Below are 72089 nucleotides of genomic sequence, written 5' to 3'. Positions count from 1 at the left end.
TCTATTGAGTAAACTCTTGTACAACTATCATATAACTGGATGACGTGGTAGAAAAAATTAGGGCTTGTTTTTTCTTTTTTTACAATTCCTGATCCAAAAGTCTATTTTAATTGTCACTTCATCCGCAGTTATACTGGAGTCTTACCAAATAGCAATAGTTTGAGAAATATTGGCAATGGGTAACCGGAGGTCGAAGGCCTTGTTTGGCAACCCCTTCCCCTTCCCTTTTTTTTTTTCTTCGCTTTTCCAAAAAAAAAAAAAAAATCATCTTTTCAAAATTACTTTTATTACAAAAGTCAACATCTTATTTCACTTTTATATCACATCAATTACATCTTATTACTATTCAAATAGTTCTCAAGGGGTAGTCCAATCGGCCATGGACCACGTCTCATGAAGCGAAAGATACTAATTTGAATCCTTCCTCACATTCCCTTGTATAGACATATAAAAAATAAAAAATAAAAAAAATACTATTCAAACAAAAAATTTATACTAAAAGGGTTTACCTTCCCATCTACTGTAGCTGATTCCAGCCTTGCCTGCTAGTTTTACTGATCAGGCTTCTTTAGGTCATGCTCTTCAAGTGACTCAATCAAACTCGTTAACAAATCAAAATGAAGCTTTGCTTCAAGAAAGTCATATAAAACCTGGTAAACCAATCAAAATCCCTACCACCACAAGCCGAATTGGACAGTGTCTGTTTTGATATATATATATATATATATATAAGAGTACGGCTCAAAATTTTGACAAGTGGCATATTTAAAATTGAATCAGGTTTTTATTTAGCTTCCATAATTTGGGCAAGGAAGCTATTTGGTGAGTGCCACAGTCGCCATGCTTGTTTGGCCAAAAGAGCTATATTAAAACTCCTAAAATCATGGAAACCCATCCCGCCATCCTTCTTCGACCTCCCCATACGACTCCAACTCATCCAATGTACCCTTTTATGATCTTGATGCCCCCTCCAGAAATTTTGCATAAGAGAATTTATCTCCATACACAAAGATTTTGGTAGAAGAAAGACGCTCATACCATATGTGGTAATTGCTTGAATGACTGCCTTTAACAAGATTTTCTTTCCCGCTTGGGAGAGGAATTTTAGTTTCCAATCTTGCAATCTCTTCCATACCCTATTTTTAATACTCTTGAAAGCCGCCATTCTTGATCGTCCTACCAAGGCCGGTAAGCCTAAATAGGTGTCATACCGTTGCATGACCTGAATCCCAGCCACTTCTACAATTTGCCTCTTGTCCTCATGGGAGGTATTATTGCTAAAGAATATAGCCGTTTTGTTGCAATTCAACCGCTGACCCGAGGCCGCTTCATATCTTTGTAAAAGTTGGGTCAAATGGTTCCATTGAGAAATGGTACTCCTGCAAAAAAGTAAACTGTCATCCGCAAAAAAGAGATGGCTTACTCGGGGTCCATTTTTAGAAGTTGGGACACCCGTAAGCGATCCCACCCTGTTTGCCTCCGACACCATGCAACTCAAAGCCTCCGCACAAATAAGAAACAAGTAAGGTGAGATGGGGTCCCTTTGCCTTAATCCTCTTGTAGGTTGAATACACCCACTCGGATTCCCATTCACCAAAACTGCATACTGAACCGTTGTCACACACATCATGATCAACTGAATCCAGCGTGTTGCAAACCCCATACGTCTCATAGATTCTGCAAGAAATTGCCGCTTCACCCTATCATTATAGGGGGCGTAATCTCCTAGATTCCACGCTTGGCAACCGACCCTCTTTTGCATGGCGAAACATCTATAGCTCATGTAGCTTCCTAAAAGAGGACTTGATATGGCGGATTGGGAATGGGTCGAAGGTTCGAATTTGGAAGGACAAATGGCTACCCCTTCCCTCGACTTTTATGGTGCAATTGAGGCCAACTCTTTTGGACCCAAATGCTACTGTGAATGAACTCATAGATGGGGACACATGATGGTGGAAGCTCTCTTTGTTGGAAACTTTATTTTCTAAGGAGGATGTCCAACTCATTCTGTCCATGCCGGTTAGTGCCTCCTCACGTGATGATGTGTGTATATGGAGGGGAACAAAAAATGGACTCTTCTCTGTGAAGAGTGCATACTATATTCAAAGGGAGCTGGAAGCACTAGAGGTAGCCGAAAGTTCTTCTCAAGGGGGAATCGGTATGGTTCGGAAGCAGATATGGGGACTGAAAATTTCCAATGTGGAGAAGAATTTTCTTTGGCGAGCATGCCATGAAAGTTTACCTAATACCTACCAAGCAGAATTTATACCGGCGGAAGATAGTTGAAGATTACCTATGTCCTATATGCGGACTAGAAGAGGAAACTGCTTGTCATACCCTCTGGCAATGTTCTGCTGCTAGAGATGTGTGGTGTGTGGGACCTAAGAAATTACAGAAGAGTACAGCTTCGGGTGCAGGTTTTCTGCAGATTGTTGAAGATGTTTTTGAAAAATGCTCTATGGAGGAGACAGTTCAATTTGTAGGGATCTCTCGTCGAATCTGGTTGAGGTGCAACGAAGTGGTGCATGGGGGCTCCTTTGTACACCCTAATATACTTGTACAGCGAACCACAAAAGGTATTGATGAGTTTACTTTGGCGTCGGGACAAAAGGAGGTGACAAATCTTCTAATTGAAGACCCAAGACCGCAGAGATGGTCTGCTCCTGTTGGTGGGTGGATGAAAGTGAACTGTGATGCTTCGGTGAATAAAATGAAGGGGTGGCTGGGCTATGGATCAGTGGTGCGGGATGGTAGGGGGATGGTACTGGCAGCACAGTGTAAGACAACGAGGGGTAATCTTGATCCAACTCTAGCAGAAGCTGGGGTAGTTTTGATGGCTATTCGTTTGTGTCAAACACTGGGTCTCCAATCGGTGCTCTTTGAAGGTGACGCACAACTTGTGGTGGACGGGGTAAATTCTATGGGAGAAGATTGGAGCAGGAAGGGCTTAATGGTGGCAGATATTAAAGCTGAACTGAGGAGTTTTCCTCAATGGCAAGTGTCTTTTGTTCGTAGGGAAGGGAATCAAGTGGCATATGTTCTTTCCAAAATAGCCACTATGGCGGAAATAAACTAGATATGGATCAATAAGGTTTCTGATTGTATTCAAGATATTATTTTGATGGAGCAACATGCTCAATCTTCTTGATTTTATCTAATGAGAATGAAATGATTATTCCAAAAAAAAAAAAAAAAAAAATCGGGTTTTTAAGTTGGGTTACATAATTTTAAAAAGGCTATACATAACAAATTAAAAAAGCTTTTTATGTTGTGATTTAATGTTGCTTTAATTCGATCCACCAAGGATTAAAAAAGTTACACATGAATGACATATTAGCGCGAACATTGAACCTGAGGAATCATGAAAATAAATAGATAAAGTAAAATAATTTGTTTGCTAGTAAATCTACAGGATAAGCTTTGAATATTGGTAAAACTGTTTTCGTTTATAGTCATTGAGAAAAAAGTCTAAAGAATTGAAGTAGAAATAGTTAAGCCCGAAGCTAAAGGAATCTTCTTAAGCCTAAATATTCAAATGCTCTTTATATAATTATATCCCCAAGGGTAGCAAAAATATATTAATTTTTCAACCTAGCCTTGAAAAAGAACCAAAATTTAATATATACAAGTGTTTAGTGGTGGCTAAATCTGTGACACATAGTATTTTATGATTGTTTTTTATTGTTTAATGTTGGTTTAATTCCATCAATCCAACCATTTCCATAGGGCATAAATCAACAGTTATTTGAATATAATGAACTCCTCTATAACCTTCCCCCTCTCATGCATTGAATAATAATAATAAAAGAACTCCTTTATAATCTTTTTTTTTTTTTTTTTTTTTTTGTTTTTCATTATTATTATTCATATTTTTTGCTATTATTTTCGAAGAGGTTTTTTCAATTTTTTTTTTTTAAAAAAAATTAATTATAATATAGTCATTGAAAGGAAGCGTGAGAGTTAGAGGAATAAATAAGTTAGAGCTAAATGAACTTTCTTAAGCCTAAATATTCCAAATTTCCAATGACAATAATAAGTATCAGCATTAAAGAAAAAAATTGTTAGATAATGCAGTTAAAATAAAAATATTACCTCTCCAATAACCAAAATTTAACATTTTAAATGGTTTTAGAGTATTCACATCTGGCTCAACAAAGTAGCCAACCAATTGTCACATTGGCCTCAACAAATTAACTTTTTCGCTATTTTAACTAGCAATGTAACAAAAAATGCTCCACATCCGGCTCAATAAGATGACTAAGGATTTGTTGAGCTGCTACAATGCTGGGCATTGTAGCTCAACAAATCCTTATTTATATTAATAATAAAAGTAATCTTGCTCACTCGCTTCTTTGGGAATATGAAAAGTAGATAAATAAATAATATTTTAAATATAAAAGTAAAAGTGAATAGCTAAAATGTTGAGCTGGATGTATGTGATTTGAAAAAGTTGATAGTTAAAATAGAAAATTGTATTTTTTAGATAAATATTTGTTAAGCCGGATGTAAGTGCTCTTAACAACTACAGTGCTCAGCAAGTTTGCTGAGCATTGTAGCTTGTTAGAACACAAGATAATTTGGGACTCTCACATTCAAAACCTGTAGATAATTCCAAGTAGTTATTATTTGTAATTAGATTTCATTATCATCTTTTATCTCTTATATCTGTATATTTGAATTTCATCTCTTCAATAGTTATCTCTTCATCTTTGTATATCTAAGTTTCATTGTAACAAGGACTCTTGTATGATTATATATATCAATACAAACCACCAAGAGTGGTATGCAATTCAAAGCAATTCAAGTAGAGTTTATTTAGAGTTCGTTTATGGTATCAAAGTATAAACAGACTAACGTCTAGCTCAATGACAGAAGCCGAAATTTCTTCTACCTCCATAAGTGCACCACCATCACCACATCTACCTTCCAATCAGCCACCACCACCTATCAATCCATTACTACCTGTCAATCCACCACCTTTGAATCCGGCTCCCTTATACACCATACCAAATATGTCTCATACTCTCTACATCAAATTATCCAAGGATAATTTCACCTCATGGCACACACAAATTCTGGCTTTTCTCCGAGGCCAAGACGCTTACGGTTTTGTGGATGGCACAACTCCACCACCGAAGCAAACAATTCCCAACCCCAATACTGCAGCAGACGTGCCGGAGACCATCCTCAACCCTAACTACATGCAGTGGGTTCAGAAAGATCAAATGATATTGAGTATTCTAATTTCCACACTCACCGAACCATATGTGGTTCATGCCGTGGGATGTGCTACTGCCCGTGACCTTTGGGTAGCCTTGATCAACATGTTCGCTTCGCAATCTCGTCCTCGAATCATGCAGACTCATTATCAACTTGCTACGTCAAAGAAATGTCAATCCTCCATCACTGAATATTTTCAGAAGATCAAGATTCTGAGTAATACTATTGCTGCTGCCGGACAACCTCTCAATGATTTTAAGAGCGTATCTTTTCTTCTTGCTGGACTAGGATCTGAATATGATCCTTTTGTCACATATGTTACCACAAGGGTAGATCCCTTATCTATGGATGAAATATATGGCCATTTATTGGCTCATGAGATGAGGATTGAGCAAAATATGCCCACTGCCGAGATGCTTATTCCCTTTGCAAATTATTCTAACCGGTCCAACACACTACGTGGAAGAGGATTCCGTGGGAGGAATGTGTTCACTGGAGGACGTCAAGCATATTGTGGTCGCACTGCTTTTCCAGCCCGTGGACGTGGGTCCTTCTTCTCCAACCAATCTGCTTCAACCTGTCATGTTTGCCAGTTGTGTGGCAAAACGGGTCATCTTGTAGCTCGCTGTTATTCTCGTTTTGATGCCTCATTCCAGAATGAATCAGACACTTCTACACATGCTCTCTACTCCTCTCCATCAGTCAATTCGGATGAGGATTGGTATCTGGACACGGGCGCATTTCATCATCTAACTCATGGGATGAACAACCTCAATCTCACATCGGAGGAGTATCACGGCCCAGATCTTGTTCGCATAGGTAATGGTTCAGGTTGGTCTATTTCTTATATAGGATTAGCAACACTATCCGTTCCTCGTTGTATTTTTTTGCTTAAACAAATTTTACTGCCTAAAATTTGTAAAAATCTATTGTCTGCTCGTCAATTTGCTCATGATAATGATGTATTCTTTGAATTCCATTCATCTTATTTTGTTATTAAGGATTGCCGAACAAAGATTCCTCTTCATCACAGCCAACTTAAGAATGGTCTCTACCGATTCCTGAAGTCATCTCCCCAGTCGTCAATAAATCATGCCTTAATTGGTGAACGTACATCTGCGACTCACTAGTATCAACGTTTGGGTCATCCATCTTTTCGTGTCGTTCAACACATTTTAGCTAAATTCATTCTTCCAGTTACCACAAATAAAGCTCTTCCACCATGCTCCGCTTGTTTGGTTGCCAAACGACATCGGCTACCGTTTTACAATTCCAGCACTAAATTTTGTAATCCTTTAGATTTAATTTTTTTCAGATGTTTGGGGACTATCCCCTATTATTTCAATAAATGGGAATCGGTATTATGTCTCATTTGTGGATGCATTTTCTAGATTTACTTGGCTCTTTCCAATTCAAAATAAATCTGATGTTATGTCCACCTTTCTTAAGTTTCAATCCATGGTTGAGCGCTTATTCAATACCAAAATCAAAAGTGTACAATTAGATTGGGGAGATGAATTTTGTCCTCTTACAAAATACTTTCAATCAATTGGCATAAATCATCATCTATCTTGTCCTCATACTCATCAACATCAAGGATGTGTTGAGCGCAAGCATCATCATATTATTGACACCACCCTTGCTTTACTTTCCCATAGTGGTGTTCCAAAACAATTATGGGATGAAGCATGTCAAACAGCATGCTATTTCATTAATCGTCTACCTACACCTATGTTAAAACACAAGTCTCCATTTGAAAAATTATTCTCTTCTCCTCCAGATTATAATTTTCTCAAAATTTTTGGGTGTGCCTGTTTTTCTAATCTTAGACCTTACAACACCCATAAATTTAATTTTCTTTCTACACCATGCATGTTTTTAGGGTACAGTACTCAACACAAAGGTTATCGTTGTTTTCACAAAGAATCGGGTCGTTTCTATATTTCAAGAGATGTAACTTTTCATGAATCTCAATTCCCCTTTCTCAATTCACCATCTAGAGACACATCCAATTCCTCCACTCCACTACCCACTGTTCAAATTTTTTCATAGTTACCGTCTCCTTCCACTCAATCCACGTCAATTTCCCCATCCTCAAATATATCCTCTTCTATGGATACACCTTCCATCCCTAGACCCAAGACTCACTCATCACCACAAATCTCATCATCCTCCATAGAAAGTCCTCCAGTATCACCATTATCATCACCGAACACTTCATCTAGTGTAAATGCTGATTCTATGTTGAGAAATGATACTACCTCACCACCTGCATCTACACAAACACATGCCATCGTCACAACAGCACAAAACCAAATTTATAAGCCCAAGCAACTTACTGATGGGACTATATGGTATCCCCTTCCAAAGGCTTTTATCTCGGTTCTAGACACCAATCTAACCAAACCCACATGTTTTACTAATGCTGTGAAATCTTCAGAATGAAGAAATGCCATGCAAGTAGAATTTAATGCCCTTCTCAGCAACAATACATGGACTCTTGTTCCTCCAAGCACAACCAATAATGTGGTAGGTTGTAAGTGGGTTTTTAAACTCAAATGCAAAGCTGATGGAACGATAGAACGACATAAAGCCCAGTTAGTTGCAAAAGGTTTTCACCAACAGGCAGGCATTGATTTTGGAGAAACCTTTAGTCCTGTTGTGAAACCAACAACAATTTGGACTGTCCTCTCAGTGGCATACTCAAGGAGCTGGCCCATCAAGCAAATTGATATAAAAAATGCGTTCTTACATGGGTTTCTATCAGAAGAAGTATACATGAGTCAACCGCTAGGCTTTGCTCATCCATCCTTACCACATCACATCTGTAAGTTAAACAAAGCCATTTATGGATTAAAACAGGCCCCACGTGCGTGGTTCTCACACCTTAGTACCAAACTTATATCACTTGGTTTTGTGGCCTCAAAAGCAGATTCTTCTTTATTTATCTTTAAAACTGAGGAAGTTACTATGTTTATTTTAATCTATGTGGATGACATTATTATTACAGCTTCTCACGTGGCAGCTATTGAAGAATCGCTTCAACGACTCCAAATAGATTTTGCAGTGAAAGACCTTGGTGATCTCTATTACTTCCTTAGAGTTAAGGTTCAACAGCTTGAGAAAGAGATGCTGCTTTCACAATAGAGATATATTTCAGACTTGCTGAAACGCATAAACATGCTTGAAACAAAGCCAATTTCGTCGCCCATGTCATCCTCAATCACTCTCTCAGCTTTCGAAGGCGATCCTATGGAAGATGAATCCTTATACCGGAGCACTGTTGGATCACTTCAATATCTTTCCTTGACACGTCCGGACATTGCGTTCTCGGTGAACAGAGTTTTTCAATTCATGCACAAACCTACGAAACTTCACTGGCAAGGAGTCAAACGAATTCTCAAGTATCTTAAACACACTATTACTCATGGGTTAGTTCTAACCAAAAATAGTGTATACACAATTGATGCCTTCTCAGATACGGATTGGGCGGGGTGCCTAGATGATCGAAAGTCCACTAGTGCTTATTATGTGTTTTTCGGATCTAATCTTATCTCATGGAACTCAAGAAAACAACCTACTGTCTCTAGGTCAAGTATTGAGGCCGAATATAAGGCTGTAGCTAAAGCAGTAGCTAAAGTCATGTGGATCAAATCTCTGCTTAGAGATCTTGGCATTAATCTCCCAACCACACCAACCCTATGGTGTGACAATATTGGTGCCACATACCTTGCAGTCAATCCAGTGTTTCTTGCGCGTACCAAACATGTCGAAATTGACTTCCATTTTGTTCGAGATCGAGTGGTCGACAAAAGTATTCAGATTCGTTTTATCCCTAGTAAAGATCAACTTGTAGATGTTCTCACCAAACTGGCGACTCGTTTTCAATTTCTATGTCACAAGCTCAACGTTCATGCTTCCCCGTTGCACTTGAAGGGGATGTTAGAACACAAGATAATCTCGGACTCTCACATTCAAAACTTGTAGATAATTCCAAGTAGTTATTGTTTGTAATTAGATTTCATTATCATCTTTTATCTCTTATCTCTATATATTTGAATTTCATCTCTTATCTATTCTCTTCAATAGTTATCTCTTCATCTTTGTGTATCTAAGTTTCATTGTAACAAGGACTCTTGTATGATTATATATATTAATACGAACCACCAAGAGTGGATGCAATTCAAAGCAATTCAAGTAGAGTTTATTTAGAGTTCATTTATAGCTCAACAATCTATATCTTATATAATAAAAAATTCGTTCATTCATCTCTCCTCTAATAAAAATGATTTTATCTCCTCTCCTATAAAATAAAAAATAAGCCTCCTTTTCTCTCGTTCATCTCCATTGTCGCACTGTTGTCATTCAACTCCTACTCCTGCTGCAAGGTACCGTGTTTCACTCTCTCAAACACACCCATGATCTGGATGCTTGGTTTTATTTTGTTTTTTTGTTTTTGTTTTATGTTGATTACATGCATTGAGTCAAATTAGGGATGTGAATCATCTAGGTGCGATGTTGAAAGGTCTATTTTTTTGAAAGAAATACATTCCAATTTCATTGATAATAATTACGAGCATAAACTCTTACATCGCAGGAGCACAAAGCCTTGAAAATGCAAATTATAGCCGAAGCTATAAGGATACAACATCACCTAAAACCTCCGCTAACCTATGACTAGTTTTTAGTTGAAATAACATATCTGCATAAGACAGACGCAATCCAATGCATAGGTAGCGCAAATTCCTTCTCGACCCAAAAGCCAAGATGAAGTTCACGTCCACAACTCAAAGGTTTGGACTAAAATTCACATCCACGACCTAAAAGATCTGGACCAAAGTTCGGTTCACATCCAAGCAGGCAGATCAAGTGGCCAAGCCTTATTACAAAACAGAAGCAAGAAAACCGAAATAAAACGTGGGCGAACCAAAGAGGCAGGGCCTTATTACAAGCAAATAACAGGAATGAAATGCATACGGGGAAAAAACATGAACAAAGACAATACAAGGAAAATAAAACAAACGGGAACAGGCACACGCAGCGTGGATGCCGATTGTGTACTCGCTGAAAACTAACACCGGAAGGGAACGATGGAAACTCGACGCGGTGGGGACACGGAAAAAGCCCAAAACAGTGGACAGAGGGTGGCGAAACCGATCGCCAGCTGGTCGGAAAACAATCGTAGCAGGGGATGTTGAAGCTCATCGCTGGAGGGGCACTAGGAAAGACCCAACATCGGACGGTGGGCGGTAGAGCGGGCGGAGGAGATCGGCGGCGAACACAAAACAAAACAGAGAGCCCCGCCAAGGAAAAAAGGGGAACAAAGAGGAAGGGGCGGCAAAGAAAGGGTAGGGAGGAGGCAACCTGGGCCAGAGACATAAAGTAAACTACTGGCACCCAGTGCACGGGCAGGCGAGGGGGAGGGGGGAGGCAACAAATGGCCATCCCTCCTCCCCTCACCATGGGGGAGGGAGCTTACCTAGGCTGCAACGCTAGAGAGAAAGTGAGAAAACCCTAAAAATTTCTTAGTTATTGTTGAAAGGTTTATTGAATGCTTGCTATTGAAATGACCATTTATTGAATGTAAATTAAATGATAATTTAATTGAAGAAAATATTACCGTTTAGATAAGCTTGATATTTAAAAATATAATTCTTGAAGAAATAATAAAGAAAGAATAGAAAAATGATATTTAAATGGAATAGTGAAAGTAAATAACTAAAATGTAGAGTCGGATATGGATGCTTTAAAAAAATGGGTAGCTAAAATAGAAGAAATGTGACATTCCAATTCTCTAGCATTATAGAAAACATATCTGAGAGGAGGAGGGAGCAAATCTGCTCCCTCCCCTTCTCCCCTTCTACTTCTACTCCCCGCTCCTACTTCTCCCTCCCCCCTCCTCCCCCCCCCCCCCCCCCCCCCCGCCTTTTTTTTTTTTTTTTAATTTTTAATTTTTAATTTTTTATGTTTGTAGGTGTTCTTCGACCAGATCAGCAACTTCAGCCTCTCTGCTATGTGTCCGTCCACCTTCCACCGTGTTGTACCGTTCATCTCCTCTCTGGCCGCTGTTGTTGCTTACTGGTTGTTTATTTATGTTTTTATTTTTATTTTTTATTTATTTTTTATGTTTTTATTTTTTTTGAATAAGAGGTTTCTTCTCTCTAGATCTGCCCTCATGAGCGAAGAGGAATAATTAGGTGTGAGAAGTTATTTCTCATGGCCTGGATATTTCAGTGTGAAGGGCTATCTCTCGCGGCCGGTTTAAAGAAATTTTGTTAGGAAATTTGGCTACCCATGTCTTAGATCTAGTCTGCTTGGAGCATATCTACTCTTTAACTGTATTTGTATATGGTTAGCGGAAGATTGAAGTTATTGATAGCATTTGATTGTAAGAATTTTTGTTTGTATCTATGATTCTGTAACCTCATAGCATGTGACTATGATTTTGCAGAGCTTTATGCTCGTGATCTTTAATCAATGAAATCCTCAGATTTCAGTTTTAAAAAAAAATGTAGGTTTTTAGCTAAATATTTATTGAGCCGGATGTTAATGCTCCTAAAGTGGCTAAAATTGTTAAATGGGCCACAACTTTCCATCAATTTCATCCTTAGGTGACTTAGAATTATAATGAAAACCCATTAATAAGGACAGAAGTTTCCTCCAAACCAGTCTGGAAAAACTATCCTCCAACCTATGTAAAATAGTGTCAAGTGTCTATAAATATTTAAAATGCACATTAATAGCAGTTTACTAACTTAGACCAAATTTAATGTGCCTTTTAAATGTTTATAGAAACTTGACACTATTTTACATGGGTTGAATGATATTTCCTTCATACTAGTTTGGAGGAAATTTCTGTCTTGAAATATAACAAAATCACTAGCGAAGATTGTTTAAAAATTTGACAAGTGGAAGCTTACAATTTTGACATATTTCAAATTATTAAACAATCATTAATATTTGATAAATGCTAAAGGTTTATAAGTTTCCCATATTTGGCTCATATTTCCTTACAATCAACTATTGGATTTATGGGGTCCACCATTAACTTATATGGGATCTACATAACTCTACAAATCCAATGGTTGATTGTAAGGGAATATGGGCTATATATGAAGAACTTATTAACCCCTAGCATTTCTCTTAATATTTAATAGTATCGTATGTCACAAATCACTAGCCAAGATTGTTTAAAATTTTGACAAATGGAGGTTTAAAATTATGACATGCGTCCAATTTTTAACCAATTATTAATATTTATGGTATCATATATATAAAATATATCTCCCTTTCCCCTTTCGAACAAATTGAAATGATTGAAGTTTTGCTATTTGGAATTGTTTTAGCTAGGTTTAATTCCTATTTGGCTGGATTATCTTTAATTACATATTTACAATATAGACGTGGCGATTAGTTGGACCTTTGATTAATTAATATCTCTTTTTTGATTGACCTCCTGCCTTTTTTTAAAAAAAAATTAATCCATAAACGGATAAATTAGATTGATGTCCAAATATTTCATTGTAATTTTTTACCTAAGAATAACACAAATGGAATCGTGCTCTGTAGGATTTATATTTGAACCTACAACATTAGGTTTTAGGGCTTGTTTGTGATTGCGTTTGAGGGGCTTAGAAGTGCGTTTAACACTCAAAAAGTCCGTTTGAAGAAAAAAGTACTCGTTTGGTAAAAAAAAAAAAAAAGGAAGCATTTTTAAGGGTCCAAAAAGCCTAAAAATTGCCAAAACACACTTTTGATAAAAGCTTAAAAAAGAAGCTTTTTCCAAAAAGTGCTTTTTGACTTTAAAACTCTATTTCTTAGGGCCTGTTTGGGATTGTGTTTGAGAGGTCTAAAAGTGCTTTTAACACTCAAAAAGTTCATTTGAAAAAAAAAAAAATACTCGTTTAGTAAAAAAATAAAAAATGCTTTTAAGGGTCCAAAAGCCTAAAAATGGCCAAAACTCACTTTTGGCAAAAGCTTAAAAATGAAGCTTTTGCCCAAAAAATATTTTTGATTTAAAAGCTCTATTTCTCAAATGCATTTCCAAACAAGAAACACAATTCCAAATAGGCTCTTAGAGACTCACGTCTACCAAACTGAACTAAAGTGCTTTATAAATATTTTGTATGCATCTACTAATATATAGAATATTGCAATAATGTGAACTACTCGTGACATTTTGTACCCAAAACATGTTGGAAACATATATGTGAGTTACTCACATAAAAAACAAAGAAAGATCCTTAAGAAACAAGCTTAATGAAAGCATAACATCAGATTTTCCAAAACACAAATTGCATGTAAGACAAGGTATAAACTATGAGCTTATCCAGCAGGGCGTTTAAACTAACTTTTAAGTTAAATTTAACAATTTTGGTGCTCCAGCAGACCTTCTAGAATAGCAATTTTCCTAAAATTTGTTACGGTGAACTTTCATATTTGAAAGTTCACTGTAGCACCTTCTAAACATTTTTTATTCTTTCTTTCACCTCTCTCCTCTTTCTCCCTCTCACCCTTTACTGTAGCCTTTCATAGACATGCTTGACTTTGATGGAGAAGGGCTTGACGGCTTCGATCTGATCGAGCTTCTGGAAGTCGCTGCGGCCAACAGAAGACTCTGAACACGAGAAGGACAACCGGCGAACAAGAGCTTTGTTCAAAGTGTTCGCCAAGAACTTCGTCCTTCTTGTGATCCTCGCTGGCCTGGTCCAGTTGATCTGTAGACTCGCCGTGAAACCCACTGACACCGTTTCAGAGATAGGATTGTCCAAGTTCGAGGGAAGGATTGCGGAATTGGAGGTTTTCGTGAAGATGAACGTGAAGTTGACCCAGGTTCAGGTCGAGCTCGTGGACCGCAAGATTGGGAACGAAATCGGAGGTATAAGGAAGGAAATGAGCGAAAAGATCAAGAACCAAGGCCTAATTTTGGGTATCCAATTGAAGGATTTGGAAACCAGGAGCGAAGAATTGGAGAGGTCTATAGGGGAGTTGAAAGTTGTAGAGTGGTTGTCCAAAGAGGAATTTGAAGCGAACGCCAAGGGCCACGAAGGATATTAATATATATATATATATATTCATCATTATGTCTTTAATTCTTCTGCTTATGTTAACTCGTTCTACGAGTCCCCTCTTGGTATCAAAGCCATGTGTAGATCTGTTCATCTTGATGTCTATTCATATATTTGTTAACTCCAGAAAACAGAATTGTAAAACAAGTATATTTCCAGATGTTATCTTTAGCAAAATCTTTAAGTTCTATGGGATGTATGCTTTGTGTCGTCAATGTGCCGTCAGCGCAATTAGGCCGGGTAGGCTTGTAAGTCGGGAGGACACACAAATAGCTATTCCAGAACACTTAAAGACCCGTTAAAGAGAAGCATTTGGGAGTAGAAAGTCTTCAATTTTGTTGTCATGTCCTTAACAAATATTTTGAATTATGTCTAGGTTGTTTAGATCCACATCTACTATGAGCTCTAGATCTAGTTTACCTTCTTTACCTGATATAGTTAATGAAGAAGAATATAACATTCCTGAAGCAAATATAGATTCACATGATTGGAACATACCCAAGGTCCCAACCAAAGAAATTTATAAATCAAGTTTTTCACCCTTGTCTTTTAGCAATGATTACAGCGTAAAAACAGTTGAACAAGTTTATGCTTTAAATAAACATCATGATACATGTCAATTACTTTCTAAAGAAGTAATTAAAAAACTCAGAGAAAAGAAAATGAATTTCCTTCACATAGGATTAATTCAAGTTGCTGTAAAACCACTAGTCCATCTAGGAATTAATGCCTCTATACTTTTGTGTTTAAGAGATGCAAGACATAAAGATTACAGCACTAGCATGTTAGGAGTCGTTGAATCTAGTCTTCATAAAGGACCAATTCATTTTGACTATTTCTCTGACTTCACTTTAAGTTTAAGTGATCCACATATCTTAAAAGCTTTAACTTTGAACATTAAAACAGCAGGTTACGATATGCTAGAAGGAAGCTAACCTTTAGCATTAATTTACAGATTTTATTATAAGTCAATGAAAACAAATCTTAATGTGCATGCTCTTGTTAAAAGTCCCAAAGATAAAACTTTACTTATACAGACACATTCTTGTGATGCAAACGTAAGAGTACCAAAATCAGTAGTTTGGTCTGAAGTAGAACTTCCATCATAATGGCTATTAGAAAATGAAAACATTCCAACAAAAACAGAAAATACAGAATTTGATCTAAATTGTTTACAACAATACTTAGATGGTATTGTTAGGTTAAGTTTTGATAGACCAAGACTCAGCAAACCACCCTTCATGATAAAAGAAACAGCTTTCCAAGACACACCAACAAGCCATAGAAATCCACAAGATACAAGCTGTAGAAATTCTGTCTCTTTCTCCTTTAATATTGAACCTTTAAGAAGAGATAAAAATTTAAAGTTAAAAGATATAAAAGTAGAATCTGTAATAAGCTCCCCATGTTATATAGCTAATCAAGAAAATTTTGAAGAAGAAGGACCAAATTCCCCAACACAAACAGATATAGAAGAACCTCCTTTACACCCACAATTAATGACTATAAGTAAACCATTTACTTTAGACCTCCAACCCTTAATTAAAAACTATAATTCTACTAAGAATACAGAAAAAAGAGAAAAATATAAGTTAAAATATACAAAAGAACAAAAAATAAAAATCTTTCCAGAATGGGAAAAATTTATGAATGAACATAAGTTACATATAAAGTTCTTTGACTTTATAAAAATTTATGAAAATAAAAAATTAAACATGTTAACCTAGTGGGAAAAAGCGGAAGATAAAACAATAATAGAAGCAAGTCACCCTCCAAAAGAACCGATCTTTGTAAACTTTAAAAGATCAAAAATTTTAGCCTCCCCTTTTAAAACTTCCAAAGATGACGAAATAAAAAAGATCATGGAACAAAACAATTACACAAACCAAAGCCTCATAACCATAGGAAAACAATTAGATCGAATAGAAAATAGAATTACACCCCCAACTAAAACTCAAACTGAAAGAAAAAACCCCATTACGAACAACCCCTCTTAAAAATTTCACAACTCAAAACATTATACTTAAAGGATAAAGACGAAACCTGTCTTGAAAAGGTCAATAATATACTAAAACAACTTGAAAATGTCAAAAGTGACGCGCTAAAACAACTTGAAAACGTCAAAAGTGAAACCTCATCCTCTAAAACTGTCCAAGTCATTCGAAAAGACAAACAAATAATCACATATGAAACAATAAGTGAAACACAAAGTTCAGAATCTGAACAAACTATAGATCAAGAAATACAACAAATTGAACAACAATTCAGCGAATTCCATGTTAATAGAATGATTAAACCAACGCCTAACACCTCCAATTGGTACTCTAGACCTACACCACCAGACATTCAATATGAAGAACGAAATGTTTTTAGCCAATTCTCACTCTTTACTGACAAGATTTATGAATGGAATATTGATGGTTTGTCTGAACAAGAAATTTTAAAAAAACTACAGCACATGTCAATGGTTACTAATAATTACCTTACAAATTCAGAAAAAACAAATACAGAAATTGTAGACATTTTAACATCAGGATTTACGGGAACATTAAAAGCTTGGTGGAAAAAATACCTAACTGAAGCAAATCGTAGTGAAATAAAATATGTAGTTCAAAAAGATGAAGAAAGAATCCCAATTCATGATGAAGCACATAACAGAGGAATCCCCGATGAAATTAATGTTTTAATTTACATCATAATGGAACATTTTACAGGAATCCCTAGTAATGTTACATCCAGAATTCATGACCAACTAAGTAACCTTAGGTGTCCAACCTTAAGTGATTTTAGATGGTATAAAGATGTTTTTATGTCAAGAGTAATGTTAAGAGATGACTGTAAAAATGCCTTTTAGAAAGAGAAATTTATCAATAGTTTACCCAACCTATTTGCCCATAAAATCCGTGAAGAATTAAGTAATAGAACTGGAATTATAGAATGTGATAATCTCACCTACGGAGACATCATAAGTACAATAAGTAAAATAGGATTAAAAATGTGTATAGAAATGAATATAAATAAAAACTTGAACAAAGAAAAAAGAGAAACAAAATATGAAATGAGAAATTTTGTGAACAATATGGCTTACCCCCTATACCACCCTCTAGAAGAAAACATAAGGATAAATACGCAAAAGCTAGAAAGCCCTACAAAAAAGGTTATAGAAAAAATAAAAACTTTGAACCAAATGAATATTACAAGAAAAATAAAATAGCAAAAAAATATTACAAAAAACCAAAAAACACAAATATATGACAAAAAGAAAGTAAAATGCTTCAAATGTGAAAAAAAAAACAAGCCATTACAAAAATGAGTGCAAAGTAAAAGATAAAATCAACCAATTAAAAATTTCCAACAAAGAAAAAGAAGATTTGTATAAAATTTTAGAACTCAGAAATTCAGATTCTAGTGACAATGAAGATGAAATTTTTAACACCTCAACAGATTATGAATCAAGTCAAAATTCTAGTAATTCAGAAATAGAACTAGGTTGCAAAGATTCATGTTGTAAAACAAAACTTAAGATAAATGTACTAACTAAACATGAAGAAATGCTAATTGATTTGATAGAAGGAATAGAAGACCCAGAAACTAAAGCCAGATACCTTAAATAATTCAAGAGTAATTTAATAAAAAATGAAACAAAAAATGGACCAACAAAAATTACAGAACCACAAATTAGTATTGATAAAATCCTCAATAGATTTAAATCAAAACAAAGGGAAGTAACCCGCCAAGACTTACAGCATGAAGTCAATCAAATCAAAATAGAAATAAAAGATTTAAAAGCCAAAAACAAAGAATTGGAACGAGAAGTAATGATTTTAAAGATTAATAAAAAATTTTCTGAACAGAGTCAATCTGAAAGTGAACAAGAACCAGAAGACGAAAAATCTACAAAATCTTCAACCAAAAGTCTAATCTTCAAAGAAACTATAGATGAAAAATACTTAAACATAATTGATAGAATTCTTTTCCAAAAATGACACTCTAAAGTAACAATAATTATTAATGGTGAATTCGAATTTGAAGTTATAGTTTTGATAGATTCAGGTGGAGATTTAAACTGTATTCAGGAAGGAATGATACCTACTAAATATTATTCTAAAACTACAAAACATTTATCATCAGCCAATGGCAGTGAAATGCAGGTAGATTACAAGTTACCTAAAGCACATGTCTGTCAAGATCATGTTTGTTTCAAAACTTCATTTGTCTTAGTAAAAAACATGCCTGATTCAAAGGTCATATTAGGGAATCCCTTTTTATGTCTTTTATCTCCTTTAACTACAGATCACAAAGGAATTACCACAGAAGTTTTAGGAGATAAAGTAAAATTTAAATTCTTCAAAAGACCCCATGCTAAATATCTCAATATGTTACAAGAAGTTTCAATTTTTAAAACAATTAACATTTTACAGAATAAGAGCAAGCATTTGAACTCCCTAAAAGAAGAAATTAAAAATAAAAGAATCGAACAACAACTATCAAGTGACATCCTTTTACAGAAAATTGAAAGATTCAAAGAAAAAATACAAAATGAAGTTTGTTCTGATCTCCCCAATGCCTTTTGGCATAGGAAAAAGCATATTGTAAAACTTCCGTATGTAAAAGATTTCAATGAAAGAAATATTCCTACTAAAGCTAGACTCATCCAAATGAATCAAGATTTAATGGAACTTTGTAAAATTGAAATTAAAGAATTGCATAACAAGGGAATAATTAGAAAAAAGCAAGTCCCCTTGGTCCTGTTCAGCCTTTTACGTACAGAAAAATGCAGAATTAGAAAGAGGAGCTCCAAGATTAGTAATAAATTACAAACCTCTTAATAAAGTTTTACAGTGGATAAGATATCCTATTCCAAACAAAAAGGACATGATAAACAGAATAGGTCAAGCTAATGTTTTTTCAAAATTTGATATGAAAAGTGGATTCTGGCAAATCCAAATCCATGAACAAGATAGATACAAAACAACATTTGTTACACCATTTGGCCACTACGAATGGAATGTCATGCCCTTTGGGCTAAAAAATGCCCCAAGTGAATTTCAAAACATCATGAATGAAATCTTTGACCCTATAGCACATTTTTTCAATTGTTTATATAGATGATGTCCTCATATTTTCAAAGTCAATTGATGAACACTGGAAACAACTTCATTCGTTTCTTAGTATCATCAAAGTTAGTGGTTTAGTTGTTTTAGCTACTAAAATCAACTTGTTTCAAACAAAAATCAGATTTCTAGGTTTCAACATCAGTCAAGGAATGGTAAAACCCATTGATCGGGCCATTCAATTTGTTGACAAATTTCCTGATATCATCCTTGATAGAAACCAGCTTCAATGGTTCCTAGGATCTTTAAATTATGTTGCAAAATTTTATCAAAACCTTAGAAAACATTGTAAACCATTGTATGATCGTCTTAAAAGCAACCCTCCACCTTGGACAGATCTTCATACTTCAATTGTCCAAGAAGTCAAAAAATATGTCAAGACTTTGCCTTGTCTTGGTATTCCTGACGTAAAAGCTTTCAAAATTGATGAAACAGACGCCTCCAACATTGGATATGAGGGTATTCTCAAACATAAAATCTCTCCAGATTCTCCTGAACAAATTGTTTGTTTCCATTCAGGAATTTGGAATTCAGTACAAAGTAATTATGGTACAGTTAAAAAAGAGAATTTATCTATAGTATTATGAATCTCAAAGTTTCAAAGTGATTTGTTAAACCAAAAATTTTTAATTTGAGTCGATTGCAAAAGTGCAAAACATGTTTTAGAAAAAGATGTTCAAAATATAGCAAGTAAACAGATTTTTGCCAGATGGCAATCAATTTTAAGCATCTTTGATTTTGATATTGAATACATCAAAGGAGATCAAAATTCTATACTTGATTTCCTCACTCGTGAATTTTTGCAGGGAAAAGATGGCTGAAAAGCCATAATCCAATAAAAACAAAAATAAAACAACTTCCATCAAGTCACAACCAAGTCACCATATAGTCCTGAGCCCAGGAAATGTAAACCCCTATGACACATGTTCACCCATTAACATGTTAAACAAGTTTCAGGTTATTGGTTCCCCAAGACCTACTTTTTCATCCACTTTAGCATCCACAGGTCATCCGGACCCTTACTAGTTGGTAGAATGTCCTACAGCAACCGTTATCCCTACCCAACAGAACTCTTCAAAACTCATACAGCAGCAAAAATTCTATACCAACCAGCCAATTACCCATACCAATAGATCTAGGTTTGTCCAAAAAAACCTATATAGAAAACCTATTTTTTGTAGAATATGACCAGCATCATCTCAAGAATCCTTTGGATCGTGTAAAGAATTATTTCCCTCCTAAATGGAATTTCATTCCATTTCACCCATCTAAATCCATCAATTTCTATAGAGACATTTTACTCTAAACAGCATCAATTACCAAAGACTCTGTCCCAGACAAATTTGATCCAGAACAAAAAAGAATAATCTTTGATAAAATGTATATCACAAAGATCATTTCAGCAAAAGAATGAGGTCACCCATCTGATCTCAAAGTCCTGCAGGGCCACCAAGTTCAATACAGCTACTATGATTACATTGAAGCATTGTCAAAAGTACTTCTTTATCAAAACAATAATAATAGTCATTCTTGGTATCTTTGTTTTGATAACAACTTTAGTAGTCAGCTCCCTATTTGGTTCAACAGATGGTGGCAAAGTCATGGGATTATTCCTGAGATTTTACCCCCAGAACTTCCATATGCATTACAGCAGTTCTCTGCAGCCTACAGAGTTAATGAGGCAGAAAGTCAATCTCCTTCCTTGCTTCATATGGCAAAGAAATATAAAATCCCATGGCTCTTCATATGGGATTACGCCATTAATCAAGGAATTTGCAAAAGAAACAGATATGTCCGCTGGTGGGACAAATTCAACATTCAGAAAATACTTTCATCAATACAGAGAGAATTTCCTTCCTTCACCACTCAAAGCCAATTCATGGCAAGCAAATCACATCTACAGATAGAAATTGCAGCAGCCATGGCTCAGGTCCAATGTAAAGAAGACCTCAAAGACCTTTGTAGAAGCCTTCTCCTTAAAGCTGAAGGCATTGAAGAACAAGGAGAACAAATCCTAGCTTCGTCCTCCTCTTCAACAAACCAAGTACAGCCCATTTACCAGGAAGCCCAAGACCCCTATGATCTTGGTGAAGATTGAGACTTAGAGAAGCCCAAATACAGCAATCACTGTTCCAAAATATAGCAAACACTGTTCCCAAATACAGCACTGTTCATGTCACTGTTCTGGCGGTCATTACTGTTTGGCGGCCATTATTGTTCAACACTGTTCATGCCACTATTCGTGTATTGTTCATGTCGGCAGCTACTATTCATAGCACTATTTAGCACTATTCACCCCAACAAAACACTCTTCATCTACAGTATTCAGCTTTTAATTTTTTTATGTAAAGCTCCTTCAGCTCTTGTAAACGCAGCTCGATTCTTCCGAACTTAATTATCTTTTCTTTTCTCCCTCTTTGATCATCTATGAAATCTCACAATATGTATGTTAGAGTTTCATCTATGTATTACAGAATGTTTCATTCAATGAAAGCTTCTTTAAGCTAATTTTACAGCATCATATTTTCGTAAGTACTTATTTTTATATATCTTATTTTCATTATGTATATTCTTGAATTTATAGTTCCAATTGAAGTATCTTCAACATTTCATATTCATATTTATGTTTATATCTTTGTATATCCATCCAGATATTTTGTTCATATTCAACCTAGAATCTTATCTGCAGTCTTTGTTTAAATTCATCATTATGTCTTTAATTCTTTTGCTTATGTCAACTATATATATATATATATATATATATATATATAGAGAGAGAGAGAGAGAGAGAGAGAGGTGAGAAAATAAAATAAAGAATATTAAAAAATATTATTTAAAGGGAATAACTTGTTAACTGCTAGAGCAAATGAGTAGCTAAAATAAAAGAGAGAAGCTTTTGAGTAGCTAAACTAACTTCATTGCTGGAGATGCTCTTAGAGTGTGTTGGCTAGGGCTTGTTGTCTCCCTTTGGCATTGCACAACCAAGGCTGGAATATTGAGACCTAAAAGTCTTCTCCTCAATTCTGATTTTTAGAGACTAAAGAGTGTGGACTCCCAATTCTAATATCTTATAGTCTTATCAAATGCATTGCCCAATTCCATTACTGACTTCATATTATGGTTTATAAGTCACAAGGTATTATGGCTTAAATTTTGTGTGTGATAATATCATTAACACATCTAAACTATATTCAATGTAGCTTAAGGACAACATATGCATAAATTTCATACATATATATAAATATATGCTTAATGTTTTAATAAATTTAAGCCAATAAACAACTTTATTAAGAAATAGAAATGTCATACACATCAAATTGGGTTTTAAGGCACTATCCATAACAAAACAAACACGCTTGCTAGGTTCTAGGATAACATTGAATATGACTATGGGTGTGACTTGTGAGTGACATGGTTATCACACAATGTCTTAATCCATAATCCTTATATACTTAAACATAGAAAATTTGCAATCGGTAAGTGAAACAAGAGCAATTTCATCTTGAGTAAGACTATTATACATCGAATCTTTGTGATCTACCTTGATCATTCAAAGTGATGTCTTTAGATTAATGTATAAGTGTTGAGACCCTAAGGAACTAAATAAACCAAAGAGTTGTCTTTTCATAAAAATATTGTCTATTAGGAAAAGACAATGACTCATCAAAAGGAAAAGACAATGAATCTTAAGACTTTCATTCTAAATTCTAAGGGAATTGTAGACTCAAATGTTGCATGTAAATTGCCTTGATGTATCAAAGAGTGAAACCTATCATCGGTCAAAATAAACTCGATACGTTGGGTGATTGCATGTAACATTGTGGGAAACCTTTTTCCAAGAGGGAATCCAAATCCTTTGTTGATAGGCAAAGAGATAAGAAATTTCTCATTGAGATAGATTTTATAGATATTATTTTCAAAACTTTGGCTAGAGCATTTTTGTTGGCATACCAAAATATATACATGTGTTTTTCACAAGTATGAGAATAACATAAAATTAGTGACTAAAGGATAAAGAGGTAGAAAATTAAGTGAAAGTATCCTTAGCATTAATTCTGCTACGGAATATTTCATGGAGGGATCAAAAGTCAATATTAAGTAAGTCAAAGTGATCAATTGTTTAATTGAAAATATTTTTTGGAGTGCAGTCACAATTATATAGTGGAATTAATTGTGATTAAAATATTATCGCATAATGAATGTCGCATAATTAATCTTTGCTCTCTCACTCTCTCTCTCTCTCTTTCTCACCTCAAGCTTTTGTTTCTCAATATAAATCATCTCTTCCTTTGCCATATCAATATTTTTCTTTCTCTAATCAAACGATCTTTTTTTTTTCACTTCTATTAATCCAGTCAAAATCTCTATCACAATTTCTCTCTCTCCACTTTGATCTCTCTCTCTCTCTCTCTCTCTCCCCTCAAGCTTTTGTTTCTCAATACAAATCATCTCTTCCTTTGTCGTATCAATATTTTTCTTTCTCTAATCAAATGATATTTTCTTCACTTTTGTTAATCTAGTCAAAACCTCCATCACAATTTCTTTTTCTCCACAATCTTTGCTCTCTCTCTCTCTCTCTCTCTCTCTCTCACCTCAAGCTTTTGTTTCTCAATACAAATCATCTCTTCCTTTGCCGTATCAATATTTTTCTTTCTCTAATCAAACGATATTTTCTTCACTTCTGCTAATCCAGCCAAAACCTCCATCACAATTTCTCTCTCCCTCTCCCTCTCTCTCTCTCTCTAAGTCTACATTAGCATTTTCATCATCATTGTCTTCTCCCAGATGTATCACAGTTTGAAGAGAAGAACGTGTACCAAAAAGAATTCAACAATTTCTTTTTAACACTGCCTTCAACAAGTTCCAACAATGTTCAAATTGAATTGTGATACCTAGGGCTAAAATAGTAATAAATTAGTAGGAGGTTAAACACACACACACACACAACGTCGTTTTGTTTGTTTGTTTTTTTTTTTTTTCACTATTTTCCTTTTAAAAAGTGGTCCGGTTATTAAATAACTGCTAACCAGTGAAGGCGGTTAGTCGATTGCGGTTGTGGTTAGCAGTTTTAGCCAATAACCATTAATCGGAACCGCATTTTCACCCCTAGTGATACCATAGATATCCTGATATATATCATTTGCCTCATTAATTTGAAAAAGTAATTATAAATAGAAAATAATTAGAATCTCAAAATTAATTAATGATTAATTAACATTATTAGTAACAATCCATTTTTACCATGTCTTCTTGCTCACTAGTACCACTTGAATTCTTTAATTCAACTTGTGCCAAGTACCCACATAATTTATTGATGAACTTTTGGATCAACCATCGATTTGATAAAGAATGAGTCGTACTTTCCACAATGTTTTCTTTGTTGTTATCATGGTAGTTCTCTCAAATTCTATTCCAAAATTTGTAGCTTATTTATTTATTTCTTTTTTATTTTAATCATTTCCTTGAATTGGATCAATGCCAATATTGAGCCCAAGCCTTTACTAGTAAAATGTCTTATTCAATAGAGAAGTTTGATATTTTTAATAATTTCATTTTAGGTTGAGATAGAGTTTCCATTGTTTCCTTCGAAGCTTGCAACCCCAATAGTAAGAGCATAATGAAGTTTTGGTTATCACCTAGTGGATCCATAAGGGCATACTACCAAACAAGAAGTTGTGTGTAAATCCTTGATAACCATGTATCATATTCATGAAATCAATAACCACATATATTGATATCCATAACAAATAATTCTTTTTCAACGCAACAAAAACCTTACATTTTGTTCTTATTCATAAAATCCTGTTTCAAATGTCTAATATATGGAAAGATCTTTTGTGGGAAAAGATGGAGAAAAAAATACATAATGTTTGATAAGATTTGAACAACAACACAACTAGATTGAGGTGTGGAAGCAAAGAGAAACATTACAATGTTATTTGTCTCTTTAAAACATGAATCACCGTTGAGCACAAAATAGCAAAGCCCCAACCAAAACTGGTTAGATTACAGATTGTATTGGATCATCTTGAAACTTGTAACCTTAACCCACAAAAAGTGGCCACTCTCCGCTGCTCCAACCACTACCAATTGCAAGACAACAATGGCCCAACCCCTGAAGAGATTCGCTAATTCTCTCTTGCTCCCACCGTGCAGAAGGTGAAGATGGTGAGAGAGGTGTGAGTCTATTTCGATTTGGAGGGAAAGCAAAGAACAAAAAAAAAAAAAAAAAAAAAGGGAAACGTGAGAAGAGAAAGAAGAGATAACGTGTTTTTCTTTTTAAATTTTTTTTTTTAATTTTTAAAATTTTTATAAGAGCACTCACATTGATTTATGTATATGTTTATGAAAAATGGCTAATTAAACTTATTTTATCTAATTTAGCTAATAAATTTTTTAAAAATACCATACATCCAATTATCTACTTTTTTTTTTTATTTATATCATTTAAATATTATTTCTTTATTTTTTTTACTCTTTCTTTATTCTTTTTTAATGATTGTATTTTTCCTAAAGATAATATTTTTCAAATTTTGTAAAAAGTGAGATGTGGAGGAAAAAAAAATAATATGAGAAAATTTTGGGAAAAGAGAGATGTTGAGAGAGAAATAGTAGCAGAAAATTTTGGAAAAAGAGAGATGTGGAGAGATAAATAGTATATTAATGAGATAGATGTGTGAACAGTGCAAGCTACATGTAGCGGTAATTGGATGTATTGAGATGCAGATGGTTTTTTAGAGTTTTGCTTAACTATTTTAGATAAAAGTAAGAAATGAAGCCATTGTGAGTGCTATAATAAGTCATTAGGTAGCACTTTGCTACCAATGTTTAGGGAAGCCGTAGGGTGTCTGTTGTAGGTTTGTTTTTATAGGTTTTTTTTTTTTGAAAATTTTCTTACATATAAAAAAGGAAATAAGTTATAGGGTGTCTATTGCTAGTGTTTTAAGTTCCTCTCTTGCAGCTCCCTCCAATTGGTAGCGTACAGTCTGTAGATGTAGGGGTGATCACACCATAATTAGTATGGTCATTCCCACACCTAATCATCTACATAGAAGATGATAACATCCACAGAGGTTACAGTTCTAAGAAAACAATACAACTATTCATGAAGAGTTGTGTTGCACTAGTATATATAGAGAAAACAGTACGTGATTTATTCATTCAGTCATTTTTACATTCAATCTGTTTTCTCTCTTCTCTTTGGTCCTCTATAGGATTTTTACCCTTATTGGATAAAATCCTTCCACGTAGGATCCTTATAACATTTTCCTACAGTGGTATCTGAGCACAAGGAGCTATGGACAAAGGGAAAGAACAATTTGAAGAATAATCCACAAAATCTGAAGATCATTAAACTTTTCTAAGGCAAATCATCCAAACGATCAATAGACAAGTGGTGGGGGCATCTATAGTCGCTTTGTTCAATCTTCACCAATTGCTTGCAAATCCAAACGAAAAATATCTTACCCTTACAATGGGAGGTTTACAATATATGGGCAATGTTGAGGTTTTGCAGCGACATTATTTGTTGGAGAAGAATTACTGGAATAATTATCTGGAAACTCAATCAACGGGCTCTAAGAAAAATTTTCTTTGCACAAACGAAGCAACTCCTCCACCGGGCTTTGAGTGTATTGTAGAATCATCCTAAAAAAGCAAGAAGATTTCGGCAATTTTTTTTTTTTTTTTAAAAAAAAGAAGAATCAGCGCCAGAAAACTCGAAAATTTCAGGTTTTTCTTCATGTTTTTCCTCTGTAATTTTTGATTCTAAAACAGAGGTTGAAAACAACCAATTTTTTGGCCAAAACGATAGTGTTTTGGACAAAAATGGGGCTGAAATCGACTTATGGTGCCCCACAACTGACGGCGCTGTTCCACTTGGGTGGAACGGCGCCGTTTCGCATCACTTCCAGAAGGGCCAAAAGGCGCCTTATGGAAATGACGCCGTTTTGCGTCATTGTTAGAAGGCGCCTTAAGGCCCTTCTGGGAATGACATCGTTTCGCCAACCACAATGAACGGCATCATTCCAATTGCCCCTGCACCCTTTCCTCCACATATGCAACATAATGACGTTTCACCACTAAACGGTGTCAGTCCAAGAACCCTAGAAAGCGCGTGGAAGAAGCTGCACGACATCGTTTTGGGCTCCACTCCAGCGTCTGATCCGACCCGACCCGCAACCCGTATTGGGCCGAAGTGGAAGCACACAACTCAAAAATTCGTCCTCCAAGCCCAAGCCCAGAAGTTCAAGGCCCAAGCCTCCATCTCACCCGACCCGGATCCGAAGTCCAAACCAATTAAAAACGGGATTTTGCAACAAATTCAAGTTCCGACCCGGAACCGAGATCTGACTCGAAGAAGATCCGTGCCCCATTGCTCATTCACCAGGCCGTGCCACATGGCGCGTGAAACCGTGGGTCGATCCACCCAGTTCTGTGAAAGCAAACCCTGTTTGCTCGAACCACCAATTTCACCCATTTAGCCCGGTTTGCCTGAACCGCCTAAATCAAGGTCCTTTCACTGTTTTTGATCGTTCTGGCTCATTTCAACCCCGTTTCAGATGATTCCAAAACCATTGGAAAGCTAATTGGAAGGGGAAGAAGGGTAAAGGTTTATACAACAACAATTTTCAGAATAAATATCAGAAAAAACATTAGGAAATGGGAGAATCTTTGAATCAAGCCAATCAAGACGTGGATCGGCCATTTATTCGACCTTGTTGGTTGTCTCCTATAGGACACAAGCAAGTTGAATTTACTATTCTTGATTTGGCACAATCGAAGATTACAATTGACCGATGATTAAAGGGTCCACACCCTTTGTTCAACCTATTGCACAGCACCTGAGAGACTTGTGGCCTTTAGACACACATCGGTACAGTCTTCCTAGAAGAGGTGAATGGGTCAATCCACCAGATCCAGATCGAGCATATTATCGGGACTATTTGAACAATTATCAGGCCGGTCTCACTTATGCTCATGATAACTAATTTCTCAACTATCCTATTTTATTAGTTGGTGTGTATTTATTTAGAACTACATATTTATTTTTGTTGTAAGTGTGATACAGATACATTGGTATTGGTTTGTAATAATTAACATTTATTACTTATATTTTATCCTATCCACATTTTAAAATGGCTATAAAAAGCGGTATAGATGCCTCCAAGGTTGAAAACCTTAACGGCATCAATTTTAGAATGTGGAAACGGAGACTTTCTTATGTACTGACGCATGAGAAAATATTATATACTCTAAATTCTGTCAAACAAGAATTAGATGATTAAAGAGATGAAGAGGTTGTCAAGAAACAAGAAAAATGGTTAGAAGACGACCTTATGGCAAGAGCTACCATTCTTCACAACATGAAGGATAATAGCATTCCGCTTTTTGAAAAACATGAAACAACATGAGGTATGATGGAAGCTTTAGATCAAAAGTATGGACCTAGATCTGACACACATACAATTGTTATTAAATAAATATAACAATGCCTGTATGGAAGAAAATGATTATGTCGGTGATTATGTTAATCAAATGGAACTTGTTGCAAAAGAATTATCAAATGCAGGTCACCCAGTGTCTAACAAAATGCAAGTCACAACCATACTCAATAGTCTTCCTCTATCATGGGAGCATGTGGTAACTTCTTTGACACACAGTGGCAAAGAAATTTCCATGACATCTCTTCCAGTATTACTTGTGTTAGAATAAGAAAGAATGAAGAGAAGACGAATAGAAGGAACAGCTACAAATCTACTGATGGCACGTGCAACTGCACAAAAATCGCATGCACCCACATTCCATAAAAAACCGAAGAAATTCAAAAGAAGATGGAAGGGAAACCCAAAAGGCAACTTCAAAAACAAAAGAGCATGCTACAGATGTGGAAAGACAGGACATTTCAAAGCCAAATGTCCAAAGAACAATAGTAGCAAGAAACAGAAAGAAATTGCTCTGACAATCACTGAAGTAATGATGGCAGAACCGACTACAAATTACTGGTGGATACATATATTAAAATTCTTTATGAAAATTTTAATATATGTACATATATTAAAATTTTCAAAACATTGGATTATCTCTTAAAGGTTTTGGAATATCTTATTTTTAACTCTATTAAGAATATATGCTGCTATTGATAATGCCTCTCCCTAAAAATGTACAGAAAAATTAACATATGCCATCATAGATCTTATCATTTCCATTAAAGTTCTATTCATTCTTTATGCAATTCCATTTTGTTGAGGTTTATAAGGTATTGTAAACAAATGTCTTATTCCTTTTTCTTTATAAAAAGAATCCATGGCTTCGTACTCACTTCCCTTGTCATTATTCAAGTTTTTTACCTCACATGTAAATCATGTATTAAAGGGAAAATGACTAACAAGTCTTTTCAAAACATTGGAAATCATCATAATTATTGGAAGTAATTCATTCACATATACGTGGACCTTAAGAACTAAAACACATAAATGAATGGAATATTTTATCACTTTTAATGATGACTATTCCAAGTATGGACATGTCTACCTAATCAGACATAACTCTGAGGCTATTGAAAAAGTCAAAGAATACAAATTAATGGTAGAAAATCAACTTGGTAGATCCTTCAAAAGCTTGAATAATGATAAGGGAGGTGAGTATTAAGCGTGGATTCTTTTTGTAAAGAAAAAGGAATAAAACATTTGTTTACAATGCCTTATAAACAAATGGAATTACATAAAAAATGAATAGAACTTTAATGGAAATGACAAGATCTATGATGGCACATGCTGCTTTGCCTGTACATTTTTTGGGAGAGGCATTATCAACAGCAGCATATATTCTTAACAGAGTTAAAACAAAATCAAAACCACTCACACCCTATGAATATTGGACAGGCCTCAAACCACATTTTGAACATCTCAAGATGTGGGGATGCAAAGCACATGTTCTCATTCCAAAACCTTCAAGAGAAAAATTAAGGAGCAAAACATGCGAATGCAGGTTCATTGGTTATGTGAAAAATGGTAGTGGTTACTAACTTTATCATTCTAAAAAAGGATTAATACAAGGTCGTGATGCTGTTTTCCTGGAACACACCAATCAAATCATTCCTATAGATCAGATCAGATTTTTTCAAGAAGATGAAGCCTCCGACTCTAACAAATACTCATTTCCAAGAACAACATGAGATAGATCCCTAGATTAGTGGGAGAATTAAAAGGAAATCTGATGATCTATCCCAAAAATCTGATAATCTTTCTATCATGGGGACAAATCATCAAAATAGTGGGAGTAAAAGACAAAGGCAACCGTCCATTATACTCAAAGATCATTATGTTCTAAGTGTAGATGACATAAATCTACAAGATGATCCAATGAATTTTAAAAAGGCTATGAACAATAATGTTGCTAATGAATGGATCGAAGCTATGAACGATGAGATCAACTCAATAAAAAACAATGATGTATGGGAACTCATAGTTTTACCAACACAAAGGAAAGCGGTCAGATGTAAGTGGGTACTCAGAAAGAAATTCAAAGCATATGGAAGCCTTGACAAATACAAAGCTAGGTTGGTAGTTAAAGGGTTTACTTAACAACTCGGTATAGACTTCATAGACACTTATTCACTTGTAGCAAAGTTCGCTTCAGTAAGAATAATCATATCTATCGTAGCAAAAATGGATTTACAATTATGTCAGCTGGATGTGAAAATGGCATTTCTAAATAGAGAATTAAAAGAAGACATATATATGATCCAACTAGAGGGATTCGAGCTAGAAGGACATACAGAGAAAGTCTACAAATTGAAAATATCACTATATGGACTAAATCAATCTTCGAGACAATGGTATTTGAAGTTCCACCAAGCTACACTTGAAAATAGTTTCGAGTTAAGTCTACTAGATCACTACGTTTACATTTGTAAAAATAATGATAAATTAACTATATTGTCATTATATGTAGATGATATATTGTTGACTGAAAATTGTCCAGATATGATAAAAAACACTAAAGCTTTCTTAGCATCTAAGTTTGAAATGAAAGACATAGGCGCTGCTAACTATGTCTTGGGAATAAAAATCTCTAGAAATAGAAATTCGAAATTATTATACTTGGATCAAGAAAAATATCTAAAAAAGATACTTAAAAAGTTTAACATGTCTAATTGTAACCTTTAAGTACACCCATTTCAAATGATCAACATTTAAGCAAAACAATTTGTTGTCAAAATGAGACAGAGATCAAACAAATGGAATCAGTCCCATATGCTCAAGCTGTGGGTAGTCTCATGTATGCCATGACAAGTACAAGACCAGCCATTTGTCATGCGGTAGGATTGGTGAGTAGATATCAGTCTAATCCAGTGAAGGAACATTGGCAAGCTGTAAAGCGAATATTTAGATATTTGCAAGGTACCAAAAACATCAAGCTATGTTTTGGTTTAAGTGATATAAAAATTGCAGAATATATTGATGCAGATTTTGCAGGTAATACAGATGATAAAAAATCTACAACTGGGTATGCTCTAAAAAAGACACTAATAAAGTGAATCAAGGAAAAACTTTAACAATAATGATGTTTTAGAAAGTACTTGGTCAAAAGTTTAGTGCAGGTCAACACATGGTTTTGTGTATGGCTGAAGTCGTCAATTGCGGAATGGATATGAACTATACTCCCAACCATGGAAAATTGATGCCATTCATTTGTAAAATAACGAAATGAAGTCATCTCTAATATGTTGTTGGTTTAACAGTATATGGTAAAAGATGCGGTTAGATTAAAATGTCAAAACGTGCGCACGTGGAATTATGTAGTAATCTAACACCGATCTGTAGCTTTTACAGATGAGAGTAGGTATGAGTTAAAAATATTACCATCATAGTAATCATATACTACTAGAGTTCATCACCAAATGTTATAATGTGATCAAGTGGTAGATATAGATGTAAGGGTGATCACACCATAATTAGTATGGTCATCCCCACACCTAATCATCTCCATAGAAGACGATAACTTCCATAGAGGTTACATTTATTCATTCAGCCATTTTTACATTTAATCTGTTTTCTCTCTTTTCTTTGGTCTTCTATAGGATTTCTACCCTTATGTAAGATCCTTATAACATTTTCCTACACAGTCAACTATATCAAAAATGATACTCTCTTGTATTTTTATTAAGAGGAGTTTTCTTTTTTACAAAAACCACCGAAAAATACACTATATTTGTTACTGTGTTTTTTTTTAAAATATACATTTAGATTTTATATTATTTCGATGTAAAATACTTTGTGATGTAAAAGTTATATTGTTATTAAATGGTAAATAGAGAACGCTTGGCACTTGTGAAGACTCAAGAGGAGGCTACAAATAAAACATTAAATAAAACGGGATAAATAAAGGGTAAACATTGAGCCACGTGACGTCGGGTCAAAATTCGTGAAACATCGGCTCAGATTCAGTCAATCGGATGGCCGCTGGGGCCCTATAGGATCGAACGCACGATCGTAGACCGCAAAATGACGAAAAAGGTCGGCAGCCAACACCAAAGATTCTCTCTCTTTTTCTTTTTCTTTTATTTTTTTATTTTTTTTATTTCTCAATAAAAAAATCGCAAGATAAGGGCAGACGTAACACCACGTCATCACGCGCAACAACTCGTGCACTCAGGCCACGACACGAGCACCACACAATGTTCCCCCACCATCGATTGGTCCCTCGCCACGTGTCGCGTTTTCAGAACCTACCAAGTACGTGGACCAATCCCGTCCTCGAAAGTGATCGGATCTCATCGCCCACCTCTCGTCCACGAATTCTGATATCCACCTCTCTTGACATCGATCTCCTCGCCACGTGTCGTCCTCATCTTCACCCTTTTTTATTTACCGTAAAAAATTAATAAAATATTCTTAACAAATTTTTTTTTTCTGCGCAGGCGAGCTCTGGAAGCTCCCAGAAGTCCCTGATCAGAGAGCCAACTGAGAGATTGAGCTGTTTGGTTTTGTCCGTGATTTTCTTCGAAACTTGAATCAGAATTTTCAGTTTGCCGGAAAGTTTTGATTTTCCACGAAAATCTTGGTTTTCAGGTGAGTTTTGCTGTGAGATCGGCGCTGATTTAGTTGGGTACCTGCCGCTAAAAGCTTCTAGTAACTTTGTTTTTCCTCGAGTATGTTCGACTTTTTACTGTTTTATACTCCGTTTGGCTTCTGAGAAAATAGTAGAAATGAAAGGATGCGATTCTCTTTTACTTTTTTGTCGTTTTATTTTTACTGTGCAGAAGCTAGTCCGTCTAATAGTGTTAGTATTTGGCTCGATTCATTTGAACTTTTCCATCTTTTCCTTAAAAGTAAGCAAAATAAGCAAATACTAACTGAAACTGTGACGCTTTTAAAAATTGTTTTCTGGTGTGATTTAGGCTTTCTTTGGATGATGGAAATTGTTTGAAATGATTGAAGTATTAAGACATAGGTTTTCTACTGCAGAAAATGTTGGATTTGCGCTTAATTGAACACCATACAGTTATTGGATTGGTTGTCAAGAACAGAAATATAAGAATCGAAATTCACTGTGTATTTTCCTTTCGCATATATCATAACATTTATTTAGGTTATACTTTATTGCTATTTGTAATTTTCGTTTTATCTTAGAACTTTGGCATATGCTTCATTTTGTTGTTATTGAAATTAAAAGAATCAGAAATTGTTCACTGTCTGGGACTGAAGGAAACTTAACTGCTAGTTATCTGAGATTAAGTACAATGGTAATGCTTGGTTAGTTGGGGTTTCCTTCTGGAACAAATAAGACCCAATTTTCATTCTATATTGGTATCCAAACAGATATTAAGGGTCTGGGTATCATTTTGTGTTTCTGGATGTGTACCTTTTTGTTGGACTGAGGAAACAGAATGCTTCTTTATAGTATATAACAATCAGATTACCGCTATTTGGTTCAATGGAGATCATTTTCTTTTATATCATATTCCACTGCCTTCTATTTTCTAATCAAGTGGCGTTAGTGTTTTCAATTTTGCAACGTGACTGTAAGATCATCACTTATATTTCCTTGGTTTATTTTTGACTCAGGAAGCTGATTTTGGAGATACAAATCTCACTAGAAGCATGACCTCACATCAATCAACTGCATGCGTCTGGGGTGGGGGATAGAGCATCTGGAGGAATGTCAGACATGTACATGTGTGAGGTAGTATATTCTTCATTTAGTCAGATTAGTTCCATTTTTTAAAGTTTAATGTGCGCTATGAAATCAACTTTGTATAGGGAATGCGATTTTTATTTTTTTATTAGTGTTCTTTTACCTGATTATTTCAACTTAAGATCCATTATAGTTACCCACTAAAACTTGTGATCCTTTTTGTTTTTCTGTAAATTTCTTCTACTAGATGGGTTACTACGTAGCAGTATTTGCTTGGACTTGTAAGACTCAGAAGAATTTCAGCACTGCATTTACTATTAGAAGATTTCTTTTCTTGCTTCCCTAACTCGTAGGACTTGGATATAAAGATTTCAATTGTGCCTGTGGATTCATGTTTTTGGGTGGTCATAGTTCACGTGTTATATTTTTGATTAGGAAGTTCAAAAAGAGAATAAAGGTCACTGAATGCAAATATAATCTTTCTTTGATTTTTTCATGCTTTCTAGAATGAGAATAATGAGATTTTTGTAAACCATTCAAAAACAATGATAAATAATGGTAGGTTTATGTAGGAAAAGGATGATTGTCAAAACAAGTCAGTTATTTTTGTATTTTTTGAATGAGTCCACCTTAGCAGATCTGTCATCAAGACATTGAAACTTATTGCAAGTTTGTGAAACATGGTCCATGGTACTAGTTTTGCACCTTAAGTTTGTCAATATTTAAATTGTCTAAAGAAAAATTAGATTTGTGATTAGAAGTTTGGTAGATTTAGTAAGATCATCAAAGTTCAGTAAGTTATACATATGTAAGGGAAAAGGCAGCTGATGATCATTATCTCTGAGACAATTGATCAAGGGCAACATAGTGTTTTTTTTTCCTCCAAAAATTATTGATAGGGTTTTATAATACTTGTTTCAGTGGCATATTCTTTGAATAATACAATAGCAAGAACCCATTGATGCACAATCACGTGCAGCTCAGAAACTGATTATTTTAGTATCAAATTGAAGAGCATATATATGGTGACATTGAAGCAGTGCAAAATGAGATGAATTTAGGAAAAATAGCATAATACCTAATGCCCAGCAATGATGATGTTTTTGTGAACTCATTGGATGCAACTAAAGAAAATTTCTTTACATCTTAAGTTACATGAAATCTAATGCTTTTGAGAGAAAAAGAAAAAGGAAAAAAAAAAAAAAAAATCCTCCAAGAAGAAACTCAAAAAAGAAACTTTTATAATTTACGGGCACTTTCCATTTATTCAATATAGTGCTCTTTTTTTTTTTTTTTTTTTTTGGGGGTGGGGTGGGATTGTCTTTATGCTCTAGAAGTTTCCTGTTGGACTAATTTATGGAAACGTCTTTAACTTCCACTTTCTTCCTTAATTTGTCCAAGTCAAATTTATGCCTGCCAGTGGCGTTGGCCCTGGGATTACTATGAGCTCCTTTGTAATCCAATGATATTAATTTTTCTGAGTTCTCCCTTTGTTATTGGTTTATTTACCATTCATATGAATTTCTAATATGAACTCTGTTGCAATCCAACAGTATAATATTTTCTGAGTTCTACCTCTTATTGGGTTATCTTTTGTGGTTCCTATTCTGATGGATATGTTTTTAATTTTCGCATAGTTCCTGAATTGTGTCTAGTACCTTGGCTAAAATTTTGGTCATGATGTTGCAGCTTGAAGATAATTTGTGGGATGACTTTGGTGAGAGTGACGATCATATAGTGCCTCATCCTGGTGATGAATGTGGAGATCGATTTGCAGTACAGATTGATGGCTGTAAGAATCCACGACAAGTAATTGGTGTTACAAGTAATGCTGCCAATGCAACTAAACATAGTATTGGAGGAAAGGAAGAAAAGGATTTAACAATTTTGACCAAGAAAGACACAATGTTGGAAAAGGGTTCATGGTCTCAAACCCCTATTGGTGTTTTTCCTTCTTCATGTGATAGTGACTCTCTTAAAGAAGTGGCAAGTATTGAATCTGATGGTGCGAGGATGTCCAGCCATTGTTTCAAAAATGGGAAATTAGATTCAGCTGGCAGTGATTTTTGTGCCGATGATCCTATCTTGGATGACAAGTGTGCTGCAGTTGATAATAACTTGTACCGTTATACACTCAGTAACATATCCCAAACACACAGTGATCTCAGCTTTTTGGACAATGATCGTGAAGATAAAGAAAGTAATGATATCTTATCCTATTGGTGGCCAAATATAGAAAATTTTGAGGATGTTGACAGGATGTTTAGGTGGTCTTCAAAATCCTTATTTTTATTGTTGATATTTTCTTATTATTCTCCTTTTTGTGTGTATACTACTTATGGATCTCTTTGCAATTAATGATTTAGTAGGTAATATGGTCTTCCTTTTTATCTAACAGAAGTTGTGATTCAAGTTTTGGAGTTGGGTCTCTTAGTAATGAAGACGAGCTGTGCTGGTTCTCACCTTCAAATGCTACTGAAGTATCTGAAGACGCATTGAAGTCCGACAACAAATTTTCAGGTCATGAGGCAAGTGCATTGAAAAATATACAACATCAAGAAGTTTCTGGGCCCAACAGTGCCGGTCTTCCATTCAATGATTCCAACCAGAAAAGTGTCCCCATTGGCAATCAACTGAATTCTCGGACTTCAGATATTGATGACCCTGCTGCTCTTGGTCAGTTATCATTTGTGAATGGGTCAGATACGAAAATTGAGAGTAGGGATGACCTGAGGCCCAAAGAACAGGTAGTTCTTATGATTTCAAATGATTGCTTACCTTCGAAAATCTTATTCCCTCTGTTCAGACAAAATCTGTAAGATTCCCTTGCTGTCACTTGGCATCGGTGGTGGTATTAAGTTAACAAAAAAATAAAAAATAAAAAATAAAAAATAAAAAATAAAAATAAAATTTGTATGGTACCTTAAAGAACTATGCATTGTAATATCCAGACCATGAGACAACATATTCACTTCAATTTGGTTTTAATTGTTCAAAAAGTAATAATGTGGTTGGCAATGAAAGCTTTCGTTAAAATAAACGCCTTGTGTATTTGACATAAACTACACCTTGCAATTTTCCTTTTTTTGGTTCCCCTTATGTTGACCTTGCTTCGCATGCTAATGCCTTGACCTTCAGTTATGTTGGTCACTCTTGTGTGTTTTATTTTGTTTTAGGGGAAACTTCACTTTCGACCCCCCTGAACTACCACGCGTTTTGAGAAGACCCTCCAAAATTTAAAAACTCTCAATTTACACCTCTAAACTTTCAATTTCAATCAATTTACCCCCCTCCGTTAGGTTTAGCCATTAACTTCTAACGGGAATGCTTAAAAAGACCAAATTACCCTTTGATTTCTTTTTTGTTAAAAAAAAAAAAAAAATTAAGGGTAAATTTGGAATTTTATAGAAAAGGTCAGGGGTATGAACATCATTTTATCACTTTTAATGTTTAAAATTTGACGGAAGGGGGTAAATTGATTGAAATTGAAAGTTTTTGAATTTTGGAGGAGTCTTCTCAAAATGCACAGTAGTTCAGGGGTTTAAAGTGAAGTTTCCCTTTTGTTTTATTTTTCTTTCCTTCCTATTCTTTTCCCTGTCCTTCTCTCAAGCATACCTACATTACTTTGACAAGGTTTGTGCTTTAGAAGTGATTTGATATATTTCTTCCATATTATTTTAAATGCTTAATCTATGTGAACATGTGACAGTTACATATCTAGTTATATTTCTTCTCTCCCTTATGCTGTGAAAAACATAATTACTTGTAACGTGACTACTTGACAGATCAATATACATAGAAAGCAGTCAAAGAACCAGAACCAAATGGAAAGAAAAAGAAAAGACCGATATTTAGAGAATGGTGGTTCTTTTAACTATTGTGGTAAACTTGTAGATCCGAAGCATCAATATGGGGACTCATCGTGTGATGTTTTTTCCTCCATAGGAATTCATCAACATAAACAAAACACAGGACCTGATACCTTGAGTTATATGCAGACCCCGATACCCTGTATGCTCCTGGACTATAGTCATCCCTCAGATCAAATTTCAGTTTGTCCTACTCCATCAGGTAACAAATCCGAGAACAATGGCCTTACATCTCCCTCTCCTAAGGAGTTTTCCTACACATCAAATCCAGTACAGGCCACGGAGAGCTCTTATGGTCCTTTATTTGAGGTTCCGGCAGAAACAACTAATGAAACGAGTGAAAAGCTGTGCCAGGATTTACAACCTCCAGTTACTAGGAAGTCTAAACATGTAAATATGTCTACTCCAATGGTATTTTGTCATCCAGTTTCAGCTCAGAAGCAAGTACAACACTCTGAAATTGACGTTGAAGCTCATAGTGAAGTTGAAGGAGATAGTGTAGGAATTCCAACAGAATTAGATTCTTCAAATGTACAGGAGAGCACTTGCACCAGCTCTGTGCTGGATGAAATCTCACTACAAGCAACTAATTTTCGCCAGCTTCAGCAAGTAATGGAACAGGTACAAATGATTACTGAAGTTCGAGTATTTAATACCCTGATTTAAATTTATCATGGTAGCATGAGATTCTATGAAAACTTGAGTTCTGGTGTGTGTAATGGTATGTTATCTTATAATGATCTTGTTCGCTGTACAATTCATGTGAGCGCTGAATTATATCATTAATCTCGGAATATGCATATTAACTCTTGCTCTTGAATATGTCAATAATGTCAAGACGGGGTCAATGAAATGTGGATGGGTAGTTTAATTATGAAGTAGGATCTATGTATTAGGGATGGGGATCAGTATTTGCATACAATAAATTTTGAAGAATAGACACAGAAGATAATTTGGATACAAAAGAACGATATGATGATGAAAGATGCTAATAGGATATAAAGTTAGATGTAGAGTGTTGAGTTCAAGATCCGATCGCTTTACGTGAGCAATAGGCAGATTCATATCATCAACAACAGGTATTGAATTTAAATAAGAGGTGGGAATACTGTTACTTGAGTCAGGGTCAAATGTTCGGCAAGTAGCATCAGAAATAGCCTTAACTTGTTTGGTGTTGAGAGTAAACTCTCAACTCCGTCACCTGCGGTGGCTCACACAACTCATCAATAGGAGATTCATCAACAGATGATATTTGTCATGCTCTGCAACAAGTAAAGGGCTACTCATAGAAAACTTCTCTTCACTCGGATTTTCCCCTTGAAGAGAAGTTTGGGTAGATGAAAAATATGGTTGTGACTCAAAAAAGGTAAAATCCATTAAGACAAAATGCTTCCGAGAAGGGGGATGATAATAGTTAAAATTACATTTGAGAGCACGGGAATCTAATTTACGCCGAGTCGTACCATGAATATGAACAAAATAGACACAACCAAACACCTTTGGAGAGAAACCTTTAGAAGTAGATAAAGGTGGAGACAATGTCTTTTGAAATTTGAGACACATGAGGGCATCCTATTGATGAGATATGTTGTAGCGAGTAATGCATCACCCCAATTAGATTTAAGGCCATGCATATCAATCATTAAGGACCGAGTTACCTTAAGAAGATGTCGATTTTTTTGCTTAGCAGCTCCATTCTATTGGGGAGTATCAACACAAGTGGTTTGATGGATAATACCATGGTCACGCAAAAAAGTACTGAGACTACTAGATAGATACTTGCCCCATTATTAGACCAAACGATTTTGATAGAGGAATGAAATTGGGTGTGAATCATGCGGTGAAATATCTTAAAAACAAAGGAAACCTTACTTTTATCTTTTAACAAATAGAACCATCTTCTCCATTATGTGGTTGCCAGTACCCTTTGGAATGTTTTCATTAGTCGATTTGGGTTGTCTTGGGTTATGCCTAGACAAGTAGGAGACTTGTATGCTTGTTGGTAGACCGTTGCTAGTTCTTGGAGTCCAACTGTGTGGAAGATGGTGTCTTCGTGCCTTTTATGGTGTCTTTGCAGGGCAAGGAATGACATAAGTTATAACATACCGTGAGAGGACTTTGGAAGAGATTCAATCTTTATTTTTTATACTTTGTACCTCTAGACAGCTACTTTTGTTTACCCTTTATTGATTAGTTATCATGATTTTTTATTTTATTTTTTATTTTGCTTCTCTAACTAGGTCTTTCTCTTGTATACTTCTTGAGTACCTAGGGCATTTTACGCTTTTAATGATATTTTGATTACTTATTATGAAAAAAAACAAACAAACAAATAGACACAGGTGGTCCGATAAAATTTATCAATAAAAGATAGAAACCACCGATGAGCAAATTAAGAGACCACCTGTGAAGGACCCCAAATATCATCGTGAACCTGAACAAAAGGCACATTGCTAATGCGCCTTTTGTTATACTAGGAGAGAATGACACCTGATGATGTTTAGCAAGTTCACAAGTTTCACATTGAAACTTAGAAACAAGATTATGCAAAAATGAGAAAGGAAACATTTGTTGCAATAACAGAAAAGAATGATACCCTATCGTTGATGCCAAAGTTAAATTTTTATTGCAGAGTCACCTGTTCGAACGGTGTGATAAGCTTGTGGGAGCTAACCTTGTGTAGGCTAAGCATCCAGATAGTACATATCGTCTCTCAAGCTACCATTGCCGATTATCCTCCTAGTGACTAGGTCCTGGAAAAAAACAGTAATTAGAATAAAAATTTACTCTACAATTTAAATATGAATAATGAACAATAAATTGGCTGCAAAATTTGGTATATGAAGGACAAATGACAACGACATAGAAGGTGAGACAAAAATAGAGCCTTTACCAAACACTAATGATAGAGAGCCATTGGCAATTCTTACCTTTTCCCTACTTGAATAAAGATTATAAGAAGAGAACAAGAAAGATACATCAGTCATGTGATTGGAGGCTTCAGAGTCAATAATCCAAGAATCATTAGATGTAATAGATGCATTCAGAGCGGTGGTCAAATCAGGTAAGGAGGTACCAATAACAAATTTTTCCAGTCGAGACATAAGCCAACAAAGTATGTCAACCTCTTCCTAGCTAAAAATACCAACAAATGTTTCCAGTTGGGACATAGCCAGCGAAGTGTAGCTACTTCTTCCATGCTAAGAATACAAGTATCAAAAGAAGTAGAAATGGAAAAATTCTTCTCTACCATAGAAGTATGATTGGACAGAGGCTTGGGTCCACCTCCTAAATGACCCCCTTGGCCTTGTGTAGGACAGCCATGAAATCTCCAACAAGTCTCCCGACATCTTGAGCCTCATGTGTGGACAGTTGGATCCTCACTATGGGAGGTCACTTGACTTTCTATCATTTTTTTGAGTTTTTGAGGTCTGACTCGTTTCTAACATCTTGAGTTCTAACATCCAACTAAATAGCTCCAATACACAACACGTGGACTGAAATAACAGGAGATACTAAAACTCAAACATGATACTAAAATTTAACCATAAAAAAATATTGATCAATTTGCAATCAACATCTGCAATTAGTTTTTTTTTTTTTTTTTTTTTTTTTTTTTTTTTGTATAGAAAACAACCTACAGTTTAGGGTTACCTGTCGTTTGCTGAAACATTCAACAGCGTGTCATTTTGGAAAGAACTAAACTGACACAGCACATACAGAAAATCTGAATAACATGTCATTTTTCATCATCAACAAAATGACGTATCATTTTGCTTGCCAGACACAGCCTCTCCTCACGGCCACCAGAGAGCCAATGGTCGCCACCAATGATCCTCAAATATCCAGAAATACCCCCAGAAGCTGCTGAATAAGCAAAAAAAAAAAACAACCCTTCACAATTGATTCATCAAAAGAACAAAGGTGACCCTCAAATCTCCACCGTTCACCAATGGGTCAAACCCAAGCCAAGTAGACCCAGCCAACGCCCGCGGAATCTTCTGTGAGTGGTGCGACCTAGATGAGGACGATCAACATCCAGCCAGTCGTACCACCATAGAGACATGGGTGCATAAGTTGCACTATCGCTAGCGAGACAAAAGTCACGATTAAAAAAAAGAAAAAACCTATATCGCTTTGATATCAAGTAGAAAAGAACAAAGGAGGAGATGAATAAAAAATAGTATTATTCAATGATATCCTTTCTCATACGGTTACATAGGTTTAAATAGGAGAGAATACAAAGCTTAATATGGAAAGCAAATATTAGGAGATTATACTCAGAGTAAAAGAGTAAATAAAAACATAATTAAAATAAGGGAGAATAGTTTCCATCTTCGACATGTGTCTGAAGAGATGATAGGAGCAAATTGTTTGCTTAAGGTAGCAGATGAATTCTCCAGTAGTTGATGATTCTAGTAATTAGTTTATAAATGTTTTGTGGGTTGAAAATTACTGATCTTTAGCCAATATATTGTTGATAGGTTTGTTGAAATTATCTCTATCTCAAACATTCAATTGAAATTTCAAAATCATGTCATTGAAATATTGGAGATATTTTTTAGATGATCTAACATTTCAGTCTACTGGTTAGATGTTATTTGTGTAAGAGAAAGGTTTGAATAGTATGGAAATTAAAATTTCTGCTAGTGTTTGTGTGTGATTTGAAAAATTATCAAAGATGTTGACACGCACAGACCTTTCAGATGTTTCAAAATGTTGATGAGTCTAATCTTGATATTTTAGAACATTGACATTTAAAGAAGACTTATCTGTATAGAATGAAAATACATGACGCATCAGTAGGTATCTAATTTCTTGTCTTTTCTTTTCTTTTTTTCCTCATATGTAACCGCATTGCGCATAAACTAATAGGGAGCTATTTTTCAATTTTTTTTCTTTATAGTGTTCATTATTTTTCAAATTGACTGAACTGAAAACTGCTTGAATTCAGTTGGATATCAGGACAAAACTGTGTATAAGGGATAGTTTATACCGCTTGGCTAGGAGTGCTGAGCAAAGACATAATTGTGCAAATTTGATCAGTGGCAATGAAGATGACAGAGATGCAAGTAGAGCATTAATGGTTCAAGAAACAAACAAGTATGCAATCACGGCTTCCTCTCAGACTTTCCTTTTTCAATGGTTGCTAAGACGTATTATTAATGTTGACTGGTTTTTGCTATTCTTTTCTGGTCATATGACTAGAAATTGTATATGTGAGTGGTCGGTTTATTATTTTGAATAAGATTCTGTTTTACTTGTCCGAAAAAAAAAATTGCAGGTGCTAGGAAAGCTATGCTATATATGTAACATGACACTAATCATTGTAATTTGTTTAGCACATAGTTATTACTTCTTGTTAGTACCCTAGATACCGGTGTGCAGATAATAAAACCTAAATTGTGGTAGACTATCTCTAAGAATCATAAAATTTGGAATCCTGCCGAGGTTTTCTTCTATCTTCTGTTGCCCCTTTCAAAACTTGTTGTAGTAAATTAATGACTGGAAACCCTAAATGTTATGTACTCAGGGCATAAAAAGACAATTACCAAGCATGACAAAATACTAAAACATGAAAACCAGTTTTACGTTTAAAACTGGTTTAGTCCTTCAAAGAAAATCTAATAGGCTATACAAACCTACCTATTGTTGCCATGTTATAGGTTAAGTAGTGTTTCATGTGAACCTACTATATTTTTACAAGCACAAACAGAGGTACAAAGTGCAAGCACACTAATAATGTAATCATTGACACTCGGACACTCTTCATCTTTGTTTTCACGTGAAGATCACTTATCCTCGTCCACACTTGTTATGCCAAATAATCTATCAAAATCTTCCTCACATTCTGACCAAGATTCATGGCTTGTTTGACATATGAATGCCTCCCTTTACAGCTATACAGAGTTGATTGCTTAGCCAACTTTAAATTTGCATATTGCTCCAAGCTGGCTTATATTCCCATGTGAGGAAATGTCATGTGACAAATGAAGATTCTGTGATAGTGGTGAGGCACCGGAGAGACTTAAAAAGAGTGTGTGTGGAAAAAGAGGGAGTTAATGTTTGTCTTTTTAACACTTCCCTCAGCATTGATTCTAATAGTTTTGATGCCTCACATATTTGTTCACTCCTTATGCTGCAATAGCGTTATTAACATATTTTAGATTCCACTACCATTTTCTAGTTGATCTTCTAAGCTTGGACTGTGGTTCTTACTATAGTCATACTTCTTCTGTTTCTTCTTTTTGGTTTGGACAAGTTTCCTCTCACATTTGTTGAAGTCAGATGCGAGACATTTGTAGATGACTTTGATACTATTGAGTCTTATTCTTACATCTCCATACATGAGTTAGCTTGTTTTAGTTTTCTTTTGACTTAAGAGTTGGCACTTTAGTGATTTCAAGATTCTTTGGCCATGGACTGTAGTGGCCCTTCAGTCTTGTTGAATCATCGCTTATCTCAAAAGCTTAAGCTAATAGGAGATAGTTGATCAATGAGGAGTTTAAGTTCTATTTAGTTAAGTGGTCACAAATATGCTCTCCCATGCAATTTGGTGAGTTGGGAATTCAAAATTCGAGTAAATTTAATCAAGCTCTATTGGGTAAATGGTTATGGCCCTTTACTATAGAAAGGGAAGCGCTTTGGCGTTTGGTTGTAGAAGCAAAATATGAGTTCATGAATGGAGGTTGATGTACTAAGGCAGTTGAGGGGCCTTTTGGTGTTGGAGTGTGGAAACATATTAGGAGAGGGTGGGGAGTTTTCTCGAGATCTCTTAGATTTGAAGTAGGAGATGGTTCTAATATTAGATTCTGGCATGATATTTGGTGTGGGGATTGGTCTCTGAAAGAAGTCTTCCCGGAGTTATTTCGTATTGCAAGACATAAGGAGGCGTGAGTCAAGGATAATATGTAGATTTCTAATGATGTTATTCAATGGAATGTACCTTTTTTACAAGCAGCCCAGGATTGAAAGGTAGAGGTGGTGATGGCGTTTTTCAGGATGTTGTATGCTCTCCGACAACGGGCAGGGAGGAGGATTGTATTTGGTGGACTCCTTCAAAGCGGAAGAAATTTGAGGTGCAGTTGTTTTTTTGCGTGCTTTCTACTTCGGTGGTGTCTACATTGGGGGTTTATTCCTTTCCTTGGAGGATTATATGGAGAGTTAAAGTACCATTGAGGGTGAACTTTTTGGTGTAGATAGTGGCCTTTGATAGTGAAGCTGTTGGGCCATGGAGTTTCACTGTGGGGCTGTTAAGTACATTTATATCAATTTGTACTTCTTCTACTTATCAAAAAAAAAACTTTTTGGTGTAGAAGGCTACTCTCGATAAGATTCTGACTTTGAATAATTTGCATAAGAGAAGAATTATTGTGCTGGAATGGTGTTGCATGTGTAAGCAGAATGACAAATCTGTCGATCATCTCCTTCTTCATTGCGAAGTGGCACGAGCCTTATGGAGTGTGATATTTACTCTTTTTGACATCACATGGGTTATGCCTAGAAGGGTGTTAGATTTGTTAGCGTGTTGGCGAGGTTAGAGAAGTAATCGATTAGTTTTGGTTGTGTGGAGAATAGCCCCATTGGGTTTAATGTGGACTATTTGGAGAAAGTGAAATGCACGATGTTTTGAAGAATATGAGAAGATGCATGACGAACTCAAAAACATTTTGGTCAAGACCCTATTCCATTGGGCAAGGGCTTTTAATGTTTCCCAATTTTCCACTTTGTCTCAATTTGTGGATTTTTGTTCTTTTTTTCGCCTTTAGTGGGGCCTTTGTGTACATCCTGTGTATTAGGGTTGCCCCCTCTGCACTTTTTAATGAATTAATTATTTATTAAAAAAAATCCCCCCTCACACATGGGACTAGACACCATGTGGACTATTTTAATTGAAAACAGGGTATAAAGGTTTGAACTCAATACCTCAACTCTAATATCATATTGAATCACCACTTATCTTAAAAATTTAATTAGGAAATAGTTGATTTGACTAACATTTTAGCAGGTCCTTTATGCAAATTTGTTGTCTTTATAGATATTAATTTGGTTTCAGTCCTTTGTTTGCAATTCAAGTCTTACTAAAGTGAGGAATAATACAAGTATATATATATATATATATATATATTGATGTAACTATTACATTTTTAGAAAGTTGTACTTAAAAAATGGGGTAAATTACACTTTTCCCTCTCCTGCTATCCCATTGGGAATCTACCATTTTGTTCTGTGTTGCACTTCGAGTTAGATTCGGTCGTTAAAGTATATAGAATCCGTCACACATCAAGCGCATCAGTCATTAAAAAATGAATTCATTAAAGTTGATTTAATTAATACATTTTGCATTTGTCATTAGAAACTGAAGGAAAATCTTGCCTAAGTTCCCAACTGGTATGTTTGGTTTGGCCTATGTGAAACTGAAGTAAAATCTTCCTAAACTGTGTTTAGAGGCTAATGTAATAATAAAAGATCTGACAGAGCCTCTGTCACAGAGGGTGCAGCATTATGCTTATTAAAGAATACTGTCTGTCTAGGGTCAAGAAGATTGATAATTCGTGGCAGCCATTTTGAGGTTAATTCAAATACCCAGTCCTTTATCAAGCGCATCAGTTCTTCTTCAGCTGATTCATAGTTAGTTATTGCTCCTGATTCCGGGGAGTAAGTTTTTAGCAGAGTGGGGGCAAATTTTGTAGTAATAGCTTGGTTAAAAAGTACCTTATTTATCCACAAGAATTGGCCTATGGCGCTGACAACTATTAAAAGATTTTGCTATATTTTTTTTTCTCTAATATTTAACTGAAATTAAGCTACCAGTCCTGATACTGTACATGATATTCTAGTAATGAACAAATTAGTATATTCATCTTTTTTTCTGTTTGGATTCTTTGAATTAGGTTTTGCTTAATAGTTCCCATTCAAATTGTCAGGATATAATCTCTTTTCTATGGTTTTTAGCCCATAGGAGTTTATTATGCTGGTCTGGACTACAGCCGCGCAACCTATGGGGTGGTACTTGAGTTGATTTAGCACATTCTCTCTCTCTCTCCCACACACACACAATTTCCTTGTTTCTTCTAGATTAAAAAAATAAATGGTTAAGTGACGCTTCTTTTGCTTAGAAATTTTAAGTTAATAAGTTCATTTTTCATCTTTGTCTTCTGTTTTTTGGATTCTTGTACTTGGGGTTTGCTCAATCCTTCTCGTTCATTTCATTATGATTCATTGTGCTTACTGGTTTTAGCCCATAGGAGTTTATTACACTGGTTTGGATGTCAGCTGCCCAATTCATGTGGTTGGTACTTGAGTTAATTTAGCATATTCTCTCTCTCTGTCTTTGTCTCTCACTGTCTCTCTCTCTGTCTCATAATTTTCTCTTTGTACTCTAGATTAAAAGGTGATCACTGGCCATGTTTCTTTGGCTTGGAAATTTTAAAGTAAAGTTTGATTTTATTTTTATTTTTTCTCTAATCCTCCTGGTGATTTAATCTACCTTGCACTTTCTTGTAGTTGCTGAAATTTTGCTAGGATGTACTTCACTATTTGATTAGGTTTTTCATGCCGTTTGTAATGGCCTTATTCAGGTGCACTGGATTTGTTGATGTGGAAACTGGTACAAATCCCATAGATCGCTCTATAGCACACCTACTGTTTCACAGGCCCTCAGATGCATCTGTAATGCCTGTTAACAATGCCTTCTCTCACAAGTCTCATGCCTTGGTAAGCTTTCACACTTTTATTTCATTTAAGCTACATTTGGTACACTGGAATGATGATTCCTTAGGAATAAAAATGAGTATTAGTAGGAATATAGAAGTTGGAAGAAATAATCATCCCTATTCTTTCGTTGGGTGACAACACAAGAATGGCCAAATTTTTATACTGAAAGTAAATCATATTTTGCCCAAAATTCCTAAAATACCATAACCCTAAAAATTATTTCCCAAAAAAAACAAAATTCCAAGAAAAAAAATGGTTTCAGCGGGTGGGGGTGGTCAACCACCCCTGATGCATTCAAGACCATTTCTCTTTTCTTTTCTTTTTTTTTTCTTTTTTTTTTGTCCAGAAAAAATAGTTTTTTTTTTTTAAAAAAAAAAGAAAATTTTAAGGCTATTTCATTTTTTGGGGAAATTTATCTCATTTTTGGGAGGAATGGCTATTCCTCAAAATTAAGGATAGGATTCCTATGGAATGGTTATTCCCGGTGAATAATAAACGGACCAAACAACGAAATAAGGATTTCATAGGAATAGCTATTCCATTCCTGCGTACCAAACGTTCATGTAGTGCATGTTGTGGGAGATGCTCCTGTCTTAAAATGTTTAGCTTATTCTACAGATTAATGGGTCTGTTACTAGTCCCTCTGCGATGGCTGAGACACAGGTTTTCCAAGAAGATACCATTGCCAGTGCAGATAAAAAGAGGGTGATGACAGACAACAAATAAAATGGTTAGCGTCAGCACCATTATCGTGAAATATGTTTATTTTTGAAATGATTGCAAATCATTATGTATAATCAACATTTGGGGCCCAACATAGATGCCAGAATTCATTCCATGTTTTGAATCTCATTTGCTAGATGGCCTTTTGTTATCTATGTTGGTGTATATCCTTGTAGGTATTCATCCCCTCATCTCTTCATTTTATAGACTTTTGATCCAATATTTGTGAACCCTCATACTGCTCTAATTCAGTTGGGTTTTGTAATTTCACATTATTCACTTGTACAACATGGAGTGAAACTGTAAGCATATAAATATTTTTGTAGTTTAGTTTGAGACATGCCACATGCCAAGGACTAGTTTTCTTAATTTTTTTCGTGTTATCTCTGGTGGCATATGTCAACTAAAATTACAAAAAGCCAATATATATATATATATATATATATATATATATATATATATATATATATATATATATAAGAAAAGAAAACGAATAGGTGTGATCATATAGATTGCTTTTCTTTAAACATAAGATTAGTGCCAGATCGGATTCTCAGATCTCTGTACCCACTCCCACCTATCCAGTGAGCAACTGCATTGTGAGGAACAACTTTGGAAGCAAAAATCCCAGGTGATTTGGCTGACTTGTAAGGATTGAAAAACTAAATTCTTCCATGCCTCTATAATTAATCCAAGGTACAATTCTGCATCTCTAATTAAGTTAACGATGCCACTTGTTTGACAAATAGAGAAGATATTGGTGCCTCTTTTTTTTTTTTTTTTTTTTTTTTGAAGATATGGGTGCTTATTAATATCTTCTCTGGTACTAACCCTTGTTTTGATGATGATCTTAATAATCTTTTGGATCCCATTATAACTGAGGAAGAAGATGTTGTGCTGTACAAAATCCCTAATGAAAAAGAAATAATTCAAGCGCTCTATCAGTTGGGTCTTGCTAGTCCTCAATTTTTGGAAACTAGCCGGCGTTGCTAGCAGTATACTTAGCAGTTTCTTTTGGATGCAAGTCTCTGTTAATTGAGGGGCATTCTCTTGTAGACACTCTGGCAATTACAAGAGCAAGTCTTTTTTTTTTTTTTTTTTTTTTTTGATTGGCACATTTCTCCCATCATTTCAGATATCCACCAAATGCTCATTCTCTTCCAAAGCTGGAGTCTCTAAAGTTTTTAGATGTGCAAATTTCAGAGCACACCACAATATTAAGTGGGTCGTTTCCCATCATCTCTTCTATTAGAATTGGAAATGAGAAAAATCACCCTCTATAATCTCCCCGTATTGCTAAAAAAACCAAAAAAACAAAAAAAGCGCAAGATTGTTCATAATAGAAATTAGAAATATCGTCATCAAGTAATAAAGCATCATCACCATCTAGGGTAGTGGTTCAATGGCTCATGGAAATCTACAAAGTGGTTAGATATGTATGCACTAGGGCATGGATTCACATTCAACAATGGTCTCTTTATATATATATATATAAAGAGCAACATCATCAGGCTGTAACTATAACGGGTAAAATCCCGTCAGGCTACATCCGCGCTTAGCAAGGGTATTTGACATTTGCATGCTTAGCCATGGCCCATTAGACATGGTGCATCTAGTTGTGTTCAACTCGCTTTTGAATGCACAACTAAGAGTAATTATATTCATCACTCTCCAATTTTTTTTCTTAATTTTTCGAAGTCGATGCGAAGTGATTTTTTCAATCAAAAAACCAATTTTCATGCACTAAATACTATGACCATCCACATACCTTTTGAAGGATATGAAAGAAAATAGAGTGTGTAATGTATAAAATTACTCCACAACTTAAACATCTGCTACCTCAACTCTCACCCATCAAAATGTTAAATGAATGGAAAAATCAATGGCTCTTTAGAGCCCGCTATTCCTTGCCCAGATTGTCCCTTTCTTATCTCGTGTGTAGGTTCTGCTTGTATTTGTGTGCGGTTTTTATTGCATCAAAGCAATAATAATAATTTTTTTTTTTTAATTAAAAAAAAAAAAAAAAAAAAGGTCTTCTTACATCTAGCTATAATTTTAGAGTAATGATATAAATAAGACTAGAGTCTTCCTAGAATCATTTCAAATGCGATGTGGCACTTAAAATCATCACTGAATTTGATATGTTCATTATTGAATTTTGATTTGTTTGTGATTTTAAATGCCACATCACATTTGGAATGGCTCTAAGAAGACCCTAGTCTTACTTATATGATTACTCATAATTTTATGTTAGTTCAACAACAAAATGTAATTATTCCAACTTAGAAGGATGAGAAGGAGATACGGGAATAGTACGTAGCATTAATCTTCTGCAAATACATGAAAGCCAAAAGCACGTGTTAAGATTTGACGAATCTTGATAAAAGTGGCCGGAAAAATAGAAAGTAAAAGAGAGAGAGAAACATAATTTTTTTTTTTTTTTTTTAAGACAATAAAATGATGATATTAATTATGAGGTGTAGGAGGTGTGGTAAAGTAGAATGTAATAGACGTACCGTAGCCGAAGTATTAAGTACAATTGACACCCCTTCCTGAACTCAAAGAAGCCAATTTGAGTTTAAAAACTAAGAGTACAAAAACGTCTAGGTGGATGTGTTATAATGAAAGATATTAGCGACCTAATTGATATTAGCTTAATCAATTAGGAACCACGCCTTATGAAGCGGAGGTCATTAATTTGAACCCACCCTCTTGTGTGGACATGTCAAAAAAAAAAAAAAAAAAAAGGATGCAAAGTTTGTTACCAAATTATTTTGGTAACGGGATATATTAGATAGGTTTATGGGAATCTAGACCTCCGTCAAACTCATCTTTGGAACTAAACTTCTTTCATTATTTTACGAGACATGTTACACGACCATCTTTAAACTATCTTTCAACCATTTCTTTTTTCTTTTTTCTTTTTTTCTACAAATTTAATAAATCAGTTATTAGATTTATAAATTCATGTGGACCCTACACAAATTCAATGATAAATTTATCCATTCACTATGAATATGGTTAAAAATTAGTTGAAAAAATAATAAATTCTATCATTTTTCTTATTAATTATTAATAACGTCGAAGTGTTACAACACTTACAATAAGATAAGATAGAAAAGCATATTCTAGATACAACCTTTTATCCAATAAAATGTTTTATTTCTTCTCCTAGTTCTTCTCCTATCCTCTCACTTTTTAAATTCAATATTGAAACTCTGGAGTCATGTGGGTTCTACACATGATGGACCATACAAATCTAATGATGATTTTGAAAAGTGGGAGGATAAGAGAAGAACCGGGGGAGGATGTATAGCATATCTCTTTTATCTCTATCTCACAATGTTAATATGACAGTCTCAACCAACTATTGAATTAATCTATCATTTTTGAAAAAAAAAAAAAAAAAAAAACATTGAATGATTAGTTGAAAATGTCGTATTATCATTGCCATTGTAGAATATTTATGGAATAAAAATATGGTATATACCATATAGCAATTCTCGATAGAAAATACCCAACTATGAAAAACCTAATAAAACTGTCATTAATCCTTATTAACTAAAAATTTAACTTGAATACAAATTCTGATCCTCTCTTAATTCCCGTAACAAGTTTTATAGCGCTTAAACACTTAGACGGAAGTATCACGTAAGAGTAACTAACTAACTAACTAGTGGATATAATCATGTTATGTGTTCCTTGAGAATGAAAGAAATTTAGTGATAGCATCATAATATAAGTAACATTTATTTTTAGGGAAAAGTGTACATACTACCCACAAACTAAAAATACTTCTAATAAATAAATAAATAAAAACTAAAAATCAAAATTAAAATTAAAAGAATTAAAAAAATTTTAAAAGAAGAAGAAGAAAGAGGAGGCCGGAACAGGGGTGGCTCGGCTAGATCAAGATTCTCTACAATTTCAAAGAAATTGTAAATTTTCAAATTACAGAATTAAGGCCTTTTTAGGCATTGAACAACTTGGAAAATGCTACCTATTAAAAATGTGGCATATTATTAAGGTAGCTAGAAATAATTTCTCTCCCAAAAGGTTTCTTATTCACTCGTGTAGAGACGTTTGTTCTTCAGAAAACCAAAGGGAAAATTACAGTTTACCCCCCCAAAGTTGACAGCGTTTTTCAATTCAAACACTAAAGTTTCAATTTTTGTAATCCACCCCCACAAAGTTCCAATTTTTTTCAATTCGACCAATATTAACTCAAAATTCTCATATTGCCCATAATTTTTATTTTTTTATTTTTATTTTTATGAAGAAAAAAAAAAACAAATTTGGGGGTGCAAAAATTGCCAGATTGCCAAAGAGCCACCCCGAATTTTTTTTAAATTTTTTTATAAAAATTTTAAAAAATAAAAATTAGGGGCAATATGGGAAGCTTTGGATACAATTGGTCAAATTGCAAAAATTTGAAACTTTGGGGGGTGGATTGCAAAAATTGAAACTTTAGTGTTCGAATTGAAAAACGCTGTCAACTTTAGAAGGGTAAACTGTAATTTTCCCAAAACCAAAAGATAGTTTTTTGCTCAAAACTTTTTTACAATACAGAGAGCCAAAACCTTATGAAACAAATTGTACTTTTATCTAAAATGACTAATCAGATTTGTTAAAAAAACCTCACATTGGATTAGCCAAAAAAAAAAAAAAAAAGAAGCAAAATGGATATTTGATTGGATTAGCAATATATATATATATATATATATATATATATATATATATTACATGTAGCAGCACTTTTCAATTGAGCAATTTTACTTTTTTATTGTTTCTTTCACCCATTTTCTCTTTTTCCCAAAATTTTTCCCACTTTTCAAGGGATCATTATCAAAATATTCTTTCACAATTTTTAATAAAAATATATTTCATAAATATGATTGACATTGCTATGAGAGTATGGTTTTCATACTTAACTTAGGCAAATACGACATTTAAAAAAAAATATAACCATTGAAAAATATAAAATACAACCGTTTCAAAATGTTGAAATATATATAGAATATAAAATACTAAAATATGAAAGAGAAAGAAAAGAGAGCGGAAGCGGAGAGAGACGCATGGGCTACATCTTATATATTCACTATATCAAACAATATTACATAACTCTCTATTTATAGAGAGACAATGAGTAGTGATCAAGAAACCCTAAAGTAGACCTAAACTAATTAAGGAAGAAAATAAACCTTACAAGGAAATATAATAACGGAAAATAATATTCTAACATAAAGAGAAATAACTTATTAATGAAAATATTAATAAACCTAATTTAGAAAATATAAAATATTCCAACATCCCCCCTCAAACTCAAGGTATAAGCTTGAGTTTGGAAAAGATAATAAATTAAAGTCATCCAAAGTTGATGGTTGGATCAAGGCAATGTTGACGAGAAAGGCTGAAAGTGACGTTCAGAGAAATACCGGAGAGTGGAGACAAACCGCTAAAAGAATCCGGTTAATGGCCAAGCCGCAACTGACAATAATGGTCGAAGAACAAAAACTAGCCGTTAATCCTGTGAATGGCCAAACCAGATTGTGCTAGGGTTCGCCAACAAGAAAGACGAGAAAGGCTGAAAGTGATGGCCGGAGAAATACCGAAGAACGGAGACAAGCAGCTAAAAGAATCCGATAAAGGGCCAAGCCACAACTGATAATGAGGTCGGACAACAGAAACTAGCCGTTAAAAAAAAAAAAAAAAAAGAACCTATGAAGGGCAAAACCGCATTGTGCCAAGATTTGCCAATGAATAAAGCCGTGGATCACAACAAAATTGGAAGTTCGTCATAAGAGAATGCTAGAAAACACCAGAGTCATAAGACTTTTATTGAAAGCCACAGAAAAAGAAATGTGGCTCTAATACCATGTTAAAATATATAGGCTTTGATACCATGTTGAAATATATATAGAATATAAAATATTAAAATATGAAAGAGAAAGAAAAGAGAGCAAAAGCAGACAGAGACGTATGGGCTACATCTTGTATATTCACTGTATCAAACAATATTACATAACTCTCTATTTATAGAGAGACAATGAGTAGTGATCAAGATACCCTAAAGTAGACCTAAACTAATTAAGGAATAAAATAAACCTTACAAGGAAATATAATAACGGAGAATAATATTCTAACATAAAGAAAAATAACTTATTAAGGAAAATATTAATAAACCTAATTTAGAAAATATAAAATATTCCAACAAATATTATAGTTACAAAAATGATTATTTGAAAAATAATAATCGTTGAAAAATTATTGCGTTAAACGAATTACCATTGAAAAAATAAAGAGTGAAATACAAATTTTAGGAAAGAAATAAAGATAGAATCAATAAAGAGTAAAAATAATATTTAAATGATATAGATAAAAATATAGCTAATCGGATGTATGAGGCCTTTAAAAATTCATTAGTTAAACTAGATAAAGTGAGTTTTAATGAGCCATTTTGCATAAAAATTTGGTTACTCCATTGTGAATGCTCTAACATACCACATTTTTAATATATGACATTTTTCAAGGTTTTTGATGTAAATAAACAACTTAAATTCTATAATTTGAGAATCGACATTTTTAAAATAAAAAAATTTGTAAGAAAAGATTTAGCTCGGCCACCTCATTGGCTAAATACAACAGCAAGCTGAGAGAGAGAGATGCTGCAATTGCCCGATTAGAACAAAGTCGAATTGTTCTTGCAGTGAGATTGGCTCAATAGTAGATTAGGGTGAACATTGCAAAAATTAAAACATTAAAGAAAAAAAAAATTGCAAATTTGTTGGTAATTAGAGGGGAGTAAATGTAGTTTCCACATTTCTAAAATTTGATGAATTTTGCATTCTGCATTACCATTTTTGTTTTAAGGTAAGTGGACAAGAACGGAGAATAACATCATATTGCTCGGGAGTGTAAATGAAAATTCCATAGCTAGGATCATCAAATTAAAGTGTTAATTGTGCGGGAAAACTTAAGAGCATGTTATTAGATGACATTTTCAACAACAGTTTTTTCTTCTTAAAAACCAAAAAACTGTTTTCGTTTGATATATTATTAGGTTTTTTTCACAAAATCTGAATAGAACTTGGACCAAAGCCAACCGGATAATGAAGAGTGCGACGTCGATATAATGGAAAATATAGCAGTCTCTACCCTCTAGTTAAACAAAAGGTGTTTTTTGTTTGATAACCTTTTTTTTTTTTTGGTTCAAACAACTTATATGTTGTCTGAACCTCCATTTTTTATTTAAAATTTGAGATTTTCACACACCATCAAGTTCACCGTACATATCTTTGAAGATTCCAGGATTATAAAAATCTTTAATCTCCGAATAGTCTCACCGATTCAAGACGACATGATAAAAACACTCACTTCAATCATATATATATATATATATATATATAGGGTTTTGATTGAAATCACATCCTCCCAATTTTGAAGCTTTTCAAATTGTCATGCATGATGGACTTCACAATCGTCAATCGTCTTGGAGAAAAACCCAAGCAATTTCTCACTTAAAATTAGAGAACAGCAAGTGCAAAGCATAAAAGCAAGTAACTAAGGAAGCAAAAAGCATATGACATCTTGAAACAAAAGCTAAAATATATTGTACATCGCATACATGCCCTGATGGACCTGGTCTGCACCTAATCAAACTGTTAGCAACTCCATTCATTGATCATACATAATAAGTGTTTCTTCATGATTTAAAAAAATGGTACATTACATCATTCCAGGTACTCTGAAGAATACTCGGCTCAACCCTGCTAATCAAACTGCTGCCGAAGCTGCATCTCCGTTTCGCTTTTCCACGTGGCATGAGATGACTGGCCCTTCATCCTCTTATTCTTCTCCTTATCCTTTATCATGGAACCCTTCTTCTTGGACTCGTTGCTGGTGTCGGCAGGAGGGCGATCGCTGCATACCGGGCACACCATTCCTCGAGCATTGGAGAAAGTCTTGGGAATTCCACATTGCAGGCACATCCTACAAAAACAGAAACACTTGGGCTATGACAGAGTACAATTGTGAAAAATGCAGCACAGATATGTCTAGTCCTCAAACACGAGATCGACATGCAACACACGGTTTGCTTTGGTCCTCAGAGAGGTAGAGGGTTTTATGAACCAACATATAGTGGGTTAGATAAATGTTAAGAAAGTACCATGGTCAACACTCAGCAGAAAGTAAAATCGTGTTCACTGACTTACAATATTAAGAAAAAAAACAAGGTATACCTCAGTAGCTCTGCAGCATCCTCTGCATTAGGATTGGTTGCAGTTGCCACACGCTTGCCTCCTTGCGTTGTGCTTGAAACTGATGATGCAGGAGGTTGTTTACCCACAATATCACTTCTTACTCGCTCATGGATTCCAACTAGATGAGCTTTGGCCTCCACTACAGCACCTATAGACAGTATAAGGTCAAGTCAAAAATATTTTCTTAGAATTAAAGACAGTTACGATTAAGTTGAGATAAGAGTTGATAACCTAAAACAAAGAGAAAACACAACATCCTTCATAGAATTATTTTTTTGATGAGTGCCTTCATAGAATTATTATATGCATGAGTCATAAATACTAACTAACGTAGCAGTTAGATTCTACTTATATCTATAAATTTCATGCTTCCTCTAGCATAAGAGCTTTTAGTGCACAGAAGCTGAAGGCATCAGTATCAGGAACATCCACTATATGGAAGATTCCCATCAATTCTATCACTTCTTATGTGAAACTGCAGAAGTTTCATCATTATGATAAGGGTTAATTACCTTTAACCACCCTTAACTACTACTCATTTAGACGTTGCCCCTACCAACTACCACCTGTCACACTCAACCTCCTTAAACTAACAGTTTTTGACAAAAAAAAAAACCCCTCCATTAGTCAAGATTTTTAAATCAAACAGAATATCGATCATGTGCATATTTAGACGTAAAATGATGGAAATACTTTCAAATATAAAATTAAAAACTAAATGAATAAAAAACACAAATTTATAATTATCTCTATCAAAAATTTACTACATAGTTAGAGTTATCTCTATCGAAGTCAATGTATATTCAACTACAGTTTTCGGTCTTCAAATATAGAAAGTAACATCTATATAATTTTTAGGAAACCTCAGGTATTGTTGCTTGATTTCCCCATTTCTTGTATTGTTTTCTTCCCCTTGTTACTGATTAACTTGTATTTTGGGGGGGGTACATGGAATTGGGGGAGGGAGGTGGTGGCGGCTTCATGGAGAAGTGCGTGGGGGAAAGCGATAAGGAGTGACGAGGTGACAACGACAACATAGACAAGTAAGAGATTAAGAAGGGAGATGAGAAGGTACACAGACTTGGTCCGAAAATGGCTTACTTTTCAACAAGCATAATCCGTTACAATTTTCTGTTGAACATGAAAAACTTTTCTTTTGATCAATAATTTTCAATAAACCAAACAGAGAAAAATGTGAAAAATATTTTCTAAAAAATACACTAAAAGAGCGGGAATCTTTTTTTGGCAAGTAATACAAATTCATTAAAAGAGCATACATGCGCAATTCTAGTACATAGGAAGTATACAGAAATAACCTTTAAAGTGTAGTGAAAGAAGAACAAAACTCCAAAAACTCAAAAAAATAAAAAACAGGCAAAATATTCCATGCTACTCTCCAAGTATAAAAGTATTGGAACATCATCTTCTTCAACTCTACATCTCAGTCTCACGACCTACAAAGTGTTTTGCATTCCGCAATACACCACAAGAAACACAAACGAGCCAGTCTCCCCATTTTCAAACCAGTAAGGTGTTCCAATTGTCCCCTCCAACTCACCAACAACTCGGTCACCCTACGAGGCATGACCCATGCAACACCAACTAGAAAAGCACACTCCACAATTATGTTGCCACCTCACAATGAAGAAGAAAGTGATCAATAAACTCCCCACTTTTTTTACGCATACAACACCAATTCACCACAATAGCATTTCGCTTTCATAAATTATCCAAAGTGAAGATTTTTCCTAAAGTCGCGTCCACACAAAAAATGACACTCTCGAGGGAGCCTTAACTTTCCAATATTCTTCCACGGAAAAGGAAAACTCACCGGAGTAGATAAAACCTAATAGTAAAACTTAACTTCAAAATATTTCCTTTTAGAAGGAATCCAACAAATTTTATCCTCACCTCCTTGCCTTACTCTTCGAGAATGCAACAACTCAAAAAGATAAAATCTTAAATAACAATTGATGATATAAGCACCATACAAAGTTGTTTATGTTCTTTTCCAAATTATGGTCTTAGCATTAAACATTGGTACTTTTATTCTCTAAAGACATGATATTAAAATTTCTAAGACGAAGGCTTATTATTTTCAAATTACCAAAACTCCAGTATGCCTTCCCTAGCCACTCTTATGCTTGTGCATAGGAAAGTAATAATGAATACACTTATTTTAACTAGCGAATGTCAATAATCTTTTTGATCAATATAGACGTGCCAATGATGATGAATGTTTGGAAACTTTTACGCAAATCTTCCAAGAAGTCAATTGTGTTACTTTCTGTATTACCAAAAAGAATTGCCTTCCGTACTGAAAAATTTGCTATTTGGTAATACAAGAAGAAAGCACTTCTTTATTTTCCGTAAAACGGTTTACATTTTCTTAAGGCGTAAAACCTTTTCCGTTCTCATCTCCTTCAAACCCTCTCCTCTACGTGAACATCCACACTATGACACACCACCCCTCCTCTCTCGTCCGCACCAAACCCCTGCCAAGCCCACCCCTACCAGCAAAAAATGTTTTCCTAAATACATTTTCAACGTGAACCAAATAGTGAAAAATGTTTTCAAGGACAAAAATCAAACACCAAAAAATCAGTATTTTTTAGAAAAATGTTTTCAGCCAAAAATGTTTTACATCAGTGAATGCTTTACAAATTCCTTATTAATCCATCATTTTCTACTTTTTTTCTTTTATTTCCAAATTAAAGAACAATAATCAATTCAATTCTAAATCATAAAATAACAAAATAAAAATAAAAATAGAAACAGCTTGAGCAACGTAAAATTTTGCATTAGAAACAAAATTACCGGTAGGTAAGTCTTTCTTGTCCTTTCTGTTCCTCCGGCCACCGTGCCTTCCTTGCGGCTGATCCACATCTCTCTTCACACCGTACTCTTCCACGCTATTGTTCAGAAACGCCGGCGGCTCTGAAATCTTCGGAGCACAAAGGAAAAACAAACGAAGTCAGAAAAAAATTGGCCGAAAAACCAAAACGTTCAACGCTCAATTCCCTGCTTGATTACCAAGAAAGTGAAGGGAAACTAGAATAACAAAGAAAGGGGAGTCCAAAAAGTACTTCGGAGAAAACGTCGAGGGCCGATGGAAGACCGGATCCAGAGGAGGGTGGTGGGAGGTCGACGAACGACTTGTCGTTGACCGAGACGGCGTAGGCTTCGTCGTCGTCGTCGTCGTCGGAAGAGTTGGGGTATTGGAGATGGGCATGTTCGGGTTCTTGTACTTGTTCTTCTTCTTCTGCTGAAGAATAGCCCTGGAGGAGTGACAAACTCATTGGGCCCTTGTTTTGTTACCAACAAGATGGGTTTCTTTGGATGTTGAAGGTGCTATCTACTTAACATGCACCGCCAAGGACCCAAATCAGAAATAAATAAAAAATAATGAAAAAATTACACTTATTCCTTCAGACTCTCAAACTACCAATTGTGTTAGAGAATAACTTTAATGCGGTCTTGACACAAATAAATAATTTTATGCCCACCATTCAAAAGTTAACACATCAACTTGAAACAAAAAAAAAAAACACATGTTAACAAAACACAAGATTTAACTCACCCTTCTTTTATTCGAGTCAGCATAGGATTTAAAAGTCATAGATTTATAATGCAGAAGGTTAGGATGTCTATTGAATCATCTGAATCCATGACTTTTATGATATGTGTTATAATTAGTATATGAGTTCATAGATTTAATAGCATGAGCAAGAACATGACCTGAACGATATGGCACTAAATGATGAAGATGAGAATGAAGAATTGCACAAATACGGTACTGGGTTGTTGTGATGCCCTAAAACTTTAAAACCCAATCCCAGCCATTAAGAAAATAGATATCTTTGGTAAATATTTTATAAAACCAACATCACTTGCAATGTTTTAAAGACCATTGTTATTTCAAGAAAACAACCAAACAAACCTTATTTTTGCCTCTAGATGAATGTTCAGTAGGGGATCACTGAACATTCGATGTTAACCCTAGTGTGAACGTTTGACTAAGGACTACACTAAACGTACGATGACCAAATCAAAGACCATTGGGTGTTGACCAATAACATTCGATGACCAATAGTTGACATGGATTTTCTACCATAACTCCTAGGTTTATTATTTTTATTAATTTATTCTGGTGAGTTATAGTTAGATTTCTTGGGACTTGTTTACGAAAGTAAACAAGTGTGTGGGCGGCGCACATAATTTAATCATTGTTTTGTATTAAATATCCAGGGGCATTATAGGTACCGATGTAGAAGTAGAATTGCACAATTATGGTAATAGGTACCGATGTAGAAGTAGAATGGCATGAAAGTTATGTACATGATAACGATGAAGTATGAGCAAGTATGGCATAATGTCATATGATGATGATGATTTGTTTTGGGTGAGATTTAGCTAGACATAATAGTATGCATATGTGGCAGGAGATGTAACGAAGCATTTGGATATTGTGACGTATGGTTTTGCGTATGATGTTTTTATGATGATTTTTATGTTAGATGTATCAATATGCATATGTGGTGGGAGATGTAACCGATCATATGTATAGCGTTACAGCTAGAATGCACGTGATAACTTGTACTATACGTTTTATTGCTTGGATATGCTTATGATCATGTGTTCACCTAAAATAGTGACTACACGCTTATGGGTATATCTGAGCTATATAATGTATAGAAGTATGAATTAGATGTGTTTGTATGTGTATACATATACATCCACAACTAATTAATTCATTTTCAAATGACTCCCAAGATTACGGTGTTTACTCTATCAGTTATGTCTATGTAGCCGTTATTATAAATTTATGTAGTGGTGGGAGGTTGGCTCATTGGAAAAGTCAGTACTATCTATACTTACTGAGACCGTGGACTCATACATCAGCTGCTCGATTGTAACTTGGTAGCTATGGAGTTATGGTGCAGGAAGCTAAACAGCAGTTGTCTACATTGATGGACTGGAAAATTTCTCATGCTCACCGTCAAGCTAATGTGGAGGCTCATTCTCTTGCCAAATATGCCTTAACGCTGTCCTCAGAATTTCTATGGACTACAGATTTTCCTACATGTAATGTTCCACGTGTACTTGCCATGCAAGAATCTATTTGATTAATGATATTTCCGATTCAACAAAAAAAAAAAAAAAAAAAAAAAGACATTTGCCTTCATGATTAGTCCTAGAACGAGACAATTGATGACTATATATGCTTGCGCTATATTATATTATGTTGTGTTATGAAATTTTAAGTTTTTGCTATAGTTATTATTATTTAGTATTGTTAGTTACGACTGCCTTTTAATTGGGTTTTTAATATTTGCCCTCTGATGAGGGTCTTAGTTATTCCTTGGGATCAGGGGCGGAGGGAGGGGGTCGAGGAGGGTGAAATGCTCCCCCTCACCTTCAAAAAATTCTCCGTACCCCCAATAAAATTTTCTCAGATGCCATGTTTGCCCACCTACAGATATTCATCAATGACCAAATATTTTTCAAGAGAACAAATTTATAGGTTACATTCTGTCATTGTTGTTAGAAATGGGTCTTGGGCCTAACTCAACCCAAAAGCTAGCTCAAGAGTTGAGGTTTCCCCTCACCTTATAAATGGACAATCTCCTTAATACCCAGGCAATGTGGGACTTCTAACACTTTCAACTTTCAGGCATTTTAGAATTAGGTTAGACAGAGGTTGAAGATGACAAACGTTGAAGATGATGTTTTAATCTTTTGTAAAAAAAAAAAAGGCACCATTTTAAGCTTTGTGTTTACCAAACAAACGTTTTAAATGACCTAACTCACTCCGTCTAACTAATTCCTCTGAGCTATCGATTACACATAATGCGCCTTAGAAAAAAAAAAAAAAGAAAGCATAACGTGCCTACACTTGGGAAACTTAGAAAGAAAAAAAAAATACCAACAAACTATTTGACAAACCACTACGTTTGGTGAGAAGGCCAATTGACAAAATCCGAATGCCTAAACAAGCTACAACTTACAACATTACAAGGGTTTAATTTTTAAAAAAACTGACTGGTTTAAACTTGGGAAAAATATAAAAAAGCCCCACAAACTACCAGCCGTTTTCGATTTAGCCCCCTAATGTTCCAAAAGTGATAAAGTAGCCCCCCAAACTACCAAATTATTGCATTTTGGCCACTCCGTTAGTCAAAACCGTCAGTTTGGACGGAAACTGCAAAACGACGTCGTTTGTTATGGGTAAGTTACTACAATGCCCTTTTGAGAAAAATATAAAAAAGCCCCCTAAACTACCAGCCGTTTTCATTTTAGCCCCCTAATGTTCAGAAAGTGATAAAGTAGCCCCCTAACTACCAAACAGTTGCAATTTGACTACCCCGTTAGTCATTACTGTCAAATATGATGGAAAATTCAAAACTACGTCGTTTTGACAATGGTAAGTTACTAAAATGCCTTTCTAGAAAAAAAAAAATCATATTAAAACAAGCACGCTAAATGGCGCCGTTTTGCTTGAAATTAGGATTTCTTTACACTTACCAAAACGGCGCCGTTTTGATAAGTGTTAGGAATAAAAAGAAAAAACCTTAGACACCACGCAGAAAAAACCCCCAACCCCAGTTTATCTCTCTCCCCCAAACCGCCGACCACCACATCGTTCTATCTCCGGCAACCTTCTCCCTCAAGTGAAAAAAAGGCAACGCCCCTCTCTCTCTTTCTCTCAAAACGACTGCCCCTGCCACCACCATCCATCACCGCCGGCCACACCATCCACTAGCTACGAAGCGCCACCGAAAAATTCTTACCCATTGTAGAAATCAAACAAAAAAATTACGTTCGTAGATAAACAACACCGATCCGACAGCTATACTATGAAATACAATAAAAAGATTGAGTTATGGGTAAGATTTATAGGCTGTCGGAGATAGACGACGTGGTGGCCGGCGGTTTTGGGGACAAAGATAAACTGGGTTGGGGGTTTTTTCGTGGGTCACCTACGTGGGGTCTAGGGTTTTTTCTTTTAATTCCTAACACTTACCAAAGTGGCATCATTTTGGTAAGTGTAAGGAAACCCTAATTTCAAGAAAAACGGTGCCGTTTTGCTTGCTTGTTTTAATATGATATTTTTTTCCAAAAATGGCATTTTGGTAACTTACCATTGCCAAAACGATGTAGTTTTAAATTTCATCATATTTGACGGTAATGAATAACGGAGTGGCCAAATTGCAATTGTTTGGTAGTTTGGGGGCTATTTTATCACTTTTTGAATATTGGGGGGCTAAAATGAAAACGGCTGGTAGTTTGAGGGGCTTTTTTATATTTTTCCCAAAAGGGCATTGTAGTAACTTACCTGTAACAAACGACGTCGTTTTGCAGTTTCCGTCCAAACTGACGGTTTTGACTAACGGAGTGGCCAAAATGCAATAGTTTGGTAGTTTAGGGGGCTACTTTATCACTTTTGGAACATTAGGGGGCTAAATCGAAAACGGCTGGTAGTTTGGGGGGCTTTTTTATATTTTTCCCTTTAAACTTAGTTAGGAATGTATTTGGATTTTAGGGAAAAATTGTAAAATCATTTTTTATGGTTTACCTGAATTACAATTAATTCTCTACGGTATCAAAATGAATTCAAAAGTCCTTGAGGTATGCCAGAAAAATAATTTACTCTTTACAATCAAATAATGTCTACTGACTTAATAGATTTGGTTAGTGTGACATGACTTAAATATGACACATGTTACAATTTTATTGTTTCTAACGTATCAGAGTATTGGAATATCTGTTAAATTAGTGGACAAAATTTGATTGTAGGGAGTAAATAGATTTTTAGCATATCTCAAGAACCTTTGAGTTAATTTTGATATGATAATAAGCTAATTGCAAATTATATTGGTAAATCATAGTGAATGATTTTACCTTTTTTTTTTTTTCCTAATTTTTAAAACATTGATTTACAATTGCTTCGTTGATTGTCATTCTTCAGAAGCCGTTAAACAATTCAACAAATTGTGATTTACGATTTCTTCTTATAACTTCAAGCATTCAATAATTCAAATCAAATGCTTAGTTATTGTTTTATGAGCTTGAGAGGTATGTCATCAAAATGTTACATTGATTAAACTTCTATATTTAGATTGAAGTTTTAAATTAATAGTTTATGAATATATATAGTTTTTGTTACATATTTTAGTTGTATAAATATATAATTGTAGTTACCTAAGATTATGGAGAGCAATAATAATTTCATTGATTTCTAATCAAATTCTAAATGAGCTCATATTAAGTAGGAGAAGACTCGTTTGTAATTGAAGTGTTTGAAAATTGAAAAAAAAAAAAAAAAAAAAAAAAAAAAAAAAAGAAAAAAAAGAAAAAGAAAGAAGTTATATTCTTTAAAAAATTTATTCAATTTTTGTTCAATTTGATTTTTTTTAATTTTGCCCACTTTGACCTGAAATCCTGGTTCTGCCACTGCTTGGAACGCATTGATATGGACTCTGATGAATCATAGATATGATACATGTATTACTATAAAGACTTGTTTATTATGTGAACTAGGTTAATGCGTGAGTTCATGGCATATTGCGGTATTGCCATGCCACTGCAACAATTCGTTTCATCCATGATATGTTTTCAAAAAAAAAAAAAAAATAGTCATATTTAATTAAGCGGGTCGTTGATGTGGTATTTTTGTGACCTAAAATATCAATTATAAAAATAACCACTCGCAATAGGACGAATCTTTGTAGGATACGGTTATAGAGAGAGTGTCGAACCTCAAGGACTGCAGGGGTTTTGTTATCAAATTCGAAAGATTAAAATTAACTTAATTAAAAAGATATTTGATTTGATTTCTTTAAAATTAAAGTGCATGAAAATAAAAGAGATTTAAAATAAGAGAGAGAGTGTAGGGTATTGACTTCACCTCTATTCGCATAACAATAGTTAATCATAATTAATCTCAGAAATTCATTCTATGCATGCTATAAATAAACAAGAAACTACCTTATTAAAGAATAAGCATAATATATCTTCGGTTGGCACGGATCGTCCACCTAACCACTAAGATGCGGTACGGCCCGTCTTCCCTAGGTATAAATTATCAAATTCTTTAACAGGATACATACAATCAATGAATAAGTGTAACCCATCTTCGGTTGGCACGGACTGTCTACCTAAATTACACTAAACTAGGGTGTAGTACAATCCGTCTTCCCTAGGCATGGCCTATCAAATCCTATTGATCATATGTCAATTAAACCCATTGTATAACCATCATCCTCATAATCACAGAAAACAAGAATGATTTGAGATCAACAAAAGTAAAATACTTTCTATGACAAGAGAAGAATTTCACAAATATTGATATTGAAATTTAAGAACAATTGCATTTAATATGAAGAATAGAAATCAATTGTAGCAATCATCATAGTTATACAATCAATATGCATAAATTGAAAATCTAGAAATTAAATACAATCAAACCATTGTGCTTGGATAGGGTTACATCAACACCCCATGAAGGGGTTTAGCCGCTCATGAGTTTCTAAGCTCCAAAGACAAATTTCTGATTTCTAGCTCTAGGAAGCGGTGTGTCTTCTTTCTCAATGCTTAGGGCCTATTTATAGGGTTTAAGAGAGTCCTAGAAGCCCTAGTAATCCTAGAAATTTCGGAGATTTAAGTCCAAGTCCAATTAGGATAAGGAAAACCTAAGTCCAAATCGGAATAGGATTCACCCAAAATTGCGTTCCTATCTTGCAGGACGATTTTGGCATTGTGGCGCTCCGAATAAGGAAAATTATATTTCACAATGATTTGTAGCAATATGAGTTAGCTTTCCAGTGCCGCTTGAATCACCTCAATCGGATATTTGAACTGAAAGTTATGGCCAAAATACCGAGACATATGTAGAATCCAAATTTGAATCCAATCCGATTTTGATTCCAAATTGAGAAATTCCGAATTAATCACTTCCTTTATTTGATTAAATTTAACCACAATATATAGGTCCTCTGTTATGATTGGCTAAGCTTAATCATCTCAAAGTGTGCTTTTAAGCCCAAAATCAATTAAATTAATTGCATCTTTATTTATAACCTGAAAACACAAAAACAACACAAAATCGAACAAATAACAACGCTAAGGAATTAACATATGCAAATTAAGGGGCTTGAATGTGCAACATTCGGCGCTTATCACACCCCAAACTTACATAGTGCTAGTCCCTTAGCAATACAAAACAGAAAATAAACTGAAAAACAAAAAGATAAATCCATCTTTCGTGGGATATACAATTGCATTTAGCGTATGCAACAAGCCTTTTAAACCCCTAGGAATTCCCTAGTGGACGAGTGAAGTCTCGTGAGGGTTTTCCAGGAATGTTACCCACAAACATTGATGTCATTATGTCATTCAAAAGGATAAAGCATCACAAAAATAATGGTTCTCATTCATTAGCAAGCTTAAAATTATAAACTCCATCTTCAAAATTTCAAGGAGTTACAAGTCAAATCACTTACCAATGGCAGATTGAGATACACAAATTTCAATTAGTATAAAGTGAACTAACACATAATCATGAGGTTTCAAAATAATTCCAATATGAATGAATCAACATCTAAGAATTCATTGGACTTCATATCAAATGAAACAACCAAGGCATACTTTCCTTTTTTTTTTTTTTAGGCTTTGCAATGCTTAGCTCCCTTAAGCTTTCTAGTTGACCCATGTATCGAGTGTTAGGCCAATGTCTCTCAAACCAAATGGCTTTAGGGCATTAGGTATAAAGATACCCCTAAGGACTTACTAACTCGAATCAAAAAGGCTACGAAGCTAAGCTAGCCATTTTATTAATCAACCCAAAAATTTCACTTTTTGATGCGAACACTCACTGCTTAATGAGACAAGAGGTCCGGTTACTCAGCGAAAAATTCAAACTTGATTTTTTTTTTTTTTTTTTTTAATACATATATAGCATGCCGAAGTTATTCACCCAATTTGTCACCCAACAGAATTCAAGATAGATTTAAATTCAAGATAATTGGTCTCAAAATTCATACCTCACGAACATGTGCTAGTGTGCTCAAGATAGATTTAAATTGAAACAAGAAGCATCTCATGTTGCCAAAAGTAAGTAACAAGACCCAAAATTCCTAAGTCATATGATCATGTGTTCACAACTTTAAGCTTACCAATGAAATTTAAACCAAAATCAAAGCTCAACCATATGCTTAAGAATGACATAACAACAGAAATGGACCGTGTCTTATTTTTCATACCCCCAAACTTGAATCATACATTGTTCCCAATGTATGGATAGAACTAAAGAATAAAATCAAGAGTATAGGAATACCTGAATGAGCAGATGGGGGCATATCATACCCCCAAACTTGAATACAAAAACACATGTCCTGAAAAACAAAGTGATACTCCAACCAAATACCAATCAAGTGCACACATTGTTGCAAAAATATAATTAAGGAATGAAACAACAATGGATAAAGTAAACCTGGATGGAGATCATGTACCCTGGTGGAATGAGGAGTCGAGCACACAGGGCTTGCGCTCGATCCTATGAAACTAACTCATCTAGTCAAAATATATGGAATCTGCCAAGTCAACAGAATCCACATCCTTGATGCGCGCAGTGTTCTCTGACCCTTAAGTTTAAATTTGAAGCACCAATCTTTTCTTCTCTTAGACCAAAGAGAATAAATTTTACCCACAAATGGGTAATTCCAAATGCCATCATATCGAGGTAGATCCTTCTCGATGGTCTCTTTTTGCTCGTCTAACAGCCCTAACAGACTACCCTCCTGGCCTCTTGCTAAGTCATAAGAAATAATGATCGGGATAGTGTCATCTAGCCCTAAAAATGAAGATTTCAGATTACCTAGAATAGGGGCTTGGGGCTCATATGGCATCTCGGGAATAGGAGGTGATGGTGAAGAAACCGTAGTGCTTGCTTCCTTGCTTTTTTCCCGATGTAGATCCTGTGGGACCTCAATTTGCTCCTCCTTCCTTTCTTCCACGAGGTTTTCGACCACTTCTCCACTCCTCAATGTGGTGATAGCTTGATTATGACAAGAAGTACTTTCTTCCTCCATGTAGTGTCCATCAGGATTGGCCACTGGATGACTTGGAAGCTTTCTTTCATCCCCCATGTTGAGGGCATTGGTAAGTTGTCCTACTTGAGCTTCTAGCTTGGCAATGGATTGGGAATGTGAGTTTAGTATTTCCTCTCAAGATTTGACCGTCTGCTTTATCTTGCTCACCAGCTCACTCATCATTTTTAGCATCCGATCCTCAAAATTAGAATCTGAAGGAGGTGGTGCGTCCTGGTATTTATGCAGTGGAGTTGCTTGATATTGAGGGGAATATGATTGATCATTGAACTGCGGATAGGCCTGATGGTACAGTTCATGACGTTATGGAGCATAATTCCCAGAAGCTTGAGCTTGCCACGAGAGATTGGACTGGTTGCTCCATGCCGGGTTATAGGGATCAGAGTAAAGGTCATTTCCCGGTCTAGAGAATGGTCTGTTCATATGCTCATAAGAATAATTAGAAAATTGTCTTGCTGTAGGACAATCTCTAACATGATGATAAGGACTATAGCAATATGAACATGGTCCATGGGGTGTTGGAATGCCTCTCCACATGAACTAACTAATAGAATTAACATAAAATAACAATAGAAAAATAAAAATTAATAAAAATAAAAACTCACAAACGGCCCTTAGGTGCGCTGGAAATTTGGATGCCGACTGCTGCTAATGCGCTCGATCGCACGGCAGGGTACGCTCGAGCGTACTGCCGTCAATGGGTACGAGCGTAGGCATGGAAGGATCCAGCGCAGAAGGTGGAGTGCGTACGTGCGCTCGATCGCACGCGGGATGCGCTCGATCGCAGTCACAGAGATGGGCAGCTACAGACCTGTTTGAGAATTCTAAAAAATTTTAAAAAAAAAATAATAAAACACAAAAACAGAATGAAAGTTAGCAACGAAAAACAGGAAATTAGATTATTAAGCTAAAATTAATCCTTAAAATTTGACAATAAAACCGTTAAGCAGTCCCCGGCAACGGCGCCAAAAATTGATGTGGTATTTTTGTGACCTAAAATATCAATTATAAAAATAACCACTCGCAATAGGTCGAATCTTTGTAGGATACGGCTATAGCGAGAGTGTCGAACCTCAAGGACTGCAGGTGTTTTGTTAACAAATTCGAAAGATTAAAATTAACTTAATTAAAAAGATATTTGATTTGATTTTCTTTAAAACTAAAGTGCATGAAAATAAAAGAGATTTAAAATAAGAGAGAGAGTGTAGGGTATTGACTTTACCTCTATCCGCAAAACAATAGTTAATCATAATTAATCCCAGAAATTCATTCTATGCATGTTATAAATAAACAAGAAACTACCTTATTAAAGAATAAGCATAATATATCTTCGGTTGGCACGGATCGTCCACCTAACCACTAAGATGCGGTACGACCCGTCTTCCCTAGGTATAAATTATCAAATTCTTTAACAGGATACATACAATCAATGAATAAGTGTAACCCATCTTCGGCTGGTACGGACTGTCTACCTAAATTACACTAAATTAGGGTGTAGTACAATCCGTCTTCCCTAGGCATAGCCTATCAAATCCTATTGATCATATGTCAATTAAACCCATTGTATAACCATCATCCTCATAATCATAGAAAACAAGAATGATTTGAGATCAATAAAAGTAAAATACTTTCTAAGACAAGAGAAGAATTTCACAAATATTGATATTGGAATTTAAGAACAACTGCATTTAATATGAAGAACAGAAATCAATTGTAGCAATCCTCATAGTTATACAATCAATATGCATAAATTGAAAATCTAGAAATTAAATACAATCAAACCATTGTGCTTGGATAGGGTTACATCAACACCCCACGAAGGGGTTTAGCCGCTCATGATTTTCTAAGCTCCAAAGACAAATTTCTGATTTCTAGCTCTAGGAAGAGGTGTGTCTTCTTTCTCAATGATTAGAGGCCTATTTATAGGGTTTAAGAGAGTCCTAGAAGCCCTAGTAATCCTAGAAATTTCGGAGATTTAAGTCCAAGTCCAATTAGGATAAAGAAAACCTAAGTCCAAATCGGAATAGGATTCGCCCAAAATTGGGTTCCTATCTTACAGGACGATTTTGGCATTGTGGCACTCCGAATTAGGAAAATTATATTTCACAATGATTTGTAGAAACTTGAGTTATCTTTCCAGTGCCGCTTTAATCATCTCAATTGGATATTTGAGCTGAAAGTTATATCCAAAATACCGAGGCATATGCAGAATCCAAATTTGAATCAAATTCGATTTTGACTCCAATTTGAGAAATTCCGAATTAATCCCTTCTTTTATTTGATTAAATTTAACCACAACATATAGGTCCTCTGTTATGATTGGCTAAGCTTAATCGTCTCAAAGTGTGCTTTTAAGCCCAAAATCAATGAAATTAATTGCATCTTTATTTATAACCTGGAAACACAAAAACTACACAAAATCAAACAAATAACAACGCTAAGGAATTAACATATGCAAATTAAGGGGCTTGAATGTGAAGCATTCGGCGCTTATCAGTCGTCACAGCTTGCCCTTAGATGTATATGGCTTGTGTTGCCTGTGACACTTTTATATAGTCAGTCTTTTCTGTGTAAACATTATTCACCTAGATGTATATGTTAGATCATATAGTATGATTAGTTTCTGTTGCATTAATTTGGACTCTGATGAATATAGATGTGATACATGTATTACTGTGAGACTTGTTTATTATGTCAATCAGGTTAATACATGAGTTCATGGCATACTGCAGTATTATCATGCTACTGCAATGACTTGCTTCATTCATAATATGTTTTCCCAAAAAAAAAGAAAAAAAAAAGTCATATTTAAATAATAGTTTATGAATATATATAGTTTTTGTTACATATTTTAGTTATATAAATATAT

At 34.9% G+C, this 72089-nt stretch overlaps 3 protein-coding genes and 1 pseudogene across 4 annotated transcripts; 3 read left to right on the top strand and 1 right to left on the bottom strand.

Annotated features, from left to right (window-relative positions):
- Window positions 1-2230: 2230 nt before the first annotated feature.
- On the top strand, window positions 2231-3076 carry LOC148586319 (uncharacterized). The gene has a single exon (XM_088515559.1). The coding sequence runs from the start codon at window positions 2231-2233 to the stop codon at window positions 3074-3076; it is 846 nt and encodes a 281-aa protein (XP_088371685.1).
- Window positions 3077-14686: 11610 nt separating this feature from the next.
- On the top strand, window positions 14687-21500 carry LOC148586318 (uncharacterized; annotated as a pseudogene).
- Window positions 21501-33298: 11798 nt separating this feature from the next.
- LOC132177219 (dentin sialophosphoprotein-like protein) lies at window positions 33299-49240 on the top strand. Of its 2 annotated transcripts, XM_059589473.2 has the most exons (9): window positions 33299-33477; window positions 34474-34591; window positions 36233-36810; window positions 36942-37290; window positions 38329-38404; window positions 38489-39033; window positions 43367-43515; window positions 47994-48129; window positions 48748-49240. In XM_059589473.2, the coding sequence occupies exons 2-9, from the start codon at window positions 34568-34570 to the stop codon at window positions 48853-48855; spliced, it is 1965 nt and encodes a 654-aa protein (XP_059445456.2). In that variant the 5' UTR covers window positions 33299-33477; window positions 34474-34567; the 3' UTR covers window positions 48856-49240. The 2 variants fall into 2 exon arrangements, with proteins under 2 accessions (XP_059445456.2, XP_059445455.2); XM_059589472.2 differs by having other exon boundaries at window positions 38329-39033.
- A 7197-nt stretch (window positions 49241-56437) lies between these two features.
- LOC132179056 (plant/protein) lies at window positions 56438-60465 on the bottom strand. Its single transcript, XM_059591681.2, has 4 exons — window positions 60200-60465; window positions 59931-60057; window positions 57093-57261; window positions 56438-56841 (listed from the first exon to the last, which is right to left on the bottom strand). The coding sequence occupies exons 1-4, from the start codon at window positions 60410-60412 to the stop codon at window positions 56622-56624; spliced, it is 729 nt and encodes a 242-aa protein (XP_059447664.2). The 5' UTR covers window positions 60413-60465; the 3' UTR covers window positions 56438-56621.
- Window positions 60466-72089: the final 11624 nt, after the last annotated feature.

Source organism: Corylus avellana, chromosome 4 (genome assembly GCF_965113065.1).
Source record: "Corylus avellana chromosome 4, dhCorAvel1.hap1.2, whole genome shotgun sequence".
Classification (NCBI taxonomy): domain Eukaryota; kingdom Viridiplantae; phylum Streptophyta; class Magnoliopsida; order Fagales; family Betulaceae; genus Corylus; species Corylus avellana.
This window is presented reverse-complemented; position numbering and strand designations above follow the sequence as displayed.

What these genes read in the sequence shown, in the direction of transcription:
- LOC148586319 (XM_088515559.1), top strand. Translation starts at nt 2,231, where the DNA reads ATGAAAGTTTACCTAATACCTACCAAGCAGAATTTATACCGGCGGAAG.
- LOC132177219 (XM_059589472.2), top strand. Translation starts at nt 34,568, where the DNA reads ATGTCAGACATGTACATGTGTGAG. An exon ending in CAGACATGTACATGTGTGAG is followed by an intron (nt 34,592 to 36,232) that starts GTAGTATATTCT and finishes ATGATGTTGCAG; the next exon opens with CTTGAAGATAATTTGTGGGA. An exon ending in CTCACAAGTCTCATGCCTTG is followed by an intron (nt 48,130 to 48,747) that starts GTAAGCTTTCAC and finishes CTTATTCTACAG; the next exon opens with ATTAATGGGTCTGTTACTAG.
- LOC132179056 (XM_059591681.2), bottom strand. Translation starts at nt 60,412, where the DNA reads ATGAGTTTGTCACTCCTCCAGGGCTATTCTTCAGCAGAAGAAGAAGAA. An exon ending in CAAGAAAGACTTACCTACCG is followed by an intron (nt 57,262 to 59,930) that starts GTAATTTTGTTT and finishes TACTGTCTATAG; the next exon opens with GTGCTGTAGTGGAGGCCAAA. An exon ending in GATGCTGCAGAGCTACTGAG is followed by an intron (nt 56,842 to 57,092) that starts GTATACCTTGTT and finishes CTGTTTTTGTAG; the next exon opens with GATGTGCCTGCAATGTGGAA.